Here is a 71,618-nt window from a genome sequence, read left to right as displayed (position 1 = left end):
CGGCCCAGCCCGCAGCCCCGCCGGACACGGCCAGGCGCCATCACCCGAAGCCCCATACTGCCGGAAGCTTTAGGGCACCGCGCCCTGGCATCGCCCCGCCGACCAATGCACCAAGTCCCGCGCACGGGCGAGGGCACGGCAGCCCCGCGGCGAGGGTCGTGTCGCCGCACCCCGCCCGGGCAGGGCGGCGGCAGCGGCCCGTAGTCCTCCTGCCCCACCTCCCCGGCCCCGCCGCGCAGCGGGGCCCGCCGCGGGGGGAACCACCGCCTCCACCCCTCAGGGAGCGGCGCCTCTCCCGGCCGGCCCTTACCCCCCGGCCCCGCCGCGGGCAGCCTTACCGGGTGGCCAGCATGGTGCTCGCCGCGCCGCCACTGGGACCGGGGCCGGGACCGTCAGCGGGACCGTGACTCGCCCAGCGCCTGCGGGGCCACGCCTGCCCCAGGCACGCGGTCCTCCAGCACCATAGACTCGCGGCTCGCCCGGCACAGAAAGTGCGCGGCCCTTCCACCGCGATGCTCTACGTGCTCCCCACACGCAGGGCCGCTCGGATCCGTCTCTCCTCGCCCTTCCCGCCCCGGGGCGGCTCCGGGGCCGCTGCGCGGTACCGCTAGGCCCCGGCCGCCTGCCAGGCACCGCGACTTCCACACCGGGGCGGGCCGGCGGTCCCTCCGTCCCTCTCTGCCCCGCGCGGCGCGGTCGCTCGCAGGGGCGGGGATGGAGGCCGCCGGCGACCGTTTGGCGCCGGGCGGGCCCCGGCAGAGCGGGTAGGCCCAGGGACCGGCGTGGGACTCGCTCTTCATTAACACCGCGATTTTTGTAGTTATCTATTTATAACGCTGTGTTGGGTCTGGCTGGTCCCCACAGCAGCCTTCACAGCGCTGTGCTGTTTGTCCATAGCCAGCGAGGTGTTGGTGACACACCGGTGTCGTGGCTGCTGCCAGGCAGCACTGGCACACACCAAGGCTGGTCTGTCCAACTTCCCCCTCAGCAGTAGCCTGGGGATGGGCAAGGTCTTGGGAGGCGACACAGCCAGGACAGCTGGCCCCACTGATCAAAGGGGTATTCCATACTGTATGGGGCCTGCTTTGCCATAAAAGCTGAGAGAAAGGGACAGGGGTGCAGGGGGGGCATTCATTGTTTACATTTGCCTTCTGGAGCAATTGCTATGCCTACTGAAGCCCTGCTTCACAGGAAACGGCCAGACATCACCTGCTGATGGGAAGTAAAGAATAACTCTCTTGCTTTTCTTTTGCTTCCACACACAACCTTTTGGTTTTATTAAACTGCCTCTATCTTGACCCACAGGAGCTTTCTTTGTGGGTTTTTTTTTTTTCTTTCAGTCTGTTTTTTCTGCTCTCCCTGTCCTTCTGAGGAGGGGAGTGATAGAACAGCTTGGCCTCCAGCCAGGGGCAGCCCACCACAGTCCTTTTTGACATCCAGTGTGGGGCATGAGGAATTTGAGATAAGGATGGTAATTGGGAGAGGTAATGGGCAAAACATGGACAGAATGTAGCTGGAGACTGGAATGATTGTGGAGAATTTCTGTCATCCTCATTGTGAAGGGATAAGGGGTGGATTGTGTGTGTGTGAATTGTCCACTGTCATTCAGTGCTGTGATGATGTTATTTTGAATCTGGTGTGGGGAATTCTTTTTTGTTGTTGTCAATGTGACTGAAGTTTGTGATGAATGTGGATTTTAATGAGGCATGGAGTTTGCATAGCAAAGTTTTGGTATCATGGGGCTACTGGGGTGGCTTCTGTGAAAAGCTGCCAGAAGCTTTCCCCATATCCAGTGGAGCCAATACCAGCTGGCTCCAAGATGGACCTACCACTGACCAATGCTGAGCCCATCATCAATGGTAGTAGTGCGTCTGGGGTAAGAAAGTTAAGAAGGGGAAAAAAAATCTCGCTGTGCAACACAAATACCAATTGCAGCTTAGAGAGGAGTGAGAATATGTGAGAGGAACAACTCTGCAGACACCAAGGTCAGTGAAGAAGGAGAGGCATGAGGTGCTCCAGGCACCAGAGCAGAGATTCCCCTGCAGCCCCTGGAGGTTGATGGTGTAGCAGATACCCACCTGCAACCCCTGAAGGACCCCGTGCTGGAGCAGGTGGATGCCCCAAAAATAGGCTGTGACCCTGTGGGAAACCCACACTGGAGCCAGCTCCTGGCAGGACCTGCAGCCTGTGGAGAGAGGAGGCCAGGCTGGAGCAGGTTTCCTGGCAGGATTTGTAGCCCCATGGGAGACCCACACTGGAGCAGCTCTCGAAGAACTGCAGCCTGTGGAAAGGACTCATGTTGGAGTTCATGGAGGACTGTCTCTCGCGAGAGGGACCCCGGGCTGGAGCACTGTAAGGGTGTGAGGCGTCCTCCCCCTGAGAAGGAAGGAGCAGCAGAGACAAGGTGCGATAAACTGACCACAACCCCCATTCCCCGCCCCCGTGTGCTGCTCTGGGGGAGGGGAAAGAAATTGGGAGTGAAGGTACACCCAAGAAGAGAGGGCTCCGGGGATGGCTTTTTTTAAGATTTGGTTTTATTTCTCATTACTCTCCCTTGATGAGTAATATATCTAATTAGTTTCCCCGAGTTGAGTCTGTGCTGCCCGTGACAGTAACGGTTGGGTGATCTCTCCCTGCCCTTATCTCGACCCGGGAGCCTTCCATTGTATTTCCTTCCCCCTGCCCAGCTGAGGCGGGCAGTGACAGGGCGGCTCTGAGGGGGCACCTGGCCAAATGCCGGGACCAGCCCACCACAATTACCCCATTTCTCTCCCTGCCTGGAAGAGGGCAGGGGCCGGTGCCGCGGCACCGGGCCGAGACCCCGCAGGCCGCTCCCCGAGCCGGCGGGCCCGCAGCGGGCTATGAGCAACCGGGACGCGGGGAGGGGGGGCACAGGGCCGGGGCACAGGGCCTTTCTCCCCTGTCCGGTCACTTGGTGGCACTGTTAGGGAAGGTAATTGAGGAATTCATCTGTCTTTAGAGGAGAAAGTCGGGAGCGTGATTGCAAAGCTGCTCGTTCATCCGGTCACGGGGAAAAAAGATGTGGGAACCTGGCGAGGGGTGCGCGCTGAGGGTTCGAAACGCGAGGTGCTGCCAAAAAAACCGTCTCAGGACAGAGCAAAAGGCTTTGCCAAGGAGGACAAAATAGTCCTGGTGACATGTAAAAGTGCCTGCTCATCGAGTGAACCCCCATCAGTTTAAAATAAAACTTCATATTCCCTGTGTTTCTCTTGAGAGCCTGAGATGCTGCACCCCAGAACTCCAATTTAAGTATTTGCACAGGGCCGGAGCCAGAGGGACTTCTGCTGTACCCACAACACAAAGTTACAAAATTGAGGCCTAGCCTCAGTACCCCTTCCCCCAACATTCCTTTCTATAACTTTTATACCCCAAATTATCTGCATATATCATGTAGGTGATTTGTGGATGCAGGCAGGTAACTGGTTATGTCTAAGTCCCAAATTAATCAAACTGCATAATTACAAATGACAGATGAGACGTATCGGTTAACAGGAGCAGGGTCCTGATGACCTAAAATACGTCTTCAAAGATAATAGTGCAAAATTGTTGTGCTTTGATACCCAGCATATGGAAATTCACATAGTTTTATTATATCAAACTCTTAATTTTGCATTTGCCCTGAATTCTTAGGGGTGCTACTGCAATACTTGTTTACTATCCTGTACTAATCTGATAGAAATTGCTATTTATTTTTTTCCTCTGTACAGCCTATTGCTGATTAACTGTAAGTTGCTTGGAAAAAAAAATCCGGAAGCAACTGTGACCTCATGGCAATGCAAGTTCTGAGTATTAGAAAGAAATGATTCAGTTGCAGATGCAAAAAGAATCCTGAACGATGTCCAAAGACTAATCTGGAGAAATCACAGGTCAACACTGAATATTAATTGCATTTTCTGTCTTTTGCTTCAGAGATGTGCCAGGAGATACAATTTTGAGATACCGTTTGGATTCCTGGAGAACATTTAATAGCCTAATCAAAAATTATTAACCCACTGCATCTTAATGTGGAGTAAGCAGTTCTTCTCCTTCCTTCTTTTGTTTATTGTAAGCAAAACCTTCGAGGCATGAGAGGGGCATTCATACAGGAATTCAAGGAATCTTCCAAGCGAAGGAGGAAATCAAAAATTAAGATACGAGAAGAGAGTTTGATTAGTTGAACAGTAAAAAAAGAAGACTGCTGCCCACTTTGGGCCTTTCTGCCCAGCCTCCAAAAAAATAGGACATTCAGAAATTTAGATGCAAATAAAAATGTTATGAGGACACGTGTCCAGCCCAGGTCCCATAACTCCCTGAATAAATCCTTCCATTGCATTGCCGTGAAAGGATCTTGAGGAACCAGTGTGGCCATTTTGATACTAGACAGGACCTCTATTTCTGGAGAGGATGTGGGGAAAACGTGCCTCAGTACGATATGCAGTGTTTTATTGGTACCAGTTCCTGTTGCATGCTAAAAAAGAAAGCGCTGCTTGCTATTTTGCACAAAGTTTTCTATCTCTCCACTCACAAGTAAGATTTAGGGAGGAGATAAAATGAGAACAGGACGAACAATGCGTGTGGTCTTCTTAGATAATTCTAACAATTCATACCCCACCAACACTGAAGCACCAACTCTCCTGATGGAAATGCAAATGGATTCACTGTCAGCAGGGTCTGCATGGAAGAAGCTGCTGGACAGTAAGAGAGGAAGAGTGGGCTAACCCAGACTTCAGCGTGTATTTTGCTATGATAGGTTATTTCAACGTTGGGTTACCTTGAACATGTTTCCTTACCATTTTCCAGCAAATACATTTGCATAATTTTTAAAACTCGATCCATTTCAGGTTTCCTTTTTGCTACTCATCCCCGCCAGGAGAAGCGCAGATAAATGGGCTTACCACTCAAGGGTAAAATCCAAGCCCTATGCAAGTCATTAGAGATATGACCACTGACCTCAGCTACATCAAAGCTGTGGAACCTGCTCAAAGATGAACAGACCTGAGACGAAAGGAAGAAGCTGCTGCTAAAGTACAAGGCACATCAATCCAATTCAGCCACAAAAGATCTATAACCTCTTCAGAAAATATTCTTACCATTGCTATTAATGTTACTTATTCTGAAAAAAAACCCTCTAGTAATATATAAATAAATAATTACAGTGTAGTCTCTGAGAACTAGGTATCTTAAATATATATATATATATACCCACACACTTTTGTAATTATTCTCTGCATTTCCTGTTGGTTCATGAAACTATTTTTGATACTTTGGGATTTTTTTTGAGTATTTTTCTTCTGCCTTGCGAATTTGAAAGCAAACTCCAGTGAACCATATTCACTGAGGTATTATAATATCACCGTATTTCTAATGAAGTTAAAGTGGGCCTTTCAAAACCAGGCAAATGGTTTTTTGCTGAAACTTCAGCTTCTAAAATCATATGACTTTCCTGACTTGAGAATGAAAGAAACCACGCACTTTCTGCTCTTACACAACAGCAGGTTTCCTGACAGCATGACTTCCTCATTGTGAAATACAAAACAAAAAAGAGTTGACACAACACAGTATTCCCCATTTCTGATCCTAGTCAGATCATTTCTAGAGACTGAAAAACATGTATACTTATTAAATCTATGTGGTTAGGCTGAGCCTGTTCTTTGCTAGTTGATTCAGGTTCTGTCTCCCTGCCAAAAGCCCTGTTCTGAAGGTTTTCCAGATCCGTAACTCCTGAAACGAATGTTAACAGCCAGTGGCTGTTGCTTTGTGTTCTGGAAATCTTTCTGTTCTTTTTGGGCATCTCTGGTTCTGCCCCCATTAGAGGGTAAACTGAGGCAGTTAGGGTGTTTGCATAAATCCTAAATTACTCTTCCAAGGACCCTAGGCCCTTTGTCAAAGTGTACCAAAGGATTTTCTTGGCTAACACCAGCTACCAGAGCGCACACTTCTTTATGCAGTTCTCTTGTGGTTATCATGTTCCACACTGAACCTTCTACCTAACTGAAGGTGAACCTTGTAGGAGGCTGGATATGCTGAACAATAAGAGTGCAACTGTTTCTGAGAGGATTTGGGAAATCCAGGAATCTGGGTTTTAAGGATCAGTGCTCGTCAGCAGTAGCATGACGTGTCATCCCATATCCCAATCAACCTTAAATCAATTAAGAAAAATGTAACTTAGGTAGCTTACAGTACCTAAGTATGGACATGGGCGTGATAGTTGCAGTTTATAGAAGAGGGTGAAAAGAAAACCTGGGTGGCCTAGCTGGTAGGTCGGTAAACCCACATCTAGCTCAGGATGCAGCTGTCGGCCTGCAGCTTGGGTCTTGTAGGCCATGTTCAGAGGAGGAATTGGGCTGGGGTAATTCCTCCATCTCTTCATACTCCAAAGCCATTTTGGGGAACTTATTCAAATGGGATTTGTTCCGCCATGGCCGCCTCTCTCCCCTCAGGGACACAGGTGCCTGGCAGGAAGGTGCCTCCGCCGCCACCCTCATGGCAGAACCCTCCTGCTTTGAAAACATTCCAGTCCTCCCTGCTTATCCCAGCGCTACCCTTTCCTCTCCAGTCGTGCTGGCACCCCGGGTTGGTTACTGGGCACGTCACGGGGGGAAAACAGCACAAGCCCAAAACGAAACTTTCATGTTTGGAGCCTTTTCCCATCAGGACGTCCCTGCCCAGGGCCGCACATTGCTACCAGGCTCCCCTTCCGCCACGCACGGTGTGATGCCGACCACTACGTAGTCTGTTAAGCAACTACACAGGCGGTTTCGGTTCCCCGTCCCTCGGTAAAAACCACTGCGGGCGACCTAGGCGGTGCCGGGGACCCTAAGATGGAGCCGCGGCGCTCAGCACCCCTCCAGACAGAACCCCTCCAGACGCCCGCAGCCCCAACGGGCGCGAGGGCAGACTACCCGCCATCAGCTGCGTGACACCCCTCACTCCCGCCCTCCCCCCCCCGCCCCCCTCCTCGCCAAGGGAGGCGGGGCGGGGCCTAACCCGGTCGCGAGCAGCCCGATCACAGCTAGGGGGCGCCACGGCGCGGGTCGGGCGGGCAGTGGTTGGGGGGGGCAGTCACGAGACAGCCCGCACCAGCTGTTGCTGGCAGGCTGAGGCCAGATTCCGGGGAGGGGCGCCATCATTGGCTGAGGGTGAGCACCACAGGCGCTCCCATTGGCCCGCGTCAGGGGAGAGGCGGAGCGCGGGCGTCTATAAATGAGGATCGCGGAGCGTTCGCCTCGCGTATTTCGACTCGGAGCTAGGTCGGAACTGGTGGGGAAGTCGCCTGTCTGCTCATCGCCGCCGGGACATGCTCGCAGCCTGACTGACCGCAGGTGGCCGCCGCGCCCGGGACACGAATGAAGAAGCAGTTGCTCCTCCTGTTCACGCATCGGGGACTCGTCAGCCGAGGGGGCCGCAGGGGGAAGCGCCGTCGAAAATGGCCTCGTTCAGTATCCGCGCCGCGCGTCCTGAGGACTGCCCCGACCTGCTGCGACTGATTAAGGTGAGGGGAGGGGGGCAGTGGGCGGCGAGGCGGGTCGTTCCGTCCCGTCCCTGATGGGGAGGGGGCTCGGCGGGACCGGAGGGGTTCCTCGGACACTTGTTTCTCCCGTGCTGGGCGGCCGGGTTTGGGGCAGATCGGCTGCCTTCGGCGGGGCGGGGAGGGAGGGGGGGCACCTCAGCCCGTCCGTCTGAGGGAAAAACAAGCTCTTGCGCAATGCCGGGGGGGTGAGGGGAGAGGAGGAAGGGCCAATAGGGAAGCGGCTGCGGGCAGAGCGCGCTGCCATGCCGACACGGCTTTTTTTTTCCAGGAACTGGCCAAGTACGAGGACATGGAGGATCAAGTGGTGCTGACTGAGAAAGGTATAAAAGCGGCCCTGCTCACCGCCGGGTTGGCGGCCGGGTGATGGTATCCGTAGCTCAGGTTGCCCTTTGCTGTGTCTTCCTAGAACTGCTAGAGGATGGCTTTGGCGAGCACCCTTTCTACCATTGTCTGGTTGCGGAGGTGCCAAAAGAACAGTGGTCACCTGAAGGTGAGGCTTCCCGATACTTGGCTCTAGATGCTAAATGATGCATCCGATGCTTAATGCTGTTGGTTATACGTAGAACGTTCCACCAGTGGACTGGGGTAGGAGGAACAGGTTAACTGTTAAATGCAGTAACATATAGTGATACTCTGCTGAAGTAGTTGCTAATCCTGGAGGCGTGGGAAGATCAGGTATAACTATGTACTTGACTCCAATTAATTAAATGGCTTTTCTTGTTTGACCCTGACTTACCTTTATGTAATCCTGTTGAATCACATTTTTTTCTTTAATTTGTCCCCAATCTTCAGGTTACAGTCTCTAGCTTCGCCATGTACATGGCCCTTCTGTGTACATGGATGGGCGGGGAGGTAACTAAAAGATCCGTTACACAATAAAGTAGATGATCATAATATGAGGTAAGGTCTACAGGGACAAGTGCTATTCCCAAACCTTTACCAAAGACACAGTAGTTCAGAAACCTGTTCGCACGCTTCTCTTACAGTATGTGCAGAGTGTTAGGGCAGACAACTAAAATACTCCAGGTGTAGGTTTGAGTGGGTTTCACTTCCCTGTTAAGCCACAGAATTGTAATACAAGCTGCAGATTTACTTACCTTGACTTTATGGTGCTGAAGGTCAAGAAACAGCATGGTGCTCTCAGTGGAAGCCCCAGCTGAGGTGCTGGAAATGCTGATATAAAGGTGGCCTGTGAGCATGCCTTCCCACAGCACAGTTACTGAGGGACAGACATTGAAAGATCTGTGTTCTCTGCTGTTCAATAGACTTATTCTGCTCGCTAAGGAGGCAGAAGTGGAGCAGTTGCCTAAATTGTGAGCTGCTGTGTAAAGTTCTTGTATACCAGAATGGAAATACTGATCAGTAGGGAATGTGTTTGTAGAAAAAAAGCCTTGTGTTCAGCACTTACTCTGAAATCCTCAGAAGTATTGTCACAGTCTGGCAAGGGCAGGCTTCATTCTGCTAGGTTGACACAAGTCCGTAAGAATCCGTATTTTCAGTTGTGTGCTTGCTTGTAAAACTTGGTTCTTAATTCTAACCTAATAGCAAAGGTCTGCATGTCACAGAGAATATGTATGTTTAAACATGCATGTAAGAATAGATATTTCTGCCTTTGAAATCCAGGCTAGCTAAACTTAAGGCTTTTGTTTCAGAACACTGCATTGTGGGCTTTGCCATGTATTACTTCACGTACGATCCATGGATTGGAAAACTGCTGTATCTGGAAGATTTTTATGTGATGGCTGAGTACAGAGGTATGTATTGCAGAACTAGATGAGTTGCATCCTGTAGGGCTTCTCTGACAAAACCACACAAGAAACTTAAGTTTGTTTTGTTTTTGTGGTTTGGTTTTTTTAGGACTTGGCATTGGATCAGAAATTCTGAAGAACTTGAGTCAGGTATGTGTAAGTGAGAAGTCTGTGGACAAGCAGGAGTGAGGACGCGTGGCAGGGCAGTGTTATTGCTCTTTTAACTGCATGAGAGCTGCTCCTTTGGCACTACTCACAGGGAGATAAGAGGATGCTAGATGGCATAAAACATTGTCTGGAGTCTGTGAAATAGTGACAAATGCTGAAGTGACCGCCAAGAGTGAACTTGATGACTTCAGTGATGCAGTCACCAAATTTTGGGGGTGATGCAGTCAGTCAAATTTTGGGGGTTGAACTCCTTATTTCTTGAGGTCTACCCTTCCAACCCCTACAGTTCTGTGATTCAGTTGCTGAGTAGTCTGACCAGTTCTCTGTAGGCTTATCTGTGGTGGTTGTGTGAAAGGTCTCGCTGCCCGTCCCTGCAGGTCGCTGTGAAGTGCCGCTGCAGCAGCATGCACTTCCTGGTTGCGGAGTGGAATGAACCATCCATCAGGTTCTACAAGAGAAGGGGTGCCGCCGACCTGTCCACCGAGGAGGGGTGGAGGCTCTTCAAAATCGACAAAGAGTATCTTTTGAAGATGGCAACAGAAGAGTGAGAGAGGATTCCAGCTAATAAATTCTCCCAGCGAATGCATGTGCTCTCTGAATAAACTCCTTTGCTTTTTGGTGTACAGTCTGTAGTAGAATAAAAGTAGTGTGGATGCTAATAATGAAAATGCTATGCAGGTGTGGCCATAGAGTAATCCCTACTCCCTGATCCAAACGGAGTTCAGGCATCTGTGAAGTACCAGTACGTGCTCCTGTGTGCGTCCTTTACCAGTGTGGGCTTGTAATCTTTGTATATGGAAACTTCATTCTTGTAAGTGTCAATCAAATGTGTACAATGTACACACTGGTAGGGTTTGTTTTAATTATTGCCTTTTGTAAAAATAAACAGTGTTTTCACTTCATGGCAACAGTAGTGACTTTAATTCTCACACACACTTTTCAGTTAGGTAACATGCAAATTAACAAAAACCTCCCGAATTCACTCCCAACACCTCCATGAGTAAAGCATGGTTTCTGGTGGTTCTGGAAAGGTGGAAGAGTGTACTTGAGCATGACCCAGGGTGAAGTTCTGTGTGCCTGTGTTGGAGCTGAGCAGTTGGAGGGGCTCCAGATGAGTCTCTTCTCTGGGTGCTGCTGCGTGTCCCGTCTGGTCAATGTTATGTGACAGTGAATGTGTTACAGTTGGCTCACACTTGAAGTCTTCCAAGTGGGCAGCTTGTCTTAGCTCTAGAAAGCAGCTCTAGAGAAGTTGGTGCTTGTGGCATTGTCTCCTTGGAACTGCCAGGTAACTGCAGAGCACCTTGGCCAGGAGGGTGTAGCCAGGAAGAGGTGGCTGGCTGGCTGTAGTTCAAAGCCTAAAGCACATAAATAACTACGGTTGTGAGCAGGGGAAAGTACCTTTCACAAACCACAAAAAAGCCCTTCCTCTTGTCAATCTTGCCTCCTGGTAATCTGCATTTAGGTATGGGATCTTAACAGAGCTGTATGGAGTGTTTTGTGGGCTTCAGTGCTGTGGAGTTGGGAGCAGGGGTCTGAGCTGCCTGAAACGAAGTGGTGAAAAGCTCTGATCCTCGGTGTTTAAACCCTTGTGCAGGAGTCTGTGCAACCAGCGCTGCTCCTCTGCTGCTTATGATCAGCTTGGGAGTGAACTTGCTGCGTCTGCCTGTCTCAGGTTGCTGGTGGAAGCCGGCACATGCAAGTTTCACACAGAGCTCCTCTTGCTCTGTAACAGCCCTGCAATACGAGGCTTGTTTTGGCCAGTGCTGCTTCCCCATCCAAGGCAGGGAAGAGACTGACCTGCCTTGTAATGTGCCCTGGTTTAAATTAGGTTTTAAACTGGTTTTGGTTGCTGCATAAATCATGCCAGCTGGAAGATGTCTCCTCATCATAGAGAGGAGTGGGCAATGAGTACTTCAACCACGTGTAACCTTAACCTAACTTTAAGGATGAGATGTCCTTCTGCCTAGCACCAGCAGCAGGCTGTGCAGGGCGTTTAGCACAAAACACTGGTTTGGTTTTGGTTTTTGCTAAGGGGTTGGCAGCAGTGTGCCAGCTCTGACCAGGTGTGAGATAGGGCTCAGCTGTTGCCTTGGGAATGAGAAAGCCAGTAAGAAGCACAGGAGCTCTTGGAGGAGAGCAGGAGGTACCATATGCCCAAGTGGTTGGACAAACACGGGCTGGACTGAGCCCAGAATCTGGTGCAGAAATAACCCTGAGGTAGCAGATCAGGTTCTGCATAAAGAAATCATCATTTCTGGATGCTCCCCATGTCTGTCCAGCACCTCAGCTGTGAGACCGCCCATAACCACGTGCAGGAGCTTAAGGCTCAAATTCCTTCCCTGCCCAAGGGGAACAGAAATCCCTGTTTCTCACTGGACAGGAGATGAACTGCAGGGCTCCAAACTGCCCTACTTGCTCTTGCTGAGCTTGTACTCACTGCTGTAGTTCTGCAGGCCAAAGGAGGTGAGAATAAGCCCACATGATGAAGCAGCCCTATAACCAGAACTGGAGGCAGTATGGGAAGGGTGAGATGGTCTCCAGCAGCTCTCGCTGAGTGTCAGGGTGGCGTATCTTCTCATCAGTGAAGCTGTGCTAACTGCACTGGTAGCTCAGTGAGCTGCAGGAACCTACTGGTGCATCTCAGTCGTAGTGGAATCTGTCCTGGAGTTATTGGTAGTTCTTTTGGCTCGGTGTATCCGTCCAGAAGGTAATTGCTAGTAGAGCTGTTTAAGAATGTTTTTGTTTTCACATTAACAGTTCATTAGATATCTAGGACAGCCCTGCTTAAATCTCAGGCCCCAGACTTCTGGAGCACAATAAGGCTATCAAAGCTGCATGACTGAATGGAACAAGCTAACTAATTAGGCATTATAATTAGGAAAGCAAGCAGCTTAGTCAAAATTTCAATCAATTTAAAAGTGTTTACCGTGTCTTGTTCATCATCTGCCCGGACAGTTTACCAGTGCATTTTCTAAATGAATCCTGCTGAAACAGATCCTGAGCGAGCCACAGAAAGCAGGTGAAGCAGTGCAAAACAAGGAGGCCCTTTCTAGCCGACTGTGATAATTTAAAACACTCACCCATGAAAAGAAAGAAAATGGACTAACCTTTCAGATGTGACTTTCACTGAGATCCTACCAAGATAAGAGGTAGGGCTTTTAAAACCATCAGAAACATTCTGGCAGTAAGAGTCTCCAGGAGAGTAACGTGGTAATGCCAGGGCTCAAGGAAAGACCAACTTTTAACTCCGGCAACAACTTTTTCCTGAGCTACTGGAGGACCACAGTGATCCTGTAACTACAATCGAGATGTACAGCTGAGTATTCTCCATGGGTTTAGACATGGAGAAACCTCACCCAGCTTGATTTTCTCAGGTTTTGGTATAATGATCACACCACCAGGCAGCAGTGGGGAGGTGTGACCGGGGCTAAGCAATACCAGTAGGCTTTGACCTGGTCACCCGTATCACAGCAGTGGGAATCCATCACAGCACACGCACAGGGCTTGTGTGGGCCCTGCAGGTACGGAAGTGTCACCCCATTTCCTCACTGCAGCATGCCTGCCTCTGGGGAAGAGTTAGAGAGCAGGTGTTACCGACAGTGCTGATAGCATCTCATCTCCCGGGAGGTGAGGTGCAAAGATCCTCCTTGCTCTCACCCTCAAGCTCATGACTCGGGAAGGGAAGGTCTCCGCAGGCCAAGCCAGTCAGCCGAAGACTTTGCGACTGCAGTGTTCCCACCTTCCCATCGTGTGGGGACAGAAAAGTCACCTCCGACAAATTTGTGGCCCGAGGATGCAGCAGGGGGCTGTACCCAGCTGCAAGAAGGAGCGAAGGGCTCACCGCCCCCTCTCCGCTTGGTGTTTTCCTGCTCGAAGGCTCCCACACAATGATCCGAGCCGTAGCCATAGCGACAGCATGGGAAGAGGCTTTTTTTGCCTACATAATTTGAGTTAAAACACAATATATGCGAGAAAAACAACCCTTCCCCCTCCTCTCTTCTGTTAAAGAGCCTGTGCTCTCAATGTAATTCAAAAAGCCAAGGCAAACTTCTCCCCCAGCAAGCGTGGCAGCGCTTTAATGCATCCCTGCACACTGGTGTTTTGTTTTGGGAGAAGGGCCACCTTGGAGCCTGGCCATCGGAACAGAGACTGAAAACACCAGCCTAGGTATGGAGCAGGGACTCGGGAAACCACTGCGCAATTTGCAGAGCGTAACCCTGAGCGAGACGTCAGCAGGGAGACATGCCTGGTGCCTCCCTCCCTTTGAAATGAGGGGAAGGTTTGTTTCCTTCAGGTGGCAGAAGTTTCCCCCATGTCAGCGCTCGCACTCCGGGCCTTTCCCTCCACACACCTTAGGGGAGCAAAAGCGGAACAGGAGTGCGCACCCAGGGGCACGGCGCCGGCGGGCAGCAGCGCCGATGGACCCGGCAGCCGTTTGCCTGGGTTTAACTAACTCACCTCACCTACCAGGCTCGGCTTTGCCCAGGTGTTCTGCTCGCCTCGGCAGGATTGCTTGAACCCTTTCGGTTGGGTTTTGCTTTGTTTTTTGGAAACGTGGGTTTCAGAGAAGCAGCCACAGTTTAACTAAAGGCAAAACAACAAACAACTAACTAGTGTGCCTGCCACTAATGTTTAACCTCAGGGCAAGCTCAAAGCTGGACAGAACTTCTCCATCCAGGCGCGGCTCCCTCCCAGGACTCTCCTTTCTCCCCTCAAAGCCTGCTTAACTTTTTTTGCTGTCGAGCAAATCCTTGCTAAGCACATCCTTGATGGAAGGCTTTAGAGCCCAGCCCATCAGGAGCTCCGACTAGTCCCCATAGGGAGCTTATGGAGGAGAGGGTGTAAGACTGAAGGTGGTGGACGTGGGCTCTGGGGTAGGAGCACAGCCCAACCCCAGTGCAGCACTGCCAAGTGCACTTCTCCTCTTCCTCAGGCCTCGCCCTACCGTGCCCTGACATTTTCTGCAGTCAGAAAGGCTGCTGTGGTTGGTAACAGACTAAAGCATGGGTATACACCTTCACTGAAAAAGGGAGGGGGAAAATTCCATCTTCAAACCAGTTTCAGTTTCATTTCACAGATTTACTGGAGGCCAGAGACAAGAGGTAAAAAGCCCCAGGGAAAAATTAGTTCTCGAGGATGAAAAACAAACATCAGTTGCATAAACTCCTCCAAGTTAAATAGTTTTGTTTGTTTGCATTTGGACCTTTGAGTGTTTCTGATATTTGCACAGCAGCTGTGACCTGGTCACGTTCACTCAAGCGAAAAGGCATCTCCGTTTTCTTGAGCTTTGTCTCCCTTCTCCACCAAAACAGATTAAAAAGAATGTCATCTCCTGAACATTTGCCATACAGCATGGTGAGGTGGCTTAACGTCTTCCAAAACAGCTCCTAGGAGCCCACTGTGAAGGGAAGAGACACAGACCTCTGAAATTCCTACTAGAAACCTTCCTTCACCTAGAGAAAGAGGCATGAGGAAGACAGTAGCTTTCCACATGAAAGCCTCTCTGTGTTCCAAGCAACCTGGTATATTTGAGTTGGTGTTTTCTAAACACACTGGTAAAAGTGCAGGATGAGATTTTACAAGGCTGACTGCTATAAATACGCACCCGGATACCACCACAAAGATACCTTTGAACAGTCTTCCTCTAATTGCTCTCATGATGAGCAAACTCCAGTCTGGGCTCTTCACAATCTCCCTGAACTTTCACGTTTGACCCGTTTCAGTCACCAACACAGAAACCCCATGGCACAGTTTGTACGGGAGGAAACAAAAGGACTCCTAGTTTTTGTCCAGTCTCACGCCTTTGGCAATCAGTTCATATGGCAGAACTTGGGTGGGGGTTTTTTCCCCACAGGCAACTTCCCACCACGGGCTAACACCAATGCACAAGAACATTTCCAACCACACAGCCTGGATACAGTTTAGCTACAGCTCCAGGCAAGTGGGGCTTTTTTTCTTCCCCTACCCAACCCTCCATCCCCCTCCCCACCCCCCGTTTTTTCAGTGTCAATGAAGGATGGAGACCTACACTCCCCACCCCAATAGCTCATAACCTCTGTACAGGGCTGTTGATCTGGGGCAGAAAGTGTAAAGGAAAACAGAGGCAGGTGGAGAGGCCTGCGGCAGTGAAGGGATGCCAGGCCCAGGGGCGGATCTCGTAGGCTGCCCCAGGGAGCCATGCACTCCACGGAGGGAGTGGCATCAAGGGAAATAGTTTGGGCTTTTTTTTTTTTCCTTCCAGATAAATGTAATCAGAAGAAACTGTTTTTTCACAAAACCAGAAATCTCAAGAGGTAAATTCCTGGGATACATTAATATTTTCTGGATTATTTTTACCTCCCGTCGGTCTCATTAGCCGTAACTCAGTGGATTAGCAAGCCTTGGATTTAGTGGGGCAGGAGCAGGAATTACTTGCTGCTGAAGAGCAATGGGTAGAGCTGGCAGAGGCAGCAACAAGGGCTAGCATCAAAGAACATTACATTAACCTAATTTTACACAAAACTAGCTAAAAATTCAAGGGATAATGCTGTTCCTTAGCCTGGCAAGGAAACACACCCATTTCATGTAGCTATGTGTCTCTGAAAGCTGGAAGACTGTAAATAAGACAGATAAACAAAGTCCACTGCATTACAAAGTACAGCTGGTCCAAATGACGATGAAGACAAGGTTAAAGAGTCCCAGAAGGAAAAAAAAAAAAAGAAAACCTTTTGATAAGCAGATACTCAGGACTTATAGGCATCAGTTGACTATTTTCTCAGTACAGGGAAGTAATAAAATGATCCTGCATTTCCATGACGAGTTTGCCATCACCAAGATTTGACTGAAATTTGATTACAGAAGCCCTGCAGGGAGTCATGTCCTCAGGAAACCTTGCATGTGAGAGGAAGCTGTGCAACGGCCAGAATCCCACAGCTTCTTCTCTTGCCATTTGGGCTTGATGTCAACAAGCTAGTACTTTCTGCTGTTAAAAGCCAAAGCACTTCTCACCCTTGCAGTTCAACACACTCAGACATCCCTGCTTCACTCGCAGGCAGGACCAGGTTTGCCTGTATAAACCCATAGCCACCTGCCTCTCCAGTACAGGCCAGGCAGCTGGAGCTTCCCTTACTCACGTGTCTGTCTGGTTTTCAGCTAAAGTGCTTTCTGGAATAAGCACAGGACTGGAAAGGCCAAAGGTCCTCTTAGCACAGGTCTAAAAGCAGGAAGGGTTTGTGAGGTATAGAGAAGGATGTGAACATCATCTCCTGTTCTTTCTTTGAGAAGCTGTCCAGCCTTCGGTATCCAAGAAACAATGGTCCTTTCATTTAAAATTCAAAGCATCTTCTGTTTGTAAAGAACATAAGACAAATGTAAATCTGCCTTAAGCCATGTGCAGCTTGCAACAAAAGGGTTAAAAGCACAAATATGGCATGGTCTGTGCTGGGTTGCTCTGTGCACTTCATAGCCCCAGTGTCGTGGGGACAGTGGCTCTTGCAGCTTGGTCCTTCCGTTTCATAATCTTTTTTAAGTTCAACCATGGTGGCCTTAACTTTAAGCAGCTCCAAACCACACCTACATCCTTTCTCAAACTCATCACAGGCACTGCTGTCGGTGTTTCAGAGGAGCTTCTGTGGGAGATGGCTCAGGATCGAGGGGCATGGCGGTGGCCGTGAAGAGCTGGGAACTCTCAACCCTTTGGAGCAACAAGCACTTGCCCTGCACCGAAGGACCTGGGGAGAGCAGGATGCCCTGGGAAATGATCACAGACAACAACTCCAAGCATCAAAGTCTCATTGCATTGTCCCTGGTGCTACCACAGCCAGCCCAACCTGCTGGGCTGCAGCGTGAGGAACATCTTCTGCAGGCTCAGCACCTGCTGACACAACATGCAGATGAATGCAGCTCCCAGGCGAAGCCAAAACAGCATCCCTTTCCAATGAGGCTGAGCACCAGCAGTCTCGTGACACAGTGACCAGTATTTGGGAAGAGCCTGATTCAGGCCAAGATGGCTTCTCTGCAGCAGGGCTGAGCTGTGGCAGATGATATTTAGCACCTCCTGGGATGTGAAAAAAGGACTCAAGGCCATGGGGTGGGAGCAGGAGAAACCTGTAGAGAAATGCAGAAAAACACAGGGAGCAGACATGGGTTCTTCCCTCCTCAAGTCTGACCAGTGGAGAGGCCCAAGCACACCAAGGGCAGGCAGGAGCTGGGCAGCTGGTCAGCCCTGCTGCCAGGACCCCTCAGCGGCCATTTTATACCATGACGCAGAGGAAGCTCACACTTCTCCTCCTCCAGACAAGGAAGTGTGTGGTCTGAAGAGACTTTCATTCTTGATGGTGATAGGCAAAGGCAGTGTTATGGAGCCACTGGGCACCACCTGGGTACCTGCCTCACAACCGTGCTCCCTGCCACACCGGGTAAAACACACCCCAAGTTTTTTAAGTGAAGAAATACAGCACCCTGCAGCACAACAGCAGCTTTTCCCACAAGCAGCTTTTTGCAACACAGCTGACACAAAACATAAACACTATTTCCAGAGACCCTTTTACTGAAACCCTGAAAAGTCAGCCAGCCACCACCTTGGCCAGGTAGCTGCCAACCACCAGGGCCTGCACACACACATTTTGGGAGGGCACTGGGGTGTCCCTGGTGCCAGGCGAATATGGCCAGGAGGGTGTTCAGGGCTGCCCTTGAATCAGCCAACACCCGCCAACAACCTCCATGGACATCCAACAGAGCTGCCACCGTTGACTAAATCCTCTCTTCTTCACGGTAGTTTATTAAATTGCAGAACCTCATCATTAGGAGTGACCTGAATAATGGGTTGGTGAGCACAGGTACATGAGCTCCTCTTGTTTTGCTCCATTAAACCTGTAGGTAACATGTCTGTCTCCTGTAACTCCCTTCACACCAGCAGTAAACTGCACATGAGAAAAGCAAATGCAACGCCGATCTCTTCACAAATAAATCCTCCTATCCTTCAAACACATCCCTCTTCTGCAAGGCACGCTGTAACACCCTTTCAACCTGGATTTGGCTGCAGGGTGCCAAAAAACACTGCAAGGCTGCTGTTGCCAGGCTTTCAGGGACAGCTGCCCGGATCTGCAGCGTGTCCCATGAGGGAGGAGAGGCCACTGCTCTGCTAGCACGGGGAGACAACCTGCACGCACCCACGTCAACACTGGGCAATGTGCCATGGCCCCCTGCACCATGTGTTTAGGAATAACGGCTCAGGGGGCACCAGGAGTCCTCCAGACATGCCGGCACAGAGCCATGCCCCCTGTACTGGGTCAGATGAGGCAATGGGGCCAGTACAGCCATCACAACTAAAAATTAACCTGGCTCAAAACCTTGATGTTTAAAACAAATTATACTAAAAAACAAAGGAAAAAAAAGTGAGCTTATTGTTCTTCAGCACTCAAAATAATAATTGACCAGGTTTTAAGGAGACACCATCTCGAAATCAGGAATAAAAGCTGCTAGCAGTAACCATACATGAGAAGGAGCTAGAGGAATCTACAAGGAGAAACCTTGAAAGCAGGGGCGATGAGCTGTCAGAATTCCTCAAGGAAATTACTGAGGCAAGAGAAAAATGTTGGGAAGACCTCAGCAGAGCCCCCAGGGCCAGGGAGGTGCTCCAGGCAAAGCCAGGAACATCCAACAGAGAGGTCACAAAACGCAGCAAGAGGAGAAAGGAGGAGAAAACAAGCTGGTGCAGAGAATTAAGTCAACAGTTGGGTATGGAAATATTACAGCATCTTCTGCCTGGGACCCCAGGGCTGAGTTCCCATGGATATGGGCAGAAAGGGTCCTTCTTTTCCAGCTGTTCCCAGCTGGCCAGTGTTGAGCTCTCTGCTCCAGCAGCATCCCTCCGGAGCTGGCAGGTGAGCCGGGTGCTGCACAGGACGCCCCTCGGCCTTCCTGCAGGCAGAGCCGTTTTACAGCTGCGGGGGAAGAGCCCTGAGCTCATGTGCAAGGAAAACTGTTCCCCTCACGCCTTTCACTCAGCAAGGAAAACACAAACATCCTGGAAATCCTGCAGGATTACCAATTTAAATTACCACCCCACACCTCCTTAATGTTTACCATTTTATTCATGGCAGTTTTGCCTAGGACTGGTGCCTAGAGTTTATTCATGGGAGTTAACCCTGTAGCCATCCAGGACAAAAGACAGGCTCCAAGCACAGCATGTTCTTAGCTCAGAGACGCGTGGCCTGAGGTACATAACGTTCTGCACACCCAGGTCACACCCGAGCTCACCCACTGGGCACCTAAAATCACTTGGGTATTTCTGCTCCCACAGTTCTGTTACTTCTGGTGTGAGTCACTGCCTGGCACTGAGGGTGCTTGTCTATCAGCCCTTCTCTCGCACCCCTCCAACAAGAGTCCACATGGCAGGGTAACCTCATCCACAGGCAGGGAAACAGTGTAAAGGCTATAATGCTATAAAGCAAGCAAGGAAATTAAGAGAAGGGCTGTGGGAGTAAAAGAGGATGTGCTCACACTGACATTGCACTACCTCTTCTTTTCCACAAGCAAAGGCTTCTTCCCCTTTACTGTTTTCCTCTTGGTCAAAACATGTTTGCTGATTTTAGCATCTGTGTATTTTGCTCGCTGGTACAAGGATAGATCGCGCTGATCTTACTCCACCAAGGCAAAAGTACAGCCAAAGGCTGTTTGGCCCCTGGGACGTGTCCTTGTACAGTTGGATGCTGTGTGAAAGCTGCAGAACGGCAGAGGCCTCCAGTACTGTGTATGAATTGGCTCAGCTCGCTGTTGGCAGGGATGGGGGGAGAGCTGAGCAGATGCACATTTTCTTCCTCCATCACCCGGTAACAGCCCGTTGCTGTCCCGTGAACCTGGGGGTGAGGAGCGCAGGAAGGGCAAACACAACAGACAGTGGTGCCTCACACATTCCCCACTGACCCACAGAGGCGAAAATAAGTCCTGTGCTGCTCGGGGCCGCTGAGTTTTCCCCAGCACCTTCATTCCCTTCAGCATAGGAAGGGTTGCACCCAGCCCCGAGCCTGCCCGGGCTTGCTGGAGAGGCTGCCGCTGCGTCAGTGCCGTGCGTGGCACCGCACCGGGCACCGAGGCTGAGTCACTTGCGGCTCCTGATGCCATTCCTCATCCCTGGCAGGATATGGACAATGTGTCAAGCCTGGCACACGACGGTAAACATACCCTTTTGGGCTGGCTCCGGTGCTTTTAGCAGCCTGGCTTAGTTTGGGCAGTTTGTAAGCGATGCTTTTGGGACAGAAGAGCAGAAAAGGCGGTGGGGACGGGCTCCCCCAGGAACACAGAGATGCCTGCAACGTGCTGCGCTGAATAACAAACCTCTGTGGGGCTTTTTTGGTGGAATGCCACAGTATCACAGAGCCCTGCTTTGAACTCAGGTTACCTTTATGATTCACGGCATGAATGAGCACTTAGTGGGTGCATACAAGAGCGCTGTACGAATCAGGAAACGGCTCTTTCAGGTCTCCTTACAAAAGGAAGTGAGTCTGAGGCTTGCTAAATTTACAGAGAGGCCGCTGGTGAATTTAATCTAGGGCAGGGGATGGGGGGGAAGGGAAGAATCCCTTTTCTTTCACTGTAGGTTGATAAACTTCACTCCAGGCTTTTCTGTACACAGTTTTTAACAGCCAAAAAGGAAGTAAAGGGGCAGCCTGCCCATGACCCTTAGCTGGGGTGTGCGTACAGCCACCAACACTTCTGGCTTCGTGCTTCAGCATCCTCCCCATTGCTTTCCTGTGCCCCTCGGGTAAAGCTGTGAGTTGGCACCAAGGGAGCACCACCACACACCTCTGCTCGGGGTGTCTGTCCTTCCTCCTCTGGGCCCTCCCCACCCCCCTCACCCCCCTCCAGCTGGCTGCCGGCAGAGCGGGGGCACAGCGGGCTCGCAGGGTCACAAAGGCACCTCAGCACCCCAAGCCAAGAGCTGGATGTGGCTCACTTTCGGCTCGGAGGAGCAATTCTGCTGCTTCAAGGCCACGGGTGCTGCGCCCTGGAGTCAAACGAAGGTATTTCAGGTTAGGGCAAGTGCCAGGAGATCTGGATGCAGTGGGCTTGAGGACACCCTACGTTTTGAATTATTTCGGTACTGGGGGCGGTATGGGTCACGTCATGGTGGCCAACGAAGGAAAAAGTGAGGTTTTTCCTCTTGAGGTTATTCTTTTACCCAGGCAGGTGGCTGCTGATCTCACAGCTCAGCTTAACGCAGAGACTGAGCAAGCCTCTGATGCAAGACAACGCACTCACATGCAGCCCTGCAGCGCTCCCCTGCCAGCTGCCCTCCTTGGGTAGGAAGGACCGATGAACCCACCAGCAACAGCATGGTTGCTGACCAAGACCCAGGCACTCCAACTACATGTAAAGTACATCTGGTTGCTTTAGTGTCTGTCAGAATTAATTCTTGAGTCCTGGCAGGTTTACACTCACACTGTACACAAAAAGAGAAGCTCCCTGACCAAGCTGTCCCACTGCCCCCACTGCTGTTTTCACGGTGGGCATGAAGATGCTGGGGTTGTGACTTCGAGCACAGCTCGAGCTACTGCATGGCTATTCCCAGGCACACAGTAGCAAGTCACCCAGGATCTGTCTTCCCCTCCAGGAGATCCAGCAAAGTTTACCAGTAATGAGATCAGGCCCCAGTAACCGGGCTTGGTGATGGAGCTGGGTTACCTGCCACAGCTGGATGCAGCCCATATGACTGGCTGGCTTTGTGTCAGTAGATTTAGACCTTTAAGTGCACTCCAAAAAAAAAGGCCAGGAGGAGTCAAGCAGCTTAGTATGGCACAGACACTGCAGCTCCATTTCCCATGCAGAAAGGTAATTTGAGAGGAAGAAGCCAGCTGTGAGACATCCCAAGCCCACCTTTGATTTCTCAGCTTTCAACACCACTGCAATGGCTACCAGTAACCCCAGCCTGAAAATGCACTGGTGAGAGCAGCATTCTGGTAGAGTCCATGAACTTCAAGACAAGATGAAAGTCCAGACTAGTCTTTGACCAGAGGTGGCCAATAATGAATTTCACTGAGATGAAATGGGAGAAAAGAACACAGTTGCATCACTACACCAATGTTGCTTCCAGAGAAACCTTGAGAAAGCCATCAGCTCAGGTCAATCCAAGAACCACACACAGTCAAAAAATACCAGAATCAGCTAAATAGGACAGAGGAGTGTTACACAATTAGTAACTTTTTTTTTCTTTCCCTGCTGACACAGCTTCTGCTTTGTAGCTAAGACACTGTTACCAAAGGTTTTCCTTGTAAACAAGAAGCTTTTGTACCCGTCAAAACCACTCGACAGTGGGGTTGACCTAACCAGCTGCCAGGCCACCCAGGTGCACCCCTGCTTTGAGATGCTACACCCAGGAAGGCCCAATGGGAAGTCACGCAGGCCTCCCCAGCACCCCTGAAGAGCCAAAATGCTTTCTGTCAATAGCAGTTTATAAGGAGTTTGGGATTTAGAGGAAGTTATGGAAATAACCTTTGCCAAACAAAAGAGAAAAGAGAAACACATGCAGCTGAAGGCTGTATTTGTTCTGAAGCAAAGGTGCTCACAGTGAGATGTGCAGAGCTCCCTGGAGAAGAACCTGGGGGTGCTGGTTGACAGCCAGCTGAATATGAGCCAGCAGTGTGTCCAGGTGGCCAGGAAGGCCAATGGCATCTTGGCCTGTATCAGAAGCAGTGTGGCCAGCCGGAGTAGGGAAGTGATTGTGCCCCTGTACTCAGCCCTGGTGAGGCTGCATCTTGAGTCCCGTGTTCAGTTTTGGGCCCTTCACTGCAGGAAGGACATTGAGATGCTGGAGCACATCCAGAGGAGGGTGACGAAGCTGGTGAAGGGTCTGGAGCACAAGTCCTGTGAGGAGCAGCTGAGAGAGCTGGGGCTTCTTAGTCTTGAGAAAAAGAGGCTGAGGGGAGACCTTATTGCTCTCTATAACTATCTGCAAGGTGGTTGGAGAGATGTTGGGGTTGGTCTCTGACAATAGGACAAGAGGAAATGGTTTCAAATTGCACCAGGAGACTTAGGTTGGATGTCAGGAAGAATTTCTTCACCGAAAGGGTTGTCAGGCATTGGAACAGGCTGCCCGAGGAGGTGGTGGAGTCACCATCCCTGTGTGTAGATGAAGTGCTTAAGGACATGATCTAGAGCTGGGCTAGTCAGGGTTAGGCTGTGGTTGGACTCGATGATCTTAAGGGTCTCTTCCAACCCAGGTGAAAAAAAAATCATTTTTTCCTATAACCTTCCTGCCGAGGCTACTGAATGGAGCAGCAGCCAGACCCTTCAGCTCCCAGGGATTTTGCTTCTCTAGGTCTACAATACGATTCCCTCTGTATCAAGCCTGGCTGTTCGCTGCACTGCAGTCACATACAGGCTCTTCGAAGGCGACAGATGCAGCGAAGAATGCTCCAAATCATTTCAGATCCCACCTCAGCTACGAAGCCTGTGCCTGGGGCATCCTATGGTTAGAGCACTGCCTCTAACCCTGACTTTTGCAAGGAACACTTGTGGCAAAACAATGTGTTTTGACTCAAGGCTGCAGGATTGTGCACATATACCCGAGCTAACAGGAGTGCTTCAGGTTGGTGACGCTTCCTGTGGCAAAGGCGAGGCTGCACTGCCTGCTTTTACTCGGGCAGCAGAGACACTGCCCACAGGAATTCCCATCCCAGCGTGCAGGGCTGGACCCCAAGGACCATAGAGCTTCAATCCCCTGCCACAGGCAGCTATGAAATTTGGCTGGGGAGTGTATCACCTCTACCTTATGCTGTAACCCCCGCAGGCAGGATCTGGCAAAGGAGAATAGGTGCGCACACCAGTGAGCTCCACGCCTCTGGGTACGTGTGCGTACAGAATCACTCAGAATCACTGGGTTGGAAAAGACCTTGGAGATCAAGTCCAACCGTTCCTGTCCTGTACTAAACCATATCCCTGAGTACCTCATCTACCCATCTTTTAAATACATCCAGGGGCAGCGACTCAACCCCCTCCCTGGGAAGCCTTTTGGTAAAGCACTTTTCCCTGAACTTTGTCTAATCTGAACCTGCCCTGGTGCAGCTTGAGCCCATTCCCCCTCGGCCTGTCACGTGGGCAGAGATCAACGCTTCCAAAGGAATAAAGGCAGGACACACACTAACAATTTAAAATTATTTCTACCTTCTCCCAAAATTCTCTATAAGGATTCAATTGCAGTATTTCTCTTCACTTCTTCAATGGATTCCACAAATAAGGAAAGAGATCTATACACAAATTTCAGGACTAAGTTGCATTTTTGCCTCTTTCCCCATACATATATATATAAAAATAGTGGTCAGCTGCTCTCCTGTTGCTCATTAGAAGAGTCTGTGCCAAGCAAGTGGAATGTTTATGATCTCTTGTGCTCTCACCAGCATGAAACTTCTGGGTTTGTTAATTTATTTCCTGTACTTGTGAAAAACAGAAGACATAGGGAAAGGAGTTCAGTTAAGGCTGTTGCTCACACTTGGGACCCATCTCCTTCTCATGTGTGGCTGCAGGTGCTCCAAGGCAGTCATTTCCTGACAGCTGAAAAAGCCTTCTGGTCTGATGTCTATCTGCTGGGCTGTCTTTAAGCAGCAGCATAAATACGCAGCGCGAAGATGCAGATCAAGGACAAAGCTTTTCAGCCCAGGGAGACTTATTTTAACACACACACACACATAGATATGTAAACAGAGCTGAAAAGCTGCTGTGTTTGAGTTGGGATTAGCTAACGAAACAGGGCGGACGCGGCGAGTTTCACTTTGCTCTCAAAGAGGGTAAAAAGCAGCAGAACAGCTAATAACTGCATCGGGAGGAATGAGGAAATCACTTCTCAGGGGAGGCTGGGGGTGAAAACACCTGACTTATCGAGTAACCACATTCCTAAATGCTGATGTGGCACCTATCAAGTATGACTGAAAGCCAACACAAGTACAGGTGTCTCAGTCTGTACTCCTACCCCGGTGGTAACCGTCTTATGTGGGGCAGCAGAACACGCCAGCCGAGGGCCCTCTCTAAAGGAAGAAACCAAACTCCGCTGGCATTGCAGGAGTGGTGTAAGCACAGTCACAGCTGTGACTGACACTTCCCTTCCACTATTGACAGAAGCACTGCTTTGACCCTCTCAAGCCTGTTTGAACTACGTCAGCAAATTTAAAGTGAAAAACAAAACACCACACCCCCACTCCCACACACCCTCCTCCCCCTCCCCCGACCCCAAACCCTGTGCAACAGCTCCGCTGCCTTTGCTAAATCAACATCCTTCTTTACCAGCCTCAAAGAGTCATAAAAGCCTGCTGGCAGAGAGCTTTTCTGCCTGAAGCAACCACATGCCTTATGCCTGTATTTAATAAAAAATAAAATAATAAGAAAAAAAAAGCTGGCCTGTTTTGTAATGCCCACACTGCCTGGTATTCCTGTAACCAAGTTTGGTTTTCTCCACCAGTCCATGGAACATGCTCAGCCAGAATACCTCACCAAGTAATAACAAAGATGTTTAAAAGCACTTCAAATCCAATTTGCTTTCTATTTTCTTCCCTGTTCTTTTGAGAAAGTGAATGTATGGTACGAGCACAGGTTTAAAGTCCATCCTTGTCCCATTTCTCATATTCACTGATTAATTTAGGAGCACTTAAGACTCAGCCACAGAGCTTTAAACACTCCAAGCTACTTGGATTACAGGGACTTGTGGAGCATCATGCCCTAAGGGACAGACTCATGGCAGTGGCAACAAGCACTGAAAGGGTTTTATTGTGCAACAATGTCAACATGCTGGAAATCCTTTTGTATTTACCTTCTTTTAAAAATTTTTTTTCCCCACTCCCCTCCCCTGGCTGGGAATAAGGAAACAGCCCAGTTATTCTATAGCTGGTTCCCACCACCAAAACGTTCTGGTTCCCACTGAGCTGTGCATTCAAGCAAAAAACAAGAACAAACATTAACAGCTCCATTCCCATCCATCTACTAGACAGGAACTCACAGATGCTTCATTATGTACCTCCCGCTGGCTCTGATGAGGCAGAAGATTTGTATGGAAAGGAAGGGGAGAACTCAGACAAAACACAAGAGTCATTGTAATTGTTCTCATTCGGAATTCTATTAGCTAATGTCAGCCAAAACACCCTGCTACTTTAAGTTTTCCCTCACCCTTAAAAAAATATGGACATTGTCAACAGCGACTGGAAAGCCTTCCAGGGGCTGTGCAATGTCACCTACCTGAGATTAAAGAACATAAGAAAAAGGGGAGGAGGGTGAAAAAAAACAAGTCAGGATCATTTTGTGTAACTGGAATTTTATTTTATATATAAATAATAACAAGAGACTGAGGAATCTTGAGACTTGCTACTTGCAATGCTGATCCTGCAACGGGACAAGCGCGGGCAGACTGGAGTCCCACTGCAGAACGGAGGACACGGTCTGGAGACTGACCCAAAACACGTAGTGTCCTTTCACAGGTGCCACACCAGAAGCCCAAGCAGCACAGCATCAGTCTTTCCTGAGGCAGAAGGCAGATTAGTCACATTCAAAATCATAATGGATTCACAGATGGTTCTCCTCTCGCTTGGGAAATTGCTGCTCATACCTATATTTTTATTCACCTATAGCCAAAGAAAGGGGCCAGAGCATAAGGGAGGGAGGGAAGAAGGCAGGGTTATGGTGTCAAGGCACTCTCCCTTCTCAAGGTGCAGTTAAAGCTCTTTTCCTTTGATGTGGCAAGCAGATCAAAATCTATTTGAGGAACATTCTCAATACCAATTTACTCCTAGTAAAGCCATTTAACTCTCCCTATCACTGACATTACAGCACCAATGTCTGTGCCAGAAAACTCAATTCTCATAGTTGAGCTGTATGGAAATAGAGAGAGAGGGCAGCAACAGAACACCATCTGCAATAGTGTGTAATAAAACAACTTTCTTAAATAGAATTCTTTTTAATTTGCACCAGTTGCCTTTTCTCCTAATCTCACTTACTCTGCTGTAAAACTAGGGTAATTAACTCAGAGAAATTAAACTGCATAAATACAGAGCCTGAGGAGAGTGAAGATGAGAGATGCTGTCTTCATGGAAAAACACAGAGCCACGTCACTGCTGTGCAACTCTCCAGCTGAATAAAATCAACGCTGGCCTCTCCCTCGACGGGAGGGGGGTTGAGCTGGACTTTACATATAGTTATTGATGACAAACATACTGTAATAAAGGAGGTGTGATGCTGCCAGTTTTTGGAATGGAGAAATATGTTACCATCTCCAAGGCAGAGTGATTTTGTCCTTGGCTGAGCATTGACAATGCAGAGGCCCCCATTGTGGCAAATCGTTATCAAGAAAATGAGGTTGTGTTTACTGCAGTAACCCAGGAGCACCGCCAAGTGCTGGGAAGTACAGTGAGACTTTCAGGACGGATCTCGTTCAGAATAAACAAATAACATCTTTTCAAAGATCACAGCAGTGTTCTCCAGCCTTTGGGATCACCCAAATCCAACAAAACATCTGGGCTGGGGCAGGGAGTTAAATGTCTGGATTTGATTTTAAGCAGAAGTATCGCATCGCCACCCCCGCGGAGCAGCTGAAATCCCACAGGGAACTGAACTTTCACCATCTGGTTGCTCCAGGTCAAAAACCCAAGTGGTTCCATTTACCCATCTCCCCCAGCAACAGCACGTGCCAAGGCAAGCAGGTTTTGAAACCAGAAGCACCCAGGTACTTTGAAGACCTGAGCAATTATCTGCCCTCTTTCAAAAGACAGGCAGGAGGACGCCTGACACAGCAGCTGTTAGTGAGGTTTCCTTCAAAACCTACTTATATAGCAGGAGTCTATTTATGAGTGGAATCCTGAAGACAAAGGGTCTGGCCATCAGCTTTAATGTAAGTCTTCCTGACAGCTTTGTTCCTGTCCTTCCACCCACCCTCTCTCCTTAAAAAGAAAACATGCCTTCAGCAAAAGGCACTAACGTTTCAGAAAGTGAAACAGAATTTACATACACACAGTGAGAAATGCTAAAAAGAATCCCACCCACAAGCTATTTACAGGTTTCTGTTTGTTATGAACTACAATATTTGTACACTGTCCCACACACATATAAACATCAGTCCAATTTTCTTGACTTTTTATCATTTACTCATTGTGTCCTAGTTCACTGCAAGCACAACAGGTCAGTGAATTGCAGAGCAGCTTTTCCTCTTCTTGGTTCTCCTGTGTATCTTTACTCAGAACAAAAGTGTTCTTTTTTAATTTTACATGGCTAGTTTGTATAAAATACTGAGAAAACAGGTTCTTAAAGACTTTACATTCATATGTCTGAAGCAGGCACTGATGCACTCAGTAAATCAGCCAGCCAGCACACCTTTCTGCACTTGTGAGCATTAGCTACACCCATTAAAGAAATACATTAAGGGGAAGGTGACCCTAGTTTTGCTTTTCCAGCTGGCCATGTGGCAGTGGAATGCTGCTGCTCAGCAGAAGTGTACATCCCACCACAGGTGCAAACATTTGTGACTTGGGATGATGCACACAAGAAAAAAATGGGTGCTGTTTCCTACACCCAGGCTGGGTATTTACACAGGTGGCAATTAGGAGAAAAAGAGAAAGTTACCAGTAAGTGGAACACTGCAAACAAAAATAATGAGGAGTCCTGCCAATGCTAGGATGGCTTTCTGGTGAAAAGTAAGTCTTTGGCACAATGTGAACATAATAAAGGGCAAAGACAGGCAGCTAGAGAACACGCTCAGAAGAGACATCCTGTATGGACTGACCACAGAGCAGACGTTATCTGGTACCCTGTACTAAATGATGTCCAATTACATTGTCGCTAATCAGCCCCAGATACAGAGTGATCTTTGTCCTGTGCAACAGCACCACTTTAAAACAGAGTGAGATGGTGGTTTTGTTTTGCTTTTCTAGAAACTGTAACAATCAGGGGACTTGCTTGAGTTTAGAAAGCAACCCAGTGGCCAGGTCAGAAACAGAACTGGTGCCTCCACTGGAGTTTCTGGCACAGAGAACTGGGAAATGCTGCATCTGTTCCCTCCCTGGCTCGTTCCCAACTGATGAAGCACATCTCATTAGGGAGGTGCACCAACAGGAAAGGTCAGGCACACCACAGACCGTTACAGGCTGTAAGATAACACCCTAACCTGGCGCTGACACATCTTTAGAGAAAGCCTGTCAGTAGGGAACAGGTTTCTTTCCCCTCCTTCGTACCCCCACAGATGTGACAAAGGCAGCAAAAGAGGGTTTTGGTTCGGGAGGCAGACATGAGGAGGAGAGAAGGAAAATAAAACAAGGCAAAAAAGCAAAAAATTATGATACATTAACAAGGTCTTTCTAAATTCACTTAGAACTCTTGGAGGAGATGTATGTTTACTTGCTGTGCTCTGAAGGTGAAGATTTTAGGTAAGTGAAATGGTGTTAAGGAGCATGCATATTCTTGACAAATGCTAAGATGAATAAAATTATTACCTGCCTTCCCCTCATTCTTTGTTAATATGAAGAAGAAAACTAAAAGTCAAGCTTACAAATGTTCAGCTTTTCCAGCTTATTGTGCTGCCGTAGCCACATACTGTTACAGAATCCCAGACTGGTTTGGTTGGAAGGGACCTCAAAGCTCATCTTGCCTCACCCCCCTGCCATGGGCAGGGACACCCTCCACCAGTGCAGGTTGCCCAAAGCTCCATCCAACCTGGCTTTGGACACTGCCAGGGAGGGGGCAGCCACAGCTGCTCTGGGCAGCCTGTTCCAGGGCCTCACAGGGAAGAATTTCTTCCTAATGTCTAAACTAAATCTGCCCTCCTCCTGCTTAAGGCCATTCCCCCATGTCCTATCACCACCTGCCTTTGTATTTATCCTTTACCTGTTTGATGCCAAGTGGTCTGGTGTTCTATTTCTGGGTTCGCTCTTCATTTGAAGCTGCGTGGATTTCCAGGGGCTTGTCACTATCTGCATCACCCTTGAGGAGAAAAAAATATGGACAAAATTTCAATTGAGGCAATCCATGATTAATGTTTTGCTAGAACAGAAGCCCTCTTCAAAACCTGAAACAAAAACTTCTTGCAAAATCAAGTGGTTGATGAGAGGAATTCGGTGTAATAGACTCAAGTATGATCTTCTCCCAAACGGTTTTTAGATTTTCGTCTTCCTGTAGTTAGCTGAGCAATTAAAGGATCTGAAAGAACAAGTAATTCAACAGAAATGTTTTAATTGACTCATTTTGCCCTCACTAATGACAGAGGATGAATTCCCCCAGACTAGTTGCTCTTTTGCATTCTCTGGATTCTGCGTGGATTGATACAATGGGTCTCTTTTAGGACACGCATCCTGTGAGAGAGCGTTCTCACACTTTCCCCCAAATAAATGATAGAAATCAAAGAACATTTGTTACAGTGTCCAGTCTGTTTGCCAAGTGTGCTGGAACAAACAGGCAATTGATTATAGTTTTAATTAGATATCGATTAACAAAGTACCGCAAGGGCCACACACACGGGTAGGGGACCCGAGCGCACGGCATACGAGGAGGGCAGGCTGAGCCACAGGGGTCTGCCCAGCCTGGGGAGACCAGGCAGAGGGGGAACCTAATTGCTATCCACAGTTCCTTAATGGACACCTACAGATCTGGGAGGTTCACACTGAAAGGACACAGGGTAAATGTATCACACCACCAATCAAGCACTGGAGGAGGCTTTCCAGAGAACTTCCTGAGTTTTCATCCCTGGAAATGTTCGGCACTTGGCTGCACAAGGCTTGATCCACCAAATCTAACTTGGAAGCCGTCTCAGCTTTGAGCAGGGGGTGGGTGGGATGAAATGATCAAAGGCAGCACCCAGACTCAATTATTCTTAAATTATATGTGTGAAAATTAAACGGCATTTTATTTTTATTCTAAAAACGTATTTTTGCCAATATGACTTAAATGCAGTGGGAAAATGTAACAAAAGTGGCCAGATCAGACAGGAAAACAAACATTTCATGGGATGGGTCAAATTTTATGTCCCAACACAAATGAAATACTATGGATAAGGCACAGAGTCTATTAAACCCTGAATAGGCTGTTTTGGAGATATGGACTCGACACACCAAGATTCAATTACGAAGACAATTCTTAATTTCCCCATTCAAAACACACCTAGCAAGACCTTTAAAAGGCAGTTCTTTCTTTCAAGAACCCATTTTGTTTTGGTCACTACCCCGGATATTTCACAGTACAGGAAATCACATCCACAAACCACACCCATTTCAAAATAATGATTCTACTCCGTAATTTTCCTGTACAGGAACTTGTAAGTTATGCCAGTTTACTACAATTTATAATGTACAATCTGACTCACAGTGAGGCATCTCAAGGATTACTCAATCCTGAACAAATGAACTAAAAATAAGTTGTTCACAGAGAGTTTGTATTCTTCCACTTACTTGTTTTAACTAGCAAAAAGCAAGCATCATCTAGGTAAGCAGCACACACACATACAAGGAAATGGGGATCTTGCTCAGTTCCTTTGTTGCTGTGAGCTCAGTAGGTCTCATTACAGGAGTCGTCCTCACTAGCTCCATTAAGTCAGAGTTATTTAATTCAAGCCAATCCACTGCTCAACTGTCATCCCTCAAACAAACTCATTTGCTGAATTAGCAATTAAGAAGTTCTTTTCGCTCTATCAACTGGACGTGCCCACCACATAAACAGTGAACCTGAGTGAGACTGACCCAGCAGCAATATGGGTGGCCAGCAAAGGGCATCCTTTGAACTGGCACAGGACATGAACACAGTGTTACAACCAAGTGCCAAGGCTCTCTAGTCGCACTCAAAGCCAGATTAGAAGCAAGAAACACGCTTAGATCAGTGACCCAGAAGACAGGCTGCCCCCCTGTGCCACGATGCCTCCTCATAATTAGAAGCAGGCGCGTATTCAGAGTCAGAGAATCTCCCCAGTTGGAAGGGACCCACAGGGACCATCGAGCCCAACTCCTGGCTCCACACAGGGCCAGCCCTAACCAAGGTGCTCTGTTTCCTGGCTGAACACAGCCACTCCGTAACACATCCACACGGCCCGTGGGGTTCACGCACCAGAGCTCCATCCCCAGCGGAAGGGAAAGTGTTTTGCAGCACCCTTACACATTTGACAGTGTCAGCCAAAACGTGACAGACAAGAAACCTCTACCCCATTCGTTGGGAAAATGTTCAAGACAGTGGGATTCCCTGGGATTTAAAAAAATAATCATTATTTGAAATGGAAAAAATTATTTGAGCTAAGGAGACTCTACACAATGCTCTTGGTAAGGTTTCACCCCAACTTATCTCAGGGTATCTAACAGAGGCACACTGAGGCCTACATTTTAAATGACAAACTTCAAAAACCCACAATGATTTCTCTGACGAATCTTCCTCCCACACAGAGCAAAATGCCCAAACCAACCTATCCTAATGTAAAAAAACCCAAAACAACCCAACCCACAAACGTGGGGTGGCTTTTTCTCCTTGCATTACAGCCTAGTCTGAGGCAGACATTAGCTTCCACTGCTCCCTCAGATGGCCAGGCCCTTTTACACTGGCAACTGTAACTCCAAAGGTAGGTAGGTATTCATCTTTTATACTTCTGTAAAACTCTTAAAAGCTAGAAACTCTTTTGGGCACCCAAAAAAAAAAAACAACCCAAAACCTAAACAAAATCAACCCACAAACAAAAAAAAAAAATCCAACCCAAACTAAAAACAGCAGCTGCAAAAGTAAAACAAAGGCTCTCTCAGGCTTACAGATTAATAATTTACCTTTTCTTCCATCCTCTTTTGTTTGCAATGTTTTGCTTAGGATAAAGAGAACTTCCTGCTTTATCTTATTCATCCTCTCCTAATCAGTCAATAAATTACTCTCCTTTTAGTTGAGCTTGAACTTAAGTCTCAGAAATATGAAGTACATTAAAAAGTTACCCTAAAAAGAAGTCCAACTTTTTGTGGAGCAGATTCTGTCTTTCCCACCTCTAGCACATTTCAATTCACCACTGCCCATACTGAGGATCCAATCCAAAAGAAGCAATAACTTCTGCAAGTTTCACTCTGCTGTTGTTCCTACTACCAAACACAAAAAGGAGACCCTATGACAGCAAACAGAATTTTTGTTAGAAGCAGGAGTTTCTCTCTTAGTTCAGATGACCAGACTTTTCCCTGTAGGACGAGAAGCTGCCTGAGACAAGTCTTACAAGCGGTTGCTGTAGAAAGCAGTTCTCTCAGCTGCTTACGTTGTGTTTTAAGGATGCTCAATACATACATGACTTAAAAACTCTCCTCTTAAAATGCAGTTTAATGTTTGCTACGGTTACAATCTGTGATGCTGATGGTAAAGCTCCCCAGTCAAAACAGTGACACAACGACTTCCACCAGAGCTTTCAGGTGAAGAAAGCTGCCACAATCTCCCTGATGCTTGTTCTGAGCAAGTGCAGGAAACCAGCACCCAAAACGGAGCTGCCTTTGCACTTGGAAGCACTGTGCCACTAGCTAGCACTTAAGGAAATACCCAGAGACAGCTATTTAATATTTATATGTTTTTATTTGTGCAATAAATATATATCTTAAGGTTAAATAAATATATATTCTGTATTATTATTGGTAAGGCAGCAATAGTGTCTATGAACAGACCAGGCAGGAATGAAAACCTAACAATAAGCCACAAGAGTTTCTCTCAACCTCTGAAGCTGTTTCAACAGTCAAGTGACAGACAGAAGAGAGAGAAGAAAAAAGAAAAAAATCAACCCCCCCAAACCACTACAAGCCCAGAGGCAAGAGGAGGAAGGGCAAAAAGGCTGTACTTCATGAAAATAAACATCTAATGAGTTGACAAACAGGCCCCATTTGTTAGAAACTTCCAGGTGGTAGGTACTGACCTGCGGCTCTGAAATACTGATCTTCAAGCTGTTTCTGTAAAGAAGTTACAATCCTTTGTACAGAAAACCTTGTCTAGAATCCTATGTCTACGCTGTTGCTCAAAATCCTCAAGCTGCTCCGGTTCATCCATCCCTCTGCCCTAAGGACAGGTATTAAAGGTGATAAACTCCATCAGCATTAAACAGAGATTGCTGGGGGGGAGGAGGGAAAAAGAAAAAGCAGCAATTCACTAGGCACTGGATGTCAAAAAAGCATAGAAGAAAAAATGCAGAAAGAGATGATTTTGAAAGATCTATGTTATTACTGTGCAGAGGGACCAGTTACTCACAAAGACTAACTGAAGGCAGAGCAGGGTATTAGCCTTCATAATTACAAAACCCCAGTAATGAAAGTTTGATGCTGCCTAAGGCTACTCAAAAGGGTTTCTGATGCATCACTCTAAAATACTGCGTAAAGGCATCAGTTGTTATGATTCTTGCAGACTAAGTTTAAGATAAGCAAGGTTTGAGGGATGGATCTTCCACTTCACTATTCCTTCCCCGTAGGATTTACAACCTGATAATGTAAACGTTGACACCAATACCACTGATCTTTGAGGAATCACTCCTTGTGAACGAGGATCTCTCCAGGAAGGAAAAGATCTTCAGAAGCTAGAACCCTTAAAATACTCCTTACTCCTCAACAAGATGGTTACATTTCCTCTACCACCTCATCTACTTGGGGGAAGAAGTATTAGAATTAACTTCTGTGTATTTTATCTTCATACAAAGTGGACGAGTAACCACTCCTTTTGTCCCTCATTAGGGAAATGTTTCACCCTTCTGGAAATAAACCCCCTGAGCACTGATTTTTCCTTATGGTACTTGTGTAGTTTTAGCAGAGGGCTTTCACCCTGACATCCCCAAGGGCTGGCTCCTGCAACAAGCCAGCTTCAGGATACCAGGAATGCTGTACTGTAAACAGCATATTCAAAACCTTATCAGGCAGACTTGTTATGTGGAGGGGCTCCAGCCACAGTGTTTTGAAATGTAGCCACAGAAGGTCCTGGAATTCATCTTTCTTGGCAGAACTTGGGATTTCAGCTGATATGACCTCAGTCTGGCGCAGGTTTTTGTTTCATAAAACCTTCAGAAAGTTAACATACCACATCTATTGCAGTGACACATTGCTGCACAAACATGAAGCTCTGCACAGCTGCGGCACCTATGGCTCCCAAACAAATCATGAGCAACATAAATTAACAGGAGCCAAGAAGAGCCACCCGTATCTTGCTTGAGTATTTGCAAGAGTCCTTTGTGTAACAACAGGAAAATGCCAGAGCCAATGTCACAAACAACAAAATAACAGATTTTGCTCTGGCACAGTTTCACAGAATGGGTTACATCTGCTGCAACAGCAACTCAGGAATAACAGTTCTATTTGCCTTCACTAGTTAAGGAATATATTTGCCTAAGCTGCCTAGTGCAACAATAGGAAATAAATGCTTAAAACCAACTCCATTCTTTTGCAGGGCTGTCAAATTAAGCCAGAAGTCCCAGAATCTATCCTAGAATGCTCTGCCAATTTTACTACATGACAGTTAGAAGCATTTATTTTCTTCCATGACACTTCTGCATTAGTAAAAGCAGCAATAAAAATGAAGCTTTTATTCATAACAAATTCTTTACTGGAAAGGTTGATGCTGATTTGGTGGATCTAGTAATCTGTATGAACAAAGACAACTTTTTTGCACTAGTACAACCACACAGCATTAGAGACAGGCTGAAATAGTTTTTCCAGGGTAAACTTCACTTCTCAAATTTCGTGTTAGTGACACACTGGGGCTTATAGGTATTAAGAAAAAAAAAGTGGAAAAAAAAAAGTAGATTTCCAACATTAACTGTGACTGACCACATCCTGATAAAACATGATAATACCATCCTAAAACAACCCCCAAACAACAAACTCAAAAACCCAAGAAACCTAAGCCACCCCTGTCCACCAAATAATTCTTAATTATGTATTTTATAGGGCTTCAGCAAAAAGAAATTTCAGAGCATACCTCCTCCACTAGAAATAAGTTTCAGTCCACATTCCAGTGACTCTGAAAGCATGTGACTTTTTATAACCCCTGTTCAGTTTTTCTAGACATCAGGCAACAACTCCCTCTCTAACACCTTCAGAGGACAAAGAAACAATGAGGCTATGTAAGCCAGTGGGAAGAGATCATCTGGATCATGAACATGTGAAATGGAGGCCATTTCATCAAGCACATAGTGCTGCTTCATTTCAGTCATGGCATTCCTGCATCTTGCCTAACCCATGAAGTTACATGGCCCCAGTTATCTCTATCCCATCAACAAGCTGAGCTTTAGGAGGAAACCATTCAATGGCATTTTGCTCCTTTGTACAAACGACCCTTTTTGGCAACTAAGGGGTGAGACTTAAAGACAGTGCAAGGAGGAAGAGCAAGAAGTGTGTTTACTTAGTGGTCTCTGCAATTCTGCATGTTGTTTGGTTTTCTGCTGAGGTAGCAAGTGCTTGAATAAGCTTTATAAGAAGATGAAAGTTTCGAAAGTTTTTGCCTTCCAGTAACAACCACGTTTCCTTTGAAAGCCTGGGACACAATAAAAGAAAAAGGTCAGCTTATTTTTACTGATGCCTTTGGTTTGTCTCTCTGCAGTATTTTAATGTTGCCTGTTTTTGGAGATGCTGCTTGTCAGTCGAGCTGTTAGGAAGTTGCAGCACGATCAACTAACCTTTGTTGATTCAAAGAGCTACCTGTACAAGTGCATTTACTGGAGCACCTATGGCCAGCATAGGACAAATATCCACTGATCAAAGCCTCCACGCACCTGAGGCTGACAGAACACGAGAGCATTTCTCCAACCCAGCTTGTCTGGAACTAGCCCCACGCCTAGACCTACCTAGGGAACTCGGACCCACATCTGCAATCTATTCATGTGCAACTGCCTCTCCAAAACATCTCTCTCTCAGTGGTTATCCTCCCCTTTACACCTTTGGCCTCCAGGCTGAAAATACCATGTTGGATCAGACTTCTGGTTTACAACCCAGAAGATATAGGTTGTTGTCCTAGTATGAACTGTCACCACTTGTGAGCTATGGCTCAATCAGGAGGAGCACAGTAAAAGACTTTCTGCTGGTTCAAAGTCGTTTTCAAACCACCCATTGGGTTTTGCCAGGCTACATTAAACAACTAAAATAATAGATGGGAAACAGCTAGGGCAGCAGTTTGTATCAACAGAACAAGCACAGTTGCTTAGGAATGAGGAATCAAAGATGCAGTGAGATTACATGTGAGTTTAAAACCTCGTTACACACCCAAATGAGTATTTCTTTATGTAGCAGTTCAAAAAGTTACCTAAAAACCTTACAGACTCTCCCTGGCACACACTTAATCAAATTGCAGAGTTCTCCAGTCTCTCACACACTCCTTCCCTCGGCCATCTCCATATACTGCCTAGGCAGCAGTTTGCTTATCTGTGTCAGAGAGGTACAACTACAAAGAGAATTTGCCTCTGTGAGGTAACAAACGTCCAGTAGATAAAAAACCAGAACCATAAATAAGATACTTAACTCCAGAAGCTTCAGGCAGGTTATAAATTATGATCAAGATGTTGCACAATGTAATGATTCATTAAAACAAGTTCCCATTTTTTTCACAAGTCTGTGTTAATCTTCAACTAATATCACTAATGAGTCATGCCACTCTCATTTTGAAAGCTGTTAGTGTTTTGCTGTATTTGAAGCAGCAGAACAGAATCTTATTTCTGACTTTTTCTGGGGAGTATTTATAAATAATTGCCCTAACATAATGATGTCACTGTGTACTACTCCATTGGACATTACTATTCAGTCACAACATTTTGTAGAAGCAAACAATTACTGATACAGAAAATGAAAACCCTAATTTACAACTGGAGTGAATTATATGTTTGACCAACATACACACAAAGTTTAAATACTGTGTCCAGTTCTGGGTTCCCCAGTACAAAGGAGACATGGACACACTGGATAGAGTCCAGTGAAGGGCCACAAAGATGATAAGGGGACTGGAGCATCTCTCCTAGAGGAGCAGTCTAGGAGAGATGGGTCTTTTCAGCCTGGAGAAGGCTCAGCACGGATCTTATTAATGTATAAAAAAAACAGGAGACAGGGTGCACAGAGGACAGAGCCAGGCTTTTCTCAGTGGTGTCCAGTGGGAGGACCAGAGGCAATGGGCACAAAATGAACACAGGAGGCTCCCTCTGGACATCATCTGGACACTTTTTCACTTTGTCCCTTCCAACCTCATCCAGTCCATAGTTTTATATAGAAATATATAGATTATATATACACACACAAATACATAAATCTAATACAAAATCTGAATATGCACTGCTTTAACACACTAAACCTATATGAAAATAGTTAGATACCAACTGGGCACAGGAACAGGCTCCCCAGGGAAGTGGTCACAGCACTGAGCTTGACTGAGTTCAAGAAGTGTCTGGACGACGCGCTCAGTCCCATGCTCTGGCTTGTCTGTCCCTGTGTGGAGGAGGAGTTGGACCCAATGGTCCTTGTGGGTCCCGTCCAACTCAGGAGATTCTGTGATTCTATGAGCACTGAATAATATGACCCTCATTCTGTAGGGGGAATAAGGACTGATGCTCCATTCTCAGATTAAAAGTAAGGATGCAGACGTTCACTTAGCTATATTAGCAACCTTAATCCAAACATGCTGCTTTAAAGAAACCTCAGTGCTTGCCTGACTCTGGAAAACAAAGCCACTATATCAGCATTTGCTCAGTCATCAGATGCCGGCACCTCTAAGGCAAGACATCCATCTGCTTCACGTTAACGCAGAACAGACACACACAAAAGAAGGGGAGGGACAACTTAGAATAACATCAGTGCTTATTTTTCTGTTCTACAAGTAAAAAAAAAATAAATTACATATGTCACTGTTATTCTGACCCCTCCTACAGTGTTTCAGTGCTTAACAACCAGAAGTCTAAGCAGCAGAAACTTTCAGCAATGACTGTGCTTGATACTTTATCAAGATGCCCAGTTCAAAGCAGATTGAAAAGGAACTCTGTTTTTACTGTCAGTCTTCTGGATGAGAACTGAATAAACCAAAGGGTCTTAAAATAGGGCTGTAAGTATGAAAACCACACAGCTAGTTATCTATCGCTAAACCCCTAAGAACTGCATATCCCTATAAACTGCTGGCTTTATGAAGAGATAGCAGTGTTTACTGGAGCAGCACACAATGACATCTTCATGCTAGAGCAAATATTCATGAACATTCAAAGGAAAACACAAAAAGAATAATCTGAAACATGATTCTGTTTTCTCTTTTTCATATGTAATGGAAAAAAAAAGTTATTTCAGATTTTGAAGGTGGAGCTTGTCAAGCTAAATTACTTTTTTAAAAAGTTTGTTTTCTGAAATAATCTAGACTGTAAGAGCCTCAATCTCTAGCATTCCAATCAAGATACTCCCACTTTTCCTATTAAACACTCAGTAGTTTATAAAGAAAACTTCCAAACAGCATTTCTGGAAGTTTAACATGAAATAAGCTTAATATTTCTCCACAGCTTAGAAAGACAGAATGAAATCTTTGTCTTGAGAAATAAAAGCTGAGTCAGAGTGAAAATAACTACTATTGTTCATATATTCATCGCCTGAGAAATGCAGTGATAAATTCAGATATTAAGTTCCTCAAGCTTCTTACCTTATCGCTTTTTTTCCCTGATTTCTTCTTTTTAGGATTATCCTTCCAAAGAGATTCTACAGCAATATATCCCTGAAGACTCCAGTCATACAGGTGCGTACCAGCAACCTTTGAAACAAAAGATATTAGGAAGCATAAACTTCACCTGGGAAAAATATTTTGCTTCTTGTTTAAGTGGAATAGGTCTCAAAACATGAGATCTTTAACATTTTACCATTCAAGATTAGAGTGTACACCATTAATAAATGTCTTGGGAGGGGGAAAGAAAAAAAGACAACACAAAGAACAAGAGAAGCTAACTTGCTAAAAAACTGTTTGAAAACACATCTATATAAAAAGGGGTGGAATGAAACATGAAACAATGTGGCCCCTGAAACAATTCTGGTTTTCCTAGTATTTGATGTTCAATGAGTTTGACGTAAGCAAATTATTTCTCTATTATATGTGACAATACCATTTTTAAAGACAAACCCCCCTACTTAGTGAGTCACTATTTCACAACTCTACAGTTTCACCACTCTGACAGAAGTGTAGGAGTACACCCCTTTGTTCCTTTCAGTTTGCTGTTTAGAAGAAAGGCCTAATTTCCTGATGGGTGGCCGTAAGGAGTAACCAGCTGTCCGCTCTCAACACGCGAGGCAGCGAGGAAGGACGGTGCTTGCTGTATTACACCAACGGGTCACTTTGCATCAGGAAAAATCCCTCAGAGTAATAAATGAGCATCTCCCTTCCCTTACACAATGTGGAACTGTAATATTCATACCATCCTTTAAAACTCAAGAATGTCAGGTTTTTACAGCTACAGGCTCAGGTCAGCACTCGCTTTCATATCACTACCAGTTTTCTTACAAATAAAGAATGGCAAAACCAGGCAGTTTGCCCAACTAGACAGCTACTAAAATAAAAAACCCAAACCCTCGTGAAATCAAGGAAAAAGAAGGTATCACTCTATCTCCCACAGGGGGCAAAGCTGGAAAACCAAATCTATGAGAACAGGGCAAAACATAAATTATATTTCTGAAACAGTTTCTGGGAGAGTTTTTAAAGTTTCTTCCAGTCTCCAACAGGCTGCTGAGTCTCCCCTTGTACTCCATACAGATTTTTGGCATCCACACCTTCCTGCATCAAGGAGCCCTACTGCTGGGTGAAGAACCATTTCCTTTTGCTTGCCTGAACAAAACTAACTACACCAGTTACGTACCCCTATGGCAAGGGATCTGCTGCTGGGCCGATACCTTGCTACTGCCTAACAGGAAAAACTATTTAATAATTAGGACTAAAAGAAATCAAACCCAAATCAGCAACTACATTTCGCAACTAAATCCAAAACACAGGCTGTTTTAAGTACAAAGAGCTAGCGTATTTGCCACCACATTTGACAGTTACAATTGTACTTTAGTTTTAAACCAGTCAGTAAGATGCATGGAGTTTTCTCTGTATTTGAGGATCAGCAGAAAAAAAGCACGCTGACTGCTCCAGGGATGTTAAATCCCCCAAATCCCTCAATTCAAACGTTACAGGTAGAGAGTTATCTTCTTTTTCAGTATCGGGACTGCTGTTCAATCTCAAGTACTTCAGCAAACTAATTTTGAAAGTCAGATGGGCCTGTGGCTCATCTGGTAAGATGGTGTCATCAGTTGTGCAAGCAGTACAAACCCACCAGGACTAAAAGAGAACCACAATAAGATGAGGGGGTTTTGCCTGTGATGGCACTGAGGACGCAGCTTTCAACATAAAATGAGAAGCGACAACTATCCATAACCCATTTGTTGTTCCTGCTTAAAAATGCTCCATTAAAATACTTTAAAAAACTCTAAAGACCTAAAAGGACAAAATATAAAATATTCTTAATAGAGGAGTGATATGATTAAGTGAATTATGAAGTTCACTAAACAAGAATATTGCTGGAGTAGCTACATAGCAACCCAGGTAGGTTAGTCCACCAGAGTCAACTGATGTTTCAACACTGCACACACCTCCCCAGAGTTCACGTGGGTTGAAAAATACAGTTCTAGACGACTGTAAGCTGCCAGCTACAGGACTGACAGGAACACAGCCAAGAAATTTTTATAACCACCCAAAGCATCCTGTCATGAACACAGCACTAGAGTCATGTGTTAGGCTTGCAGTTTATACCTCTCTTTCTCATGAAGCAGTTGAAGAGGAAGCAGGTGGGTACTGCAGTTGCCACCACCATCCCAGGGAGGGGCAGTTCCAACCAGGAAAAGTAAAAGGAACAATGCTACTACACACAGTTCATTCAGTTATTCAAAGTGTTCATTCCAACATTCACACAAAGAGTTCCTTTCAAAGAGGGGCAAGTTTTCCCATTCAGTCATGTGGAATTCTTAGTTCCTAGAAGATAACAATTTCCAGCTTGTTTGTGTTATTATACTACAACACACCAGAGCACCATCTCTTTTCAGTGCAAGCCTGAAGTAAGTTTGTATGCTACAATTAGAACAAAGTAAGTTTGTATGCTACAATTAGAACAAACAAGTTCAAAAGTCCAATTGAGTGGTTCTCCACAGGGACCCTGAAATAATTTGGAAGTGACCCTGGGCCAAATACACTCGTACCAGGCACTACTGGGGTAGAACCAGCAGCCTCCAAGGACCAATGCAAATGTAAACAAGCTCCCATCTTTCAATTCCACACAGAACCATACGCATGTAATACTGACTATGCCATAGGTTATAGGCCAAGGTTACAGAGCAGAAGTATGGTTGGCAGTTCGTTACCTACATCGCACACCGAGGAACTGAGCTGAGAATCTGCTGGCTTTTCTACATTTCTATTGTTAACAAAAGTCATTTTCACAATTTCACAAGCAATTCATTCCGCTGTAAACATGGATCAAGTGACCTCAACTCCTTCCTTTCAACCTCCAGTTCCTGCAATCGTGCCACAGTCTCAGCTGCACCAGTACAACTGTTTATGCCTTACGGGCTGAACTGGGCAGGGTACAGCTTCAAAACACATTGAAATAATTTAGTTTGCTGTCAAAGAAACAAACTCATATATTGGGAAGCTTTTCTGTCTTTCAAGAAGGTAGTAAGCATAACACTACTTCAGGAAATTTGATAAGGTCTAATAACAAGGAACAATAGTAAATTCTAACGCTACGGGACTGTTTAACGTTCACAATGTAAAGATTTTTTCCAGATGGAAGACAAGCCACAGTAAATTCAAAATATTTTGAATGTATTATGACTAGCTAGAAAGCAATGGAGTTTCAAAACACTAGTTAAGGTTCCAGGAGAACAAACTAAATTTTAATATTAAATTTAGCTCCCTTACTATATACAGTCTGACCAGTTGTTCAAAATCATAAAAATTAAAGTAATACTAGCAGTGAGGAAATAAATCCCCTACAAATTTTGTGATTTATTAAAATGATTACAAAAGCAGGGGGGGTGGGGGAGGGAAGTCTGTATTTCTCCCATCTCCAGTTAGATGAACAGCATCTGAAAACTACCTATCACCAAGGACAGAACACTACTGCTATAACCTCCCTTAGAAACTCATAAATGTTAATTAAAGTTTCCTTCCTGAAACATGCATAAAGTGTTGCACCTCAACCATGTATATATTTTGCTGTGTTTCTTTGCATCTCTCCAGTGGATATGGATTGAAAGGAGCCCTGAGGAGACGGACTTGGGGGTGTTGGTTGATGAGAAGCTCAACACAAGCCGGCAATGTGCACTTGCAGCCCAGAAAGCCAACCGTGTCCCAGGCTGCATCAAAACCTGTGTGACCAGCAGGTTGAGGGAGGTGATTCTGCTCTGGTGAGACCACACCTGTAGTACTGTGTCCAGCTCTGGGGCCCCCAGTACAGGAAAGACATGGAGCTGTTGAAGCAAGTTCAGAGGAGGCCAAAGAAGATGACCCAGAGGGCTGTAGCACCTCTCCTATGAAGAGGCTGAGAGTTGGGCTTGTTCAGCCTGGAGAAGAGAAGGCTCCAGGGAGACTTTGAGCAGCCTTCCGGTACCCAAAGGGGCCTACAGAAAAGCTGGGGAGGAACTGGTTACAAGCACAGGTGGTGACAGGGCAAGGGGTAATGGCTCAACATAAGGAAGAAATCCTTCCCTAGAGGGTGGTGAGGCCCTGGCACAGGCTGCCCAGAGAAGCTGTGGCTGCCCCCTCCCTGGCAGTGTCCAAGGCCAGGTTGGATGGGGCTTTGGGCAACCTGATCTAGGGGAGGGTGTCCCTGCCCATGGCAGGGGGTTGAGACTAGATGGACTTTGAGGTCACTCCCAATGCAAACCAGTCTGTCTTCTATCTAATGGGGAAAAAAACAAACCCCACAACACCCAAAATTTATTTAGTCTTTTTAATTATGGTCAAATCTGGAATTTTACCAAATTAAGTAACTATACCACTGTAAATGAAAAAGCAATGATGAAGTAGTCAAATATGGAAGAAAAATAAAGATAACATAATATAAAGAACAAATAAATAAATAATTTAAAGTTTATGTTCCAGAATATTTCCTATCCCATTCTATTAACTCGGCAAGTGAGCTCTGGACTGTCAGCATCCCGTTCTAGGCTAACAGAAATATTTTGAAGGGTCTATGAACCATTTCAAAATAATTACTAGAGAGGAAAGTGCTTCCAGTTTCAGATTAAAGCATTAAAATTATGGATGGTAAAATCTGTTATGCTTAAAACTTTGCTTTTTTTTAAGAAACTAAAAGTTCAAGAGAGAGTTGAAGAATCAAACCAGTATCTAGGATACGACTCTCTCCACAGAAGTTTCCAAACTCATACACCTCGTGTCCTGACCAAGTCAACAAAGCGAAACCCATTCCAATCAAGTGTCGGGCTCATGGGCTCTTCTCAGATTTTCCATTACAGTCAAACTAAGGACTGTGAATTAATCAAAGGGCAATCAAGCACTTCAAAGGTTTTGTAAGATAAACAAGGTATTGTGAAGCTGTTAGTAGCAAATCCATAGTTAAGGCTGAATTGAGCTTCTTCAAAAACAATAACATCAGTTTGAACACCATTCAAACACTTCCCACTTCACTGTTCAGAAAGCAACCAGAATTTCAATACACACTTTCCAACAGAAACATCTATGGTTCTTACATTTTGATGGCTTTTTTTTCCTGCCACTTGCATAATTTTCACTCTCTGAGAATAAGTCAGCTAAACTAACTGTATTTAGAGCATCTGAATTCTGGAAGCACTAAAAAAATATCAGGGTATCACCATGCTGGCAGAGTTCAAACACAGCAGTTTTGACACTCCCTAAGTCAAAGACCTTTAAATTTTCAAAGAACATCATGTGTTCTGAAGAATACCATATTTTCATCCTGACATCTGTGTCATTTACTAGTCACCCACAACTAGATAGCCAGTTTATCAAAGCTTGAAATGTAAATAATTTCTGTCAGACTAAAATATGTGCACTGTAAGTGGTTAAAAACTGGTATTGAAAAGGAATGTGTGGGAGAACTGAGCTACCTGCCAGCACAATGAAGTGTGGACAGCAAGGCACATGAACAGACATCAGTAACCAATTGTCTGGTCTCTTCAGTTCTTTCTTTCACAGGAAACCCACTGAAGCAACCTTAAGTTAACTTTAACATGCTTCTTATGTCTGAAACAATAAATGCATAAACAGGAAAGGCACCCACTAAGCAGAAGGATTCTTACTGTGCATGCTCTCTTCCTTAAAAATCTCCAACAAGAAGAGTAAAACTTCAGTAATTGTATTTGTCTCACCATGTTCTTATGATTTCTCTAAAAAAATCTCCTTTTTTCTTAGAACTGTAAGTAAACATGCAAACTGCACTTACTAGGCATATTTGCATTAATTTATAATTACTTGAGGTTAGAGATTCAGAAAGGAACTTATGTTCCTCAAACTGAAGACACTACTGCAGATGTTAGGAAGAAAAAAGTCACTGAAATAAACACTATCTTGCCACCTTTTGGCTCAGACTCCATGTTCTTTGACAAAATAACTATCATTTTAAGTGCTTTTAAAAATAGATTACTTGAAGGTAGCAGGCAACAATCAAAGTAAAAAGGCACTTCTCCAAAGAAATATGTCATCACTGACCTTTGCAATAGAAACCGCTTGCTGAGGGTAATACATGGAGGCACCAATACCCATGAGACCTGCAGGGTACACTAACTTCTTTATTTTTGAGCCTGTTTCATAACAAGAAAAAACAAAAAAAAACAACCCCCCAAAACATTGTTAGAGTATATAAGACAGCTGAATGGCCCTACCCTCTAATTTATAATCAAAACAATTTTGTTAAATACAGTTTAGCATATTTTCTGTTCAGTGCTAACAGTTTCTTAAGAAACATGATTACCCTGATCAGTAACTTTTCTTTTAACCTTTTGAAGAGAATATTTCTGTTAACATCTTTCCATAGTGAAAATAACCTTACAACTATACTTACTGTAGTAATAGATAATTTATTTCGGTATGGAATGATGAAGTAAAAGCCACAGCTAAGAGATATTGAGGAGAATTATACCAACTTACACTCTTTCCTAAACTAGAAGTAAAAACTTGGGCAAAGAAAGATTAGGACAGCATTCTTCTGATACATCAACAGAACAAGAGGCATTCCAATACAAACTTTCTAAGTTACCTTGACTCAGAAATACTGTTTCTTCCACAACTGCTCTTACAAGTAATTTTTCTCGATCCACTACAGCAATTTGCAAGGCAGCTGAAAAGACTTGTGAAGTGCTTATGATTAAGCTATATGCCCATTGCTCAGTCCCCAGCTAAATTTTTAACATCTTGATCAGGCTGAACTCTCTATTATACAAGGTTAAAATAACATAACTGCCTGAAAAGTTCATCATCTAATCACAGCTGGCCACAGGTTGCACATCCTGGCTGGCCAGTGACAACACACGTCAGTCAGTCAGTCAGTCAGTCAGTCAGTCAGTCAGTCAGTCAGTCAGTCAGTCAGTCAGTCACAGGGCTTGCTGCGCGGTTCATCCAGTCAGGAAGGAGCACACAAGGGAACAGATAATGGAGAAAAGCAAGCAGTACAGGAGACTAAAAGGTCACTGAACAGACATACAGGAGACAAGACACAGTAGTTCTGTTTCTCATAGAACAGCCTGTTCTATATGCAAAGCCACAGGTCCTTCTAAAAAAGGAATAATGAATTTTGAAGGGGAAGTGCATCTTGGAAGTGTTTCATGTTACCACTAACGTATGCTCATGATGAGGTAAGAAATTTAGCATGAAACAAGACACATTCATAAAGGGACGCTGCTAGTCTGGTGGAAGAGGGACCTGGGTATCATTAGGTCCAAGAAAGTACAGAAAGGGCAAGCTTTACAACCAGAAAAATTGTTGTAATTTCTAGGAATGGCAAAATCTTCCTTAGTGATAGCTTATCAGTGGGCATACAGTATCACTTTAGGAGTAAATATAATAGCTGAAGATATTAATTCCTGCAGCAGGCTGCTACCTGCTGAAGATACCCATTAGAGAGTAGTGCAGGAATACTCCCACGTGCATTCCAGTACTACTCAACAAGGTTAGAACAAACTATCTGCAACGGCATTTTAAACCAAGTTGGATGGCTGCACAATATTCACATGACTTAAACTCTGAAAGCAGTACTTTCCACACAGTGGGCAGCTGTTTCTTCAGGCATTATGGTCAGACAGAGAAGATTTCATCTGTACCTTCCAGGGGGACTGAAGGAGGAAGGGATAAAAAGAGGAAATTTGGGTCTAACTTTCTGTAGCATCAAAATTAAGAGGCACTTCCTCCTGCAGTGTGAATGCTTTCTGGAAATAATGGTCAGTATTGTAAGCCAGAAGCAGACAAAAAAAGTTTTAAATTTATGGCTCCCATCCTGAAAGATTCAAAGATCAGACATTTGTATTATGAGGGATTTTAATTTTTATTAAACTTAGGACCCTCTAATCTTTCAGGTCCAGCCCCAAGACTGCACTTCTTCCTCAACTTTTCTAAGGTTGTAAAGGAAGCAGGAATTCAAAGACAAAGAACTTCAAATGGATGCAGTTGGAGACCTTGGTTTTAATTTTTGAAACAAGCGCTGCGTTCCTCATCTTCACTGGAAAAGTAATTATCTTGAGGAGCAGGTATGTAAGTGCATACATTCACAGAAGGCTTCCTATTTCTACACAGTCAAGCACACACTTCTAGAGTTTGTTCAACTAATACAGGCCCACAAAGTGGCATTTTCATCCAAAGCCAATCCAATCCTCATGAGTATTTACAGTTCTGTTACCTACAATTTTTTCTCTTGTGTTACTTCATTTCACTGTGTTAGGAATCTCTCAATACAAACACAAAACACCTTTCACAATTACCATTTCTTAAGATAATATTTATTTCTATGAAAGCAGAAACATATTGGTTTCTTCAACCAGTGTGATGAAATGAGGCATATCACATTTCTACAGCACAAAATGTGCCTGTATCTATAGCACACCCAGAGTTCACAGGTACTTCTGCCCAGTATCACCACTTGCAGCAGCTCTGTGCCTGGACACACAATACCTCAAATGAACCTGAATATCCAACTAATTCTACACAGGATCATAGTTCAGGAACCTCTGCATTTTGTTTGCTTGTAGGTAGTTTGTTGTTCCTCTGTAGTTTTCTACAGTAACATACGTGATCAAGAACTTAAGCAATTAAAAAGATTTGTTAGGCTAAAAAAAGCCACTTTCCTACTTTTCTTGTAATAAGCTAGAACTAGAAAAGATCAAAGACTAGGTTCCAGTAACAAATACAGCATTCATAAGCAATAATTGATAGTTATTACAGACCTTTTACATGGAATTTCTTTCTACTGTAGAAACATGCTCGTGCAGTTCAGTCAGATCTCACGTCACAATTAAAAATTAGTATCAAAAAAGACCCACAAAAAATTACTTATCCCAAATGACAACATAAGCAGTTCAAAAGGTTCCCACTTACCTCTAGCAAGAAACAATCCAACAATTCCTGCAAAACCTATCACACCAAGCCTTGGATAAAATCCAGCAGGGGGGTTTTGGAGAAATCCACAGCCCTCTGAAAAGAAGCCAGAACAAAGTGCTTTAATGCGATGTGAAAGTGTTTTTGTGATAAGGAATCATCAACACATGCTGGCAATTGTTAGAAAACATAAAGAGTTATCAAAACACATTTAACTATCATGCACATTTTAGATCCTCTGGCATAAAATTCAAAGCCTTTGGGATCTTCTCTAGTGACACATGAATGAAAGTGAACATCCTATTGTATTTCCCAATTTTCAAAGAAGCTTTTGCCTTTGCTCCTGGGCCATCTGTTTTGTTTTGCTTTGCTCTTTTGCACCTAGATTACATCTTTTTCAAATTAGGGAATGGATTCTTAACGTTTACATGTTATCAAGAATTAATTTCAGTAAAACACTGTACAAAAAACAAATCACAGAACAAAGGAAAGACACAGCATAAACAAAGCTCGCTCCAAGATGGGGAGTCCAATGAGGGAATGGAAAACTATGGAAAATCTTCCATACAAAGGTGTTCAAAAGATTGAGACTGTCAAGTACGAGATATGTGGCATCTGAGATGAGCCCTAGATGGCATCCATGCTCAGTCCTGATAAGCTGCAGTATAAAATGCTTACAAAACCAAAAATAAATGGCAGGTTTTTTTGAATACTTAAAAAATTTCTAGCATATCCAAGGAAGTAAATCAAAATAAAAAGGCTAAACGTTGCAAATAAAAGACCTAACACTTGCAACAAGTAATAAACATTGCAGGAAGTTTCAGTTACTAGGCTGGGTCAAGCAAATACCAACTGGGAGTAAGTTGTGAGGCCTTTTTTTCCTTCTTTTCCTGCATAAGTGTCATTTTAGTGGCAGTGGTCAGCATAGAGGGAGGTCTTGGATTTTAATTGTTTAGAAATGTAGTGTCACAATGACCTACAAAGGAAATTTAAACAGGTATACGGTGCAAATAAAGTAGTCTTAAATGAATTAAAAATTATATATATATAATGATGCTTAACAGGACTCCCTTTTAACAGAAGGGATCCTGCATTTTAAATTGCTAGTTAAGAAAACTAAACTGATTTACCTCTACCATGCTCAACAGCTTTTTCTAATTTGGGTTTAGCTTTGGCATAAAGATCCTAAAAAAAGAAAAGAAAACAACAGTAAATAGATACCAAGTAAGTAAAATATTAACTACAGATTGTGACTGACCTGACAAAGAAAGAAAGAAAAAAAAAAAATGGGGGGGTTGGGTCCCTAAAATAGCTTCATTTTATTCCTACTTGTACCCTTCACTTACAAGGCTATGCTTACTCAGCATTACATTTGGTGTAACATGCAGCTGATTCTCAAAGCAGTCTTTGGACACAGATGAAATATAACAACTCACAACACAGAAATCGACTTCAATATTTCACTGGGTTCCTGATCAAGTAGTTGAAACTTGGGATTACCTCAAATTTCTCAGCATATGTAGGTATTGCAAAAGTACTGGAGTAGATGCAAAGGAAGCTAATAAAACACTGTAAAAATACACCTCCCTAGCACTCTGCAGGGGTACATGACTCACTCTGCAAGGTGACAGATTCTACTTTCCAAGAGACTATCTTAGACTAACAGAAGCGTGATGCTGAGGCCACTTGGAAAATGAGATGCCCACAGGGTACTGCATCAACCCCACAAACTAGTCCTAGGCTTTTTCCTCAGACTGAAAATATGTAGGAAGTAGAAGATTTCACACTGCCTTTTATCATAGCAGAAAAAAAAATAAATCTCAATAAGAGCAACCCTGCTAATTGCTATTACACTAATTATCCTTCAGAGACACAGCGTGAGACTGCCTATCAATTAGGGGACAAATTCATAAAGATGTATGCCCAAAGCTAAAGGAGAGAATTGTCTCACAATACCACTGGAGCTGGATGTGAAGAAGTGAAAGTGTTTGTTTAAGATACTGCATGGGAGATAACATCTTTAGAACTTTAATCTCATCACTTGACATGAAAAAAAGAAGGGTTTAGCATGTGACACAGAACTTAACTCTAAATGGGTTCTGGTCTTATTAAAAGCCAATGGAAAAAAAAAAAAAGGCCACACTCTAGAGCCCAGAGACTCAGTCAGCCTGATCTTCTGTCACAGCTCACACATAACTGGCTCATTTCCACATCTGTGCTCTGAACTGACTTCCCACTATGCTTAGACAAGGAATTTTGAAAAACCAAAATGGATATATGAACAAAACCAGTTTTATTTCCATTACCCTGGGTTAAGTTTTTACTTTGAAAGACAACTGAGAGACACCTAAAATGTTCTTTTCTTTAATGTAGTGGGAGTTGGGGGGGGCGGTGGGCAGGAAAGAGTAAAACCAAAACTGTCTACAGCTACAGTTAAGGAAGGCAAGGTGACCCCAAAGCCATAGAGTTTATATGCCCACTTCATGAAATGAGTCAGTAAACCACTGCCAGGAAATGGCTGGTTGTGTGAGCAGACAGGCACATCTTATGTAAATGATCACCACGCAGACAAAAAATGAAGCGAGCAGGAGGACGACAGGCCGGTGAGACGTAAAGCACTGCCCAAGGCTTACCTGGGTCAGTCCTACCAGGCAACTGGCCTTGCCTCACACTTCTTTCTCAGTTATGGTTACTGCAGGCAGCTAAACAGAACCTCCACGTGTGCAGGAGGTCTAACTATGCTCTGGGATATGCCCCCTTCTTCAAAACTGAAGTCAGAACTCCTGCTGCACTTCAGAAATACATCAGTAGACCAACTAACCCTGAGTATTTCTGCAGAAATGTTTCAGTGCTGCCAAAGGTTAGTACCACAGCAGAGAAGGGCATCCTGGTCTGAACATCTCAGCTTTCTATGCACAACTGGGAGAACAGCCCACAGCTTAAGAGGAGGACCGGTAACAGCCAGAGCGCATAGCAGAGGATCACCTAAAGTTGCCATGGGGCAGCAGATGACAAGGATGCTCGTGCTTCAAAAGCCTCAACACCTGCTGTGTCAAGAAAGCCATCACCTGACTGTGCAATCTAATAATTTAGATTGACTACAAAGATCTTGGCTTTCCTTTATGCTTTGAAGACTATTTTTTTTCATTTAATGAATATTTAGCATGTATGTTATCAGGCAGCACATTTATAAGAAAGTTTTGGAGTAAGGTCTGGGGGCTTGGTTTGCCACTACTAGTGACCTGTGATTTTCTCTCTTCCAGAAAGCCATGTTCCTTCCCTAAGCACTCCAGTTAAACAAACACTTAGTTTTCTGCAAAGGTGCTTTGTGTCACAGTTGCAGTGAGGACAACTCTGTATCCCTGCCCCAAACCCACTGATATTTTATGGCATTCTCCTTGAGACTGGAAAATGAAAGTTTAATCACTCTCCTGTTTTCCTCAGGACAGTACCAAATCCAGATATCCCTAGATACCTTTAAGCTTAGAGTCTATTTCAGATAGCAATTCTGTGCTTAAGTTAATTTTTCTTTTAATTTTGTCAGAAAGATACAAAATGTGGGGAAAAGGCAGGGGTTTAGTTCAACAAGTGAATAGAAAGAAACAAATACTTTTGTGTGAGGAGGGGGTAAACAATTTGACCTGAACTGTGGAAAATTGTAAGTAACACAGTATTTTTGGAAAAATGCTTGCACAGCTCTTAACTTTTACTTTGCTATCTATGAATTCTGTGTCTAAACAAAACCACCCCAGCTCAACCCTTACTACTGCCCCACTACAAGATGCAATATAACCCCCTTATACCTGACACCAGGCTGTGTATGGCTCCATGACATGCCGCAAATGTGAAACCCCCTCTTCCAACTGGGTTTGTGGATTCTCCACATATTTAGTCTCACGAGCTGGAGAGGTGTAGAGTGACAGCTGCAAATATTAGCAAACAAGAGGTTAAAAACAAAGGTGTAATTGTGTAAGTAGGTCTTCAGGGCATGGACAGTCTAACCAGAGAACACCTAACATGGGGCTTAATACATAAACAATGCATAATAAAAATTCAGGCACAGCTGTGAGACGACCATTATGAGCAAAGCTTAATTATATATTACGATGAACATGACTTCTAATTGCTATGCAATTCATCCATAGCTGCTATATGATCCAAGTCACAGGTTATAAATTAATATTAAGATAGTTTAATGAGAACACAGAACATAATTGTGAAAAATGTTTCTGGTCTTAATCAGCACTTCTGGTTTCCAGTTAACATATTAAATGTATTAGAACTCTGAAATCACAATCGATCATTTTCTATATTTGCACAAGCCATCATTAAAGAGTCTCAGTTGTTTCTGACAAAGGTGACATCCAATACAAATTTGCCTGTTTGGTACTGAACAGGAAAATGGTAAGATGTCCCAATGTTGCCATCATTACCCACATAAGCCACTGTCAGCGTTAATAGCACCATGAGGTTGAGCAAATAGGAACTCTAACATCCACCTGAAAAGCGATGGGCATCTTCACATAACAAATACTAAATCACCCTATTTAGGGTTTAACATCACCGTTTATTTATTGCAATTAACTAAACATATTTAAAACTGTACTCCATTTAAAAAAAAAACCTGTCTATGCTGTTGAAGATGAAAAAAGTCTAGATCAAAACAAGACCTGTTATGTTTCCCAGCAGTTATAAACTATACTGTTTATGAAAAAAGAGCTCCTATTTTATACATTTATACTACTATTTAGTAGCTTACTATAAGTGATGTTTCTGTGTATTGTTGCACCGAAGTGTAGCTAGCCCTCTTTCCAAGGCAAACCGGAAACCAACTTTGTATCTATTGTGATTTAAACCAAAACTGATAACATAACAAAATATATGATACGGAATTTGTCAGCTAATCCAGTAACTCGTGCAGCAGTTTCCCGTAACACTTTGAAAGACAAGCACTTTAAGTCTCATTTCCCAAGGAAATCCACTCACCCCTGGCAATCACAGTCACAATCAGTTTAACTTTGATCCTGTTAGTCAGCCTAACAGCTATGTCTGGCACAAGGACACAAGCCTTGGAGACACGGCAATTCCCATGCATTTTATGAAACTAGGCAGCTGACAGAGTAGCCATCCAAACTAGCATACCCTCTGAATGCTAAGGGCAGCCAAAACTCCACAGCTTGCACATTCTGCTTTGCTGAAGCTGATGGGCAAGCCAATTAATTATTCAGCACACATGTAACTTCAAACTGCTGCCTCATTACTGACTCATGCCAGCAGTGGCGTAGGGCACGCAGTGGCCCAAGCCAAGGTTCCTTCCCTGGGGTGAAGCCAAGGGGACTGCCTCAGCTATTGATCCTCTCCTGAGGACCTGCCCATGCAGACACATCCAAAAGACCTAAGTATACACAATAAACAGTTGAATTCATTTTAATTCTTACTACTCACGTAACAACACTTTACTTTGGGTTGAAGTACTTAAAATGTTTAAACTCTACAAACTGTCATGGATATAAGGCTGTACTTCCAAATCATAGAAGTTGGAAGGGGCCTCAAGAGATCTTTGGGTCCAACCCCCCTGCCAAAGCAGCTCCCTAGCTCACGTTGCACAGATAGGCGTCCAGACAGGTCTTGAATATCTCCAGAGATGGAAACTCCAGCACCTCCCTGGGCAGCCTATTCCAGGGCTCTGTCACCCTCACTGTGAAACAGTTCTTCTGCATGTTGGTGTGGAACTTCCAATGCTCCAACTTGCAGCCATTGCCCCTTGTCCTGTCTCCACAAACTTGTTTTTATTTTAAAATGTTGGAAACCGTTAAAAGCCTTGTTGTGGTTTTGTATGGCAAAGTTCTGGTGGAGGAGGGGAGGCTATAGGGGTGACTTCTGCAAGAAGCAGCCAGAAGCTCTCTGCAGGCCCCACAAAATTAACACCATCTGGCTCAAGGCTAGAGTTGTTGCTGACCAAGGCCGAGACCATCAGCAACAGTCACAGCGCCTCTGGGAATCACATTTAGGAGAAAAACCCACAAGAATCTGCTTTTTTCCCCCCAGAGAAGGGAGTGAGAAACTGTGCAGGCACCAAGGTCAGGGAAGGTGGAAGGAGGAGGTCCCCCAGGTGCTGGAGAATGAAATGCCCCTGCAGCCCGTGAAGAAACCCATGGTGGAGCAGGTGACCCCTCAGAGCCCACGAAAAAGGCCGAGACCCCACCTGCAGCCTGTAGAAAGAGGCTCCACGCTGGAGCAGGTGGAGACATGCAGAAGGCAGTATGATCAACATTGGAGCAAGCTCCTGGCAGGACCTGCAGCCCATAGACAGTCCCACACCACAGCAGGTTTGCTGGGGGATTTGTGACCCCATGGAGGACCAGGCTGGAGCAGTCTGGGCATGAGAGACTGAGAGACATTCTATGATTTATGACTGTGCCCCATAGCAGTGACCCACGCTGGGGCAGCTGGGGAAGAGCTGAAGCCCTGTGGGAAAGGACTCACACTGGAGAAGTTCATGGAGGACTGTCTGCCGTGGGTGTGACCCCACAGTGCAGCAGGAGAAGGGTGTGAGGAATGCCCTCCCTCCCGCCATGAAAGTTAAGTCCACAAAGAAAGGAGGGGTGGGGGAATGTGTTTTAAGGTTTGCTTTTGCTTCTCATTATCCAACTCTGGTTTCTCTCTGTGTGTAGTGTAGTATAATAAATTTGATTTTCTTTTTAATCTCATGTTGAGTCTGTTGTGCCCGTGATGCTGATTGCGGAATGGTCTCTTCTCTCGACTCCTGAGCCTCTTAATGGATATATTCTCCCCTGCCCAGCTGAAAAGGGAAGTGACAGACTGACTTTCGTGGGCATCTGGTCCCCAGCCGGGGTCAAACCACCACAAGCCTATGTAACAATGCTGCTGAGTTACCAGTTGGATAACAGTTGTTTTAAAACTCTACTTGTGATATAACCAAGACATCTGTAACATCTTTGAGAAAAAAAATAAAGTAGTAGGTTTTCATTATCACTACTTATTGTGTTTGTCACTGTTTAGATTTGAATCTGTAAAGAAAGGAAAACTGACAAAATTCTGTAGGCAATTACTTTGGCTTCAAAACAGTGTCAGACAAAAATTTTGCCTGTAAAAAAAAAAAAAGTATTTTTAGAAATAAAAAATTCTGATTTGCTGTTTTACTAGAGAACAGATAGGAATTTTTATTTGTCAACAATACTTGTAATAAGAAAATACCTGGTTAAAAAAAAAAAAAAAAAAAAAGAAAAAAATTCAGAGTATTTTATTTGAAACATGACCAGAAGTAAATGTGCAAACAGGAAAAGGCAAGTTCTGAATAAAGAACAGAAGGCTTTAATGTAGGAAAAAGATCTTCCACACAAACAAGCCTGATGCTATCAAGGAGAGGACAAAAACATCACTCAGGTAAAGGAAGCAAAAACATATTGACATTAGTGAAAACAGAGAAGTAAGTTTAAAGGCAAGAATACAAAGGGTGTATCTAAGTGCTTTTGTGCATCAAAATATAACATTTTACAGAATCCCATAGATATTTCGTTATAGGTAGAAGAACACTAAGGCACTAATCATACTCACCTCCTCAATTTTCAGCAACTCCTTTTTGGAAGTCTCCTTTTCTGAAGAGGAAGCATAAACCTGGACAGAGAGCAAGCTCAGGCTGACAGGGGTGGCCCCCAGCTGAATTACCTAGAAACATTATAGGAAGAGATGCAAATCATTATGTTCAAACAAAGTGGCAACACATTTGGACACATCCATTTAGATGGTGTTTACGTCCCCATGTACCTCCATTTTTCCATAGTCAGCACCAAAAAGTTCAGTATCTTATTTCTAGTTATCACCTGCATCTTGATTTAGGAAGGGGAAAAAAATAAAGGAAAAAGAAAAGAAATAAACCAGAAAAAGACCTACAGTTGAAAGTGTTAGAATGTAATCACTGCTTGCAAAGAATTTTAGGAGTGTCTCCTACTTTTCTGTGAGAAACATGAACTACAGTGCATTGTGACCGGTACTCGTCTGGTTCTGAATTCTTCGGATTCAACCCAGTCACGCAGCACAACCACTATGAGTAAGGCAAACACAACTTCTCCTGTATTCAGGACCTACACTAAATTGTGGTTCTTAACAGGAGAGACTGCTTTAATTTTAAAAAACGGGAGATAAAAATATTAGCTGTCTAGCCAACCAGGAAAGCACAGAGAGCACCTTCCCACAAATGCCCATCCTTAGCAACAGCCACATTTAACTCCAGCAACGGCAGTTCCAATGGGAAACCTTTCAACATCTCACATTCCTGCTGCTGCTCAGCTAAACACACAGCGCTCCAACAGCCTACAGTCTGCTCTATCAGGTCACAACAGAAGTGGATCCACCAGTCTCAGGCCACCAAGCTGGAGCAGTCTGGCTCTGCCTGAGGCACCGGCTCCTAGAAAGTCCTGCTGCTCACCTTGCCCTAGCTTGGGCGGCCGGGCGCTTCCACCACGAGGCAATTCACCTCGCCAACGTGGCAAGAGATCAGTCCTGAAAAAGAAGCGGAGAGCTTTGTGCAGGGTTAGTACGTTGAACCCGTCCATGAAGCAGCCTGACAAGCACCAGAGGAACTGTGTGGCCAGGGAAGAGGGGATGAAAAAGGAGAAGGCAGCAGCAAGCCCTCTTCCTTTTCAGGAACAGTGAGGGGACACAACACTGACCCAGCTGCTTGTGGAACTGAAGCCTTGGTCAAACCAATACATCCCTCATGCCACTGTGATGGCAACTGACCTGGCAGTAGGACAATTACTCCAAAACTGTTAGAAAATAGCTTTAAAATGATCCAGACCCCTTGCTTATTGCATACAGATCAGTGTTTGCAGCTTCAATTTCTTCCACTGCTTTGCAGATGGAGAATTTATTAAATTTAACCAAGAGACTCTTCAAACTTAAAACTGGACAAGCTTCTGAAAGATGTTAATTTACATGTAGAGAAACAGCCCACAAGAACTAGGTCACAGGATTGCTTTTCAGAAACACAGAAGGGATCTGATGGATCAGAAGGCATGGAAAAACTTGCTTAAAATGGAAGTTTTTCTGTTTGTATTTATGGACTCATTATTACAGTACTATAATGAAACACCACAATGAGTGGATCAGCTGTTTCACAGCCAAGGAACAGACATGAAGAGTGGCTAATAATGTTTGCTTAAACAAGGACTTTTCACAAGCTTTTGTTAGCCAAGATAAAATCACAAACATCACCAACCATTAATAGCTGTAGAAAAAGGGTAGATGAGGTACTTAGGGATATGGTTTAGCATAGGACAGGAACGGTTGGACTTGATGATCTTAAAGGTCTTTTCCAACCTTGTGACTCTGCGATTCTGTGATATATTTCCTCATTCTTTTCTTTTTTTCATGGCAAAACTGTTCTGCCACTGAAGAGACAAAAGTCTGAAATGCATTTTCATTCTGAAAAATATCCTTTCAGTAAAATATTACTTCCTGTGATTTTTAGAACATTGAAGAATGGAACACACAGCTAGGAAAGAAAGACATGGAGACAATCCATTCACTTTCCTCAAAGCAGTTTCTACTTTATTTAAAATACAGCTACTGGTTACCTGACCAGTCGTATACTCTGTGCAAGTATTTCAGGTAAGCCTAAAGTTCAATCAAGTCTAAAATGACAGATACCTTTAGTAGGGCAACTACTAACCCAATGGCACATACTACACATAGAAGTTGTTAACAGCAGAGGGGGCTTTTGAAATAAGCCTTGAAAAAAACACAACTTGAGAGTCAGAGACAAGTGTCTAAAACTTAATACCCGAATATGTCAAGAGTTTGTTACACAAACACACATGCATAGTTTTTACATCTTCTATTTAACACTTCTACCAGTGTCCTTTGCAGTAAAAAAAAAATCCAAAACACAAAAGAAAACAACAGCAACATCAAAAAATTACTTTAATTAAGGTAGAATTCATTACTGATAAACTCTGTAGAAAAAATAAATCCAGTCTGCTGTGTTAGAAAACAGGTGGTTGTTTTGTCTGCTATTCAACACCATTTATATTGTTCAGAAATTATCTAAATGTCACCAGGAAAACCAGTAAATCCAAACTAAATACTTGAGATTTATATAAAAAGATGCATGCAAACAGCAGAGCTCAAGGATGGAACCACCTTGGTTTCACAAACCATAATCAGTGATGACAGAACTACTCATACTGAAAACTTAGTATGAAAACACTGAAGTGCAGACATTTTCCAAAAGTTTCATATTTACATCTTAAACAAAACAAAATTAACCACTGAAAGGGCAAGAGGACTGTCTCCTTAAATGTGCTGTTCAAATACTACAATTGTCTTCTATATCAGCTAAGTTTCTGGGAGAGATACCACTGGTACTTAAGAACCATTCAGATGCACAAACCAAAAGGTTTATTTGGTAGTACCAAAGAGCAACCGTCCTACTTTCTGTGTCCAAAATTCACTTTAGGATCTCATTTCTTAATTTCATATTAATCACCCATTACTAAATGTGGTTATTAGTAAAACACTTTGATTGAGTTGTACCTTCAGCCTGCCTGTCTGACAGCTATTCTGTTGACACCAAGAAGTAGAGCTGACATTCTGCTCTCTAGATAATATTCTGTATCGACTTCATAAGTTAAAATAAAACACCACAAACTAAGTTTATTCCCTCCTCTAGCTGAAGCGCTCCACTTTATCTGTAGACACCAGAAAAAACATAAATTCTATCTGAAAGCTGGAGGATTAAAAAAGACTATCACACTTCATCTTCCACAGAGAAAGGCAGTAAAGCATGAGAAAGTTTTTAATTCTTAACTAATCCCATATTAGTTCTCAATACAAATGACAGGGGTGGAAGCTAAAGATTAACTGGAACTTTTTTTCCTCTTGTCTCTGGTTTCTCAGCTCACTTGTTACTGTTACAGTTAGCCTGTCAAAACTGGGGAAAGGAACAATGAAATAAAAGTACTTTGTGAAGGCTGGTATTTGCCCTAATGTATGAAGCGGCTTCGTTTTACTCCTCTTCTTCCATTCCTTCCCCTATCTCCCATGATAAAAATGAAAAAAACCCTAAACTCTCAGGCACAGATCTCAAGGACAAGTAGCCACCTTCTCCTGCTCTTAGAGGCAACAAACTAGGTTGGCACTGGAATCAATGGTTGAATAAAAGTAGTAACATATAGCAACTAGAGAGGATACAAAAAAAAGGGCTGAGAAGATGACTAGGGGCCTAGAACGTCTCTACTACGAAGAAAGACTGAGGGACTTGGGACTTTTTAGCCTAGAGAAGACTGAGGGGGATATTGCCAATGGTTATGAATACTCGAGGGGTGGTTGTCAAGAAGACAAAGTCAGTCTTTTTTCAGTGGTGCCCAGGGACAAGACAAGAAGCAATGGACATAAACGTGAACATGGGAAGTTCCACCTAAACATGAGGAGCAACTTCTTTACTGTGAGGGTGGCAGAGCACTGGGTCAGGCTGCCTAGAGATGTTGTGGAGTCTCCCTTTCTGGAGACATTACAAATCCACCTGGACTCATTCCTGTGCAACCTGCTCTAAGTCATCCTGCTTTAGCAGGGGGGTTGGGCTAGATGATCTCCAGAGGTCCCTTCCAAGCCCTACCCTTGTGTGATTACGCACAGTAATACCTCAGCTCACAGGTTTGTATGTGACAATTCAGCATCGCGTATGGAATGCCCAAGGACTCTGAGGTAAAGTCCTTACAGAAGAATTCCAGCAGTTGCCCTAACATTAACGTACAAACTAAATTATGGTGCTGTGACAAGACAGCTGTGATGGGCTCTCAGTTTATCAACGAATCTCTATATATTATCAGTATCTGACAAGTTTTTAAAAATCCCTCCAGCTTCCGGACTGGTCATGCCAACCACTGACTGAAACACACACCTTGCTGTTAGCCTGAGGGCCCCTGTGGGGCTCCTCTTACGAGAGATACGAGCCTGACACGTCTGACACATACCCAACTGAAGCCCAGAGCACGCACACTTCAGCCCTTTCCGCTGGCCACCAACAAGAGGCAGAGATTTAGGGACAACAAGGACTCCCCCAACCACAGGAGCCCAAACTCCGCACTACCACTCCCTCGGCACTGCCGAACCTACACAGCAGCTTCCAGCAGCGAACGTGGGGGCCCGTGTGTTTCTTGTCACACGCCATGGGCAGGTCACGCGGGTTGGAAACGTTAAGAGAGGGGTGATGCGGCTGCACCGGCGCCTATGACGAGACACCTCACAGGCAGCTGGCACCACAGGCCGCGGTTTGGGAGAACTGCGGCTCCAGCGCGAAAACAACCCCAAGAACACCTCCCGCCGCCAACCCCCCCTAATTCTCCGGGAGCCACGCCAGGGCCTTCGCTACCGCGCCCCGCCAGCTGGGCCGCAAGCCCCTGCTTTCAAACGGGAAGCGGGAGGGACGGGGCCCGTCCCGGGTCCGAGCACTGTCCAGCCGCCAGCCGCAGCTCGGGGCCCGGCCGGCCGCGCTCCCGGGCCGCCCCCTGCCGGCCTCGCCCCGCCGCCGCACCGGCCAAGGACACCCGCAGAGCGACGGGCCCGGCGGCACCGCGGCCGATCCGACGCCTCCGGAGGAGCGAGGGAGCCCAGCCGCGAGGCCCTGGGCAGGGCCAGCGGCGCGGCCGGAAGGAAAGGGCCTCCGCCTGCCCGCCCGGGGCGGCACGGGGAGCCCTGCCAACGGAGCGGGGCCGCGGAGAGGCGGGCGGGAAACACCCGCAGCCACGAGCGGGAGACAACGATTCCCTCACCTTGAGCATGACGCTGCCGAGCGGGCGATAGGCAACCACCCCGTCGCTGCGCTATGACGTCAAAAAGAGCTACCCGCCGAGGAGGCGGGGCCGCTTGACACAGACCCCGCGGGCCGCGCGGTAACCTGGCAACGCCGAAGGGGGCGGGGCTTTGCCCCCATCCCCCTCCCCCCGTGGTCCCGCCCGTCACCCGCCTCCTCGTGTTACTGCCGCCGATGTCACCGCTCCGGCGGCGCCGGCGCATGAGGAAGGAGAGGAAGGATTCACAGGCTCACAGAGTCGTAGGGGCTGGAGGGAATGTCAAGAGACCTTCGGGTCCCACCCCCCTGCCAAAGCAGGTTCCCTAGGACAGGTGGCACAGGGAGGCATCCAGACGGGTCTTGAATATCTCCAGAGAAGGAGCCTCCACACCCCCCCTGGGCAGCCTGTCCCAGGGCTCTGTCACCCTCACTGTGAAAAAGCTCTTCTGCATGTTGGTGTGGAACTTCCTGTGCTCCAACTTGCAGCCATTGCCCCTTGTCCTGTCCCCACAGACCACTGAAAAGGGGCTGGCTGATTCCCCTTGTGTCCCACACTGCAGATATTTATAAACATTGATCAGATCCCCTCTCAGTCTTTCCCAAGGCTGAGCAGCCCCAGTGAATGAGGCAAGAGCAGAAGGGGCGATAGCGTACGGTCACGCCAAGGTGAAGGAGGTGCAATGGCTTGCTCGGACTAGGTGAGGAGGTGGTTTCTGTAGCTTGTACCACGACACGCCACGCAAGCACCACAACACGCCATGCAAGCACCACAACACGCCGTGCAAGCGCCACGACATGCCATGCCAGCACGCGTGTGTGTGCCAGGGGAACGTGTCCCACATGTTTTGAATTCTTTTTTTACATTTGGGCTTGCTTTGGGCTTGGATCTCAGCTTGAACGGGTGCTGGCTGAGGCTCGGTCATTGGCAATGACATGCCAGCTACCTGCAGCGTGGAAAGATCTCTTCAGGGCTGACTCATTTAAAGCCACAACTGAAGTCTGTTCTTCAGACCTGCGAGCGCAGCTCAGTGTGTCACCTCGGAGCTATAAAAAAGGCATTCGGATATTCAGAGATCAGTGCCATTAGAGTTCGGGTGGGGATGGAGTAAGGAGGTCAAGACAGGGTTCCAGGCCTTTTTTCTAATCTCAAAATATTAAATTAAACCAAATAAAACTACACCCTTCTCTGTGTCTCAGCACTCCCTGGTGGTATCTCCAGCAGTGAACTGGACAGGAGCGAGGTCTTTCCCACTGACACCTGCCATGAGGTGTGTATGTCCCCCATAGGCACCCAGTGCTGTGCCACCTCAGTGGCAGCAGAACATCACAGATAACTAAATTCCAGCTGGATAAGATGAAGTGAGGCAATATTCCATTCTGATTTAAATCTGTTCTCGTGCTGTTAGCTAATTAACTGATGCTTTGCTGTTTCTGATTTGCTGGTCAGGAGTTTCCGTGCCTTTCATCGTGTTTCAGGTCTTTAGCAACATTCAGGGCTGAGACAGCAAGTACATCAGCAGAGGAAAAATAAATCCGTCAAATGAGGTGCCTTACTGAACTCATGTATCATTGCTTTCTGAGCAGTTCCTCTTGTTCATTATTTCTAACATTTTGTTGGGCATTTATCCTTGTACTTAAAATCTTGGTCATGTAACAGACTTCAAAAACAACCCAGTGCCTTCAGTGCTGTTAAGTTTAGGCAGCCATGAAAAATTACCTCAAAGCTTAAGATGCAAAGATACCCCAAAGCATTTGTCTGTATCTGTTGCTCAGGTTAACTGTTCCATATGGAAAATGCAGGTTCTGTGAGCTGTGCCATCACAGCTCTGTTGGGAGGCCACTCCGTCAGGTCTAGGGGGGAGGAGGGGGTTCAGGGTGCCTAATTTTTGAAACCTCACAGGAACCTTTTCTGCCAGGGCATGGACCAGATGTAGGCTCAGCAAGAGGGTTCAGAGCACCCAGACTCCACTCTGATGTTCACTCTGTCATCACCTCCTCCTCCCCAACATGGGGAGAGAAACCTACCTCCTAATTTAAGCATGTAAGTAAGAACACCAAGAAAATAACATGGATTTTCTCTGTATGAGTTAGGTCATTGTTGTTCATCCCCTTGCAAATCACAGTAATTTCATATAGTTACTATTGCTTTTGGAATATGAAGAATAGCATCCTGTTAGTCCTGGAAAACGTTATCTTTTTTATTTTTAATGTAAAAAAGTAAAGCACTTGAAGAATACAGTAGCAAATAATTCATTGGGGGGGTATCGTGGAAAGACAAACATGGTACACACCCTTAAATCTTAAGTTTTCCTTGCAATACTAATTTTTGTTGCTCCTCCTTAAAGAAAATTCCCATGTTTCTTTATTGCTGTCTCTTTATAGACCTCACAGAACCAGCTAGAGCAGGAACAAGTGTTTCCCAGACTAACGGGGATGTTTAACCACTGCATTGTAGAACTGGGCGATGCTTCTCAACAAGCTGTCTGTAAAATCAGCGAACAGTCCTTCTTGTCTGGTGGCACATCAGATTACCACTGTCAGGAGCCACCTGAGGTGAAGTAAGACGACTTCAGGATTGCACCTTTTCTTCTTAAAGCTTTATTGTGCTATTTCACAGGCAGCAGCTGATGCTCGCAAGTTACGGGGATATTGGAAATGCCATGAGCCAACAGTACAGGATGAGCTGCAGTATCAAATGCACAAGGCAATGGATGAAAAATGTTGCTACGACGACTGTCCAGTTCTGGGCTCCTCACCATGAGAAGGACACTGAGGTCCTTGAATGAGTCCAGAGAAGGGCAACCAGGCTGGTGAAGGGGCTGGAGGGCAAATCCTATGAGGAGCGGCTGAGTGAGCTGGGGGTGTTTAGCCTGGAGAAGAGGAGGCTGAGGGGAGACCTTATCACCACCTACAACTACCTGACAGGAGGTTGTAGACAGGTGGGCGATGGTCTCTTCAGCCAAGTGACAGGTGACAGGACAAGGGGAAATGGCACAAAGCTGCACCAGGGCAGGGTCAGATCAGATGTTAGAAAAAAAATTTTTACTGAAAGAGTTGTTGGGGCCTGGAACAGGCTGCCCAGGGAGGGGGCTGAGTCACCTTCCCTGGATGTGTTTAAAAAAAGTGTTGATGAGGTACTTAGGGATATGGTTTAGCATAGGATGGGAATGGTTGGACTTGATGATCTTAAAAGTCTTTTCCAACCATGTGATTCTGTGATTCTGTGAACGAAAGACTACAGACAGGCACATAGGGAACATTTTCCAGTATTTTATTACAGGTTTGGTTCTCTCTTTAGCAAGGTTCCCTCTTTAGCAAGGAAGCACTGTAGCTAAAGCCTCCGTAAGCCTGTGATGGGTGAAGAATGCTGATGGGCCCCTCTCCCCTTGGCACTGTGCATCGAGCAGTTGTCCGTATCTGTGGAGAACAAGCAGTCAGGGGGCGGCAAAGGGTTGTGGAAAAATGATTTTGCAGCATTTAATGGCAGCGTTGCGAGAGCGTGACGGGGTTGTTTGCGAAGCAGTCACACTTCTTGATGCATTTTATTCATCATCCTCAGAGCATTAAGAGACAGAAAATGCTCACAGCTCAAATCGAGAGGCGTGAGGGCTTTGTGATGAAGCGTGGTGCCCGCTCTGGCCAGTCCTCAAGCACAGCTCGAGCCCAGGCTGTGGGTGGGACCGGCTGCTTGCCAGTCTCACAGAGGACAGGCATAAGGGTGTTTCAAGCATGTCCTCTTCTTAAATTTGGTCCATGAAGAGTAAAGAAAATCCCACTTGTTTCTGGACATACAACGGCGTGTAAGATACAAACACGTATTTTTTGTGATCATTTTCTGTTCATTGACTACACAGCAGTTGCATAACACAGACATAAATATCTGAAGAACAGTTTCATAAAATTTTTTAAACCAATTTTATCTGCTCCAGCATCTTCAGTGCATTTTTCTCCTTAATGGGGAAGTTAATGTCTAGAGTCACTGATAGGACTGATTAAAAAGAATGGGAAAATGTTTATTGAGAAGAATGGTATGTATTAGATCTCAGGTAGGTGTATTTTTCTCTTACAGTCTACTGGTAACCTGGAGGAAAGCCCTGCATACTTTGGTGGCAGGAATAATAACTGCTGGAAAGCATTGGCTCTGTGAAATTTCCGCGGGGACAATGAGAGTATATGTCATAACGGATTATGCACAGTCCAAAACATTGTCAGACAGCCTTAAAAAGGAGCTGAAGTTTCTGCTGCTGAGGACATAGAATAAAGACCATTGGCATGATCAACTCCTGGCTGTTTCTAATGCAAGAACTTAGACCAAGTTCCAATTTTATTTTGCATGCCTGTGTTTTTCCCTTTCCTTGGTAACTGGTTTTTCTAAATACTTGTGAAATAAATATTTCCTTTGGAAAGCTGCAGCTTGAAAGGCCTGAACATGCTGCCATAGATCATAAACTAATGTCAGCCCAGGCAGCAATACAATCTGTAATCCGTTGCCTTACTATTAATCAGAACCATCATCACAGAATGGCATGGGTTGCAAGGGACCCCAAGGATCATAGAGTTCCAACCCCCTTCCACAGGCCGGGCCAATGACCTTCAGGCCTGGATCTACACAAGGTTGCCCAGGGCCACATCCAACCTGGCCTTCAACACCTCCAGGGATGGGGCATCCACCACGTCTCTGGGCAGCCTGTTCCAGCACCTCACCACTCTCTGTAAAGATCTAATCTAAACCTTCCCTCCTTTAGTTTTAATCCATTCCCCCTTGTCCTGCCATTGTCTACCCTTTTGAAAAGTTGATTCCCCTCCTGTTTATATGCTCCCTTTAGGTACTGGAAAGCTGTAATTTTGTATTAGATTGCTTACTTACAGTTTGGTTTTTGTTTGTTGGGTTTTTTTTTTTGTCAGGAAATTAAGAACACTCCATTACTAGCAATAAAATGACAGTTGTGTGCCACATGTGTTTATAGGTACGGTAGAAAAATAATTGATTTGTTGCACATTCCTGTTAAAATGTGAGCTTCTAATTCCTGCCTGTTACATGTCAGTGCAGTTACCTACTCACACTGATCACTGGAAAATGTTACAGTCCCGAAGGGTGGTTTATTTTGACGGCCTCCTTCATGACAGCTCATTTTATACTTTAAAAAAATCCCCAAACAACAAAACCACCTTTTTCCATGTAACCTTTTATTCACTAAAATGCATTTTTTTAATACCATGACTTACCACTACAGTTTTACCAGCCTGTTTTATAATTTCTTTTTCAGGCCTTTATAAAATAAACTGCTTTTCTGCTTCAAGGGCCCCAATAAACAGAACTTGCAGGTGCCAAGCAGCCTCACCCCGCGCCGTGAGCCCGGCTTTCCCAGTGCTCCGCACAAAGCGCAGTCAGAGGTGATGTGTCCGGCCCACCACTTTTCTGAGCCGGTCTCCAAAGTGCACAGTCCATTTCTCACATTCCCATCACTTTTAGCACATCTTTGTTAAGCAGCACAGGGGGTGCAATGGTGGACCTTTCTCAGTCTGTTTATGAGGGGAGTGCAGTTCGCACACGGGTAAGAATGAGTCTTTCTTCATTCTACTTCATTCACTTCCTGACTTTGGAGAGGAAAAAAAAAGGAGGGGGTGTGTGGTGTGGGTGGAACAGATTTTTGTATTTAACAATACTGTTTCATTTGGAGTGGAACTTCGCTTGTGCTTCTGTTTTTCATAGTTAAAGTGGGTCACTTTTGCCCTGTTTGACAGGTGGGAAGTCACGCATTCGGAAAGTAAGCTGCCTGCTAAGGACAGCTGCCACCACGGAGCATTTCGGGCTTTCCCACCCACCTACCTGGAATGGCAGTAAAATGCAAAGGCATTACTGTGTTCACCTCTGGGGTAAACCAATACTTGAATCTCAGCAGGTGCTGTCTCATCAGCTTTGTCACGTTCTGACAGCATCCGAAATACGTTCAGTGCTTTCCAAGGAAAAAGAATGTATTTTAACAGGGGACAGGTAGGAAAGAGCAACATATAGGATGTAGCATGTGGCAGTAGGACAAGGGGTGATGGTTTTAAACTAGAAAAAGGTAGATTTGGGTTGGATATTAGGAGAAAGTTCTTTACTATGAGGGTGGTAGATCACTGGAACAGGTTGCCCAGAGAGGTAGTGCAGGCCCCACCCCTGGAGATACTCAAAACCAGGCTTGATGGGGCTCTGAGCAACCTGATGTAGTGAAGATGTCCCTGCTTACTGCAGGGGAGTTAGACTAGATGACCTCTAAAGGTCCCTTCTGACCTAACACATTCTATGCTTCTACTCTATATCATGCAAGAAAACCAGCCCAGTGTAATCCAACTGAATATAGCTTCACTTCTGCTGTCACCATGGTTAAACACCCCAACGTTTATCCCTAGTTCAAGCCCTTGCCTTCTCACTGCAGCTGTCAGTAGCTCTAGTTCCACGTTTTTCAATTCCTCCCTTCCAGCATCGACAAATAATCCTTCTGTGTAACAAGCTGTTGATAAAACCAGCAGAGATGTCAACTAACGCCTGGTGTAGCAACCCTCTTGTAAAGCACAGATAAATGCTACTAGCAACAGTGAGAACACAACACACCTTTTTGATGCCCTTAAGCACCCGCTACAACAAAGTCCAAATCCTTTCAAAATTCACCTGCAACTCCAATTCAATCAAGCTGGATACAGGTTGGAAACTGAGGATAAAAGGTGAAAGGTCTTGCATCTGCAGCCGGTCTGTATTCAGCACATCAAATCTTTTTACCTTCAAAATTATTTTCACCGTAATCCTTAATTTCTTAGCAAGATGGTGTCAGTATCTTTACCTCATTTGCCGATACATGTACTGGCATCAGTATCTTCATGAAAATATATATATATTAAATGTGGTACCTTATTTACCTGAATGACAGTTTCTTGGTCCAAATTAAAGGCACACATTCCTTCTTTGGCTGTGCTGCCTTTTTAATCACTAACAATAAGATGCTGATTTCACTTCATTGCTCCAACTGACTTACTTGTAGAATTATAATTTTGGGAGGGTTTTAATATCTGTTTTACTTTCTATTATGACACATGATGTAGCTGTCCCATGAATGAGAAGTAGAATTATACAGTTACTGCATTTTAATGTTTCTAACAGTATCCACACGCACTGGTAAGAGGGACAGAGAGAGGAGTTAGTGAGGTCTGTGGGACTTACCACCAACACAGCAAGTGCCACATCTTGCGTGTCACAAGTTACTGAGGGACAGGCAAAGATTTGGGCCCTTGAGCAGCAAAGCCTGTACTTAGGTTGTTGGTTAGCTCTCAGCTTAAGCTCCATCTTGCTTCCCCGTTAAGCCCCTGGGATGGAGCTTAAAGCCTTACAGGGTCCCAGGGACCCAAAGAGCAGCAGACCCTTTGGCAGGGGTGTGTTGTGCCGCTTGGACAGGAAAGGAGACAGAGCTGAGCAGCAACGTGAAGAACCATCTGGATTTCTTCACTGATGCTGCCACCATCGTTTGATGTAATAGAGAAGTGTAAGGTAAACACTTTATTCTATTTTTCAAAGGCAGTATTTGGTTTCATGGCTTTATTTATTCAGGGTAAAACAACACCCTTTTTGAGAGAAAAAGCCTGTATGTGGCTCTTCAATATTTTTCTTTTATAGATCTTCACTTCCATACAATTCATCAGTCACCTCTTCATTTGACTTTACTGGCCCACTCCAGCATCCATGTGGCCAACACGCTGCTCTTCAGAGCTCACTGGGAGCCAGCAAAAACGAAGAGGGCCTATTTGATCCAGAGAGAATGAGCACTTTGAGGCAAACTGGAAGCAAGACATCCTTTTCAGGACACAACTCCGTGTTTCTGCAGAAAGAGTACATATTAGCTTAGTACATATTAGCAGTCCCTTGCTCTTTGCTGGTGGGGCAGTTGTTGAGGCTGATTTCACACTCCTCTGTTCCTTTGCCTCACGTTCATCAAGAGTCATCACACCTGGTACCTGCAACTACTGCTTCCACTTTGGCAGTATTTTCCACAGAGGAGTAGCATCTGTCCCTCCACCCATTCAATCCCGAAACACGCTTAGGAAACCTTAGGACATGTTTCAGGGCTTCTTCCACAATCACTGATTAAAACCATCATCTAGGTAGCTTCCCTGGGTGAACACTGGCACTCTCATATCTTTACCATATGTTATCACTGGCTACTTCTTACAATGTGAAGCCATATATGGCTTTGCCCCCTGGAGCTGTGGTACAGCTGGCATAAGTGCAGCCTCGGGTGTAGGAACCAAAGGGTCAGAGGGTAGTGATGCACAGACTGACACTATCTTTACTTCTAGCCACTTCACCTCTAGCACAGCATTTGAAACTACCTCTTTAGTCCTGTAGATCAGTGTAACATGGTGCCAGCACAGATAAACCACAACACATTAGCAGTTTTATAAATGAGAAAACCGACGCATTTCTCAAGCCTGGTTTAATAGGTCCTCAACTCCTGTAGGCATGTGACAGCGCATGGCGTTACACAGGTACAGAAACTGGATGTTACAAACAGGAGTGACTTTGCTGAACATGAAGGAATGGCAATTTCCCAAGCTGAAAATCCTAAGGATGGACTTATTGTTACAGAGGAATGGGAATATGAAGCAGGTAAATTGCACGCCCCATCCCAGGCATTATCTCTGGAGGATACCAGAGAATTTCCATGCTCAGATGACACATAAATCTTCCAAAGTTGAGGCACTGGAAAACTTCTAGCCTTTCTAGTCACTTTAATGCATTCTTCCCTGCTTCGAACAAGGCTGTAAGTCTGAAAGCATGGCTTTCTACACCCGTTTAACAAGTTCAGCAAAACATACAAACTTAATTACAAGTTTTACCATGGGAAAAATAAAAATCTCCACACCGCAAAGCTAGGACAAAACTAAAACTGAGCAACCGTGCTCATTTTGTGAGGTTCATAACTCATGCAAAGCACAGCTGCCTGATTAGTTGGGTGGTAACAATTTTGTGCTGAGATTTCTTTGGTTGGGGTATTCATATTCAGTTTCTTTAACTTCTGTAGAGGTTTGCCTCCCTCCCCTTGTTTTCAGAGAACAGGGCCAAGCCAAAATCCAGCTCTTTTGGAAAACAGCTAAAACACTTCCAGTTAAGTTGTTAATTGGATGAGCTCCCAACTTCAAGACCATGAGAAGTCATTAAGTTAAAAGCAGCAGTTTGGTTAATTACCATCACTTTTTTTTTTTTTCTGACTACGTAATTCTTTTCAGTATTTTGGAAAACCTGTCAGGAGAAACAGCAAAGGAAGAATTATTACTTCACAGCAATTCTTCCTGGTTGCAATAAATGAACTGTGAATCAAGAGAAGAAACATATATAAAGGTTTTGCACTCAGCGGTATCTTCTGAAACTAATTTTTCATGTTTTCAGTTTCATTACAGAAAGTTAAAATAAGTTCTTGGTATCAAGTTGCCACCTGTGTAAGGTAATTAAATCTTTGCAGAACTACCTGTAAGAGACAGAGGAAGAAGTGAAAGCACATGTGACAGGAGGCAAATCCCATGGAACATCTTCAGCCAGTCAAGGACACCCAAGTGACTAGAGCTTCATCCTAGGAGTAAACCAGCCATGAGCTGCAAGGTGACAGCAGAGCAGTTTCTTGCTTTCCAGGAGTGAAAGGAAAGGCGATCACTACCCCGACACAGGGGAACGTGCTTAGGCCATGCCAGGCATTGACATCACTGTTACCACCACAATCCCAATCCCATGCATTTTGTATGACTTTGGCAATCTGGGAAGGCAAACACAAGAGGAATACACTGAGCACCTTGGAATTCCTCCTCCGAGACTATAGAA

General features: G+C 45.3%; 2 protein-coding genes across 2 annotated transcripts; one reads left to right on the top strand and one right to left on the bottom strand.

Annotated features, from left to right (window-relative positions):
• The first annotated feature begins 7,242 nt into the window (after positions 1–7,242).
• On the top strand, positions 7,243–10,349 carry SAT1 (spermidine/spermine N1-acetyltransferase 1). Its single transcript, XM_084276069.1, has 6 exons — positions 7,243–7,492; positions 7,800–7,851; positions 7,938–8,021; positions 9,184–9,285; positions 9,389–9,429; positions 9,825–10,349. The coding sequence occupies exons 1-6, from the start codon at positions 7,427–7,429 to the stop codon at positions 9,993–9,995; spliced, it is 516 nt and encodes a 171-aa protein (XP_084132195.1). The 5' UTR covers positions 7,243–7,426; the 3' UTR covers positions 9,996–10,349.
• A 16,359-nt stretch (positions 10,350–26,708) lies between these two features.
• Positions 26,709–61,788, bottom strand: APOO (apolipoprotein O). Its single transcript, XM_084270766.1, has 9 exons — positions 61,752–61,788; positions 56,536–56,646; positions 52,761–52,880; positions 50,088–50,142; positions 48,958–49,053; positions 46,084–46,175; positions 40,012–40,119; positions 30,277–30,372; positions 26,709–26,926 (listed from the first exon to the last, which is right to left on the bottom strand). The coding sequence occupies exons 1-8, from the start codon at positions 61,758–61,760 to the stop codon at positions 30,304–30,306; spliced, it is 660 nt and encodes a 219-aa protein (XP_084126892.1). The 5' UTR covers positions 61,761–61,788; the 3' UTR covers positions 26,709–26,926; positions 30,277–30,303.
• Between the last annotated feature and the right edge of the window lie 9,830 nt (positions 61,789–71,618).

Source organism: Gallinula chloropus, assembly GCF_964237585.1.
Source record: "Gallinula chloropus genome assembly, chromosome: 1".
Classification (NCBI taxonomy): domain Eukaryota; kingdom Metazoa; phylum Chordata; class Aves; order Gruiformes; family Rallidae; genus Gallinula; species Gallinula chloropus.
The sequence above is the reverse complement of the archived record's forward strand: the minus strand, read 5'-3'. Positions and strand labels throughout refer to the sequence as shown.

Bases quoted from the DNA above. Each gene is read 5' to 3' on its own strand.
- APOO (XM_084270766.1), bottom strand. The intron at 49,054-50,087 runs GTAAATCAGTTT...GCTTCTTTTCAG, and splicing joins AGCTGTTGAGCATGGTAGAG to AGGGCTGTGGATTTCTCCAA. The intron at 40,120-46,083 runs GTCAGTGATGAC...TTTGTTTCAAAG, and splicing joins AAGCGGTTTCTATTGCAAAG to GTTGCTGGTACGCACCTGTA.
- SAT1 (XM_084276069.1), top strand. From the start codon at position 7,427: ATGGCCTCGTTCAGTATCCGCGCCGCGCGTCCTGAGGACTGCCCCGAC. The intron at 7,493-7,799 runs GTGAGGGGAGGG...TTTTTTTTCCAG, and splicing joins ACCTGCTGCGACTGATTAAG to GAACTGGCCAAGTACGAGGA. The intron at 9,286-9,388 runs GTATGTATTGCA...TGGTTTTTTTAG, and splicing joins TGTGATGGCTGAGTACAGAG to GACTTGGCATTGGATCAGAA.